Here is a 72,089-nt window from a genome sequence, read left to right as displayed (position 1 = left end):
ACAAAATGCACAATGCCAACTTACGTACAAGAAGACAAAATCTTCTAAGAGTCTGTGCTTTGAGCGGCTCATGGGAGACCAGTATTAGATTCCGATGCACCAGTGCAGGTTTACTGTATCCCTTGGAATTTCACATTGATCATGAAACACAGAAATTGCATTGGGATTGAATACAAAAGGCACAATGCCTACGTAAGTACAAAAGGAGTGAATCTTCTAAGAGTTGTGCTTTCAGCGGCTCCTGGGAGACCAGTATTAGATTCGGATGCACCAGTACAGGTTTAATGTATCCCTTGGACCTTCACATTGACCAGGAAACACACAAATTGCATTCGGACCAATACAAAAGATACAATGTCGACTTAAGTACAAGAAGAGTGAATCTTCTAGTAATTTGTGAATTGAGCGGCTCCTGGGAGACCAGTATTGAAGTCCGATGCACCAGTGCAGGTTTACTGTATCCCTTGACATCCACATTGACCATGAAACACAGAAATCGAATCGGGATTGAATACAGAGGGAACAATGCTGACTTAAGTACAAGAAGAGTGAATCTTCTAAGAAATTGTGCTTTTGAGTGGCTCCTGGGAGACCAGTATTAGATTCCGATGCACCAGTGCTGGTTTACTGTATCCCTTGGACCTTCACATTGCCCATGAAACACAGAAATTTCATCGTGATTGAATACAAAAGGGACAATGCCGACTTAAGTACAAGATGAGTGAATCTTCTAACAGTTTGTGCTTTGAGCGGCTCCTGGGAGCCCAGTATTAGATTCCGATACACCAGTGCAGGTGTACTGTATCCCTTGGACTTTCATATTGACCATGAAATACAGAAATTGCATCGGGATTGAATACAAGAGGGTCATTGCCGACTTAAGTACAAGAAGAGTGAAGCTTCTAAGAGTTAGTGCCTTGAGCGGCTCGTGGGAGACCAGTTTTAGATTCCAATGCAGCAGCGTGGGTTTACTCTATCCCTTGGACTTTCACATTGACCATGAAACACTGAAATTGTACCAGGATGAATGCAAAAGTGACTGCCGACTAAAGTGCAAGAGGAGTTAATCATCTAAGAGTTTGTAATTTGAGTGGCTCCTGGGAGACCAGTATTCGATTCCGATGCTCCAGTGCAGAGTTTACTGTATCCCTGCGACATTCACATTGACCATGAAACACAGAAATTGCATCGGGATTGAATTCAAATGGGACAATGCCGACTTAAGTACAAGAAGAGTGAATCTTACAAGTGTATAAGATTTGAGTGGCTCCTGGGTGTCCAGTATTAGATTTCGATGCACCTGTGCAGATTTACTGTATCCCTTAGACCTTCACATTGACCATGAAACACAGAAATTGCATTGGGATTGAATACAAAGGGAACAATAACTACATAAGTACAAGAAGCGTGAATCTTGTAAGGGTTTGTGCTTCGAGCGGCTCCTGGGAGACCAGTATTACATTCCAATGTACCAGTGCACGTTTACTGTATCCCTTGGACCTTCACATTGACCATGAAACACAGAAATTGCATCGGGATTGATTACTAAATGCACAATGCCGATTACGTGCAAGAAGAGTAAATCTTCTAAGAGTTTGTGCTTTAGCGGCTCATGGGAGACCTGTATTAGATTCCGATGCACTAGTGCAGGTTTACCGTATCCTTTGGACCTTCACATTGACCATGAAACACCGAAATTGCTTCGGGAGGGAATACATAAGGGACAATGCCAATTCAAGTAGAAGAAAAGTGAATTTTTAAGAGTTTGTGCTTTGAGCGGCTCCTAGGAGACCAGTATTAAATTTCGATGTACCAGTGCAGGTTTACTGTATCCCTTGGACCTTCACATTGACCAAGAAACACAGAAATCGCATCGGCATTCAATACAAAATGGACAATGCCGACTTAAGAACAAGAAGAGTGACACTCCTATGAGTTTGTGCTTTGAGCGTCTCATGGGAGACCAGTATTAGATTCCCATGCACCAGTGCAGGTTTACTTTATCCCTTGGCCTCCAACATTGACCATGCAACACAGAAATTGCATCGGGATTAATACACAAGGCACAATGCCGACTTAAGTTCAAGAAGAGTGAATCTTCTAAGAGTTTCTGCTCTGAGCGGCTCCTGGGAGACCAGTATTAGATTCCGTTGCACCAGTGCAGGTTTGCTCTATCGCTTGGACCTTCACATTGACCAAGAAACACAGAAATTGCACCAGGATTGAATACAAAAGGGACAATGCCGACTTAAGTACAATAAGAGTGAATTTTCTAAGAGTTTGTGGTTTGAGCGGCTCGTGGGAGACCAGTGGTAGTTTCCGATGCACCAGTGCAGGTTTACTGTATCCCTTGGACCTTCACATTGACCATGAAACACAGGAATTGCATTGGGATTGAATACAAAAGGGACAATGCCGACTTAAGTACAAGAAGGGTGAATCTTATAAGCGATTGTGCTTTGAGCGGCACCTGGGAGACCAGTATTAGGTTCTGATGCACCAGTGCAGGTTTACTGTACCCCTTGGTCCTTCACATTGACCATGAAACACAGATATTGCATCGGGATTGAATACAAAAAGGACAATGCCGACTTAAGTACAAGAATAGTGAATCACTTCAGAGTTTGTGCATTGAGCGGCTCCTGGGATACCAGTATTAGATTCCGATGCACCAGTGCAGGTTAACTGTATCCCTTGGAATTTCACATTGATCATGAAACACAGAAATTGCATCGGGATTGAATACAAAAGGCAAAATGCCTACGTAAATACAAGAAGAGTGAATCTTTTAAGAGTTTGTGATTTGAGCGGCTCCTGGAAGACCAGTATTAGATTCCGATGCACCAGTGCAGGTTTACTGTTTCCCTTGGACCTTCACATTGTCCATGAAACACAGAAATTTCATCGGGATTGAGTGCAAAATGGACAATGCCGACATAAGTACAGGATGAGAGAATTTTCCAAGCGTTTGTGGTTTGAGCTGCTCCTGGGAGACCAGTAGTAGATTCCGTTGAACCAGTGCAGGTTTATTGTATCCCTTGACCTTCACATTCACCATGAAACACAGAAATCACATCGGGATTGAATAAAAAACGCACAATGCCGACTTGAGTACAAGAAGAGTGAATCTTCTAGGAGTTGTGCTTTCAGCGGCTCCTGGGAGACCAGTATTAGATTCGGATGCACCAGTACAGGTTTACTGTATCCCTTGGACCTTCACATTGACCATGAAACACACAAATTGCATTCGGACCAATACAAAAGATACAATGCCGACTTAAGTACAAGAAGAGTGAATCTTCTAGTAATTTGTGAATTGAGCGGCTCCTGGGAGACCAGTATTGAAGTCCGATGCACCAGTGCAGGTTTACTGTATCCCTTGGACATCCACATTGACCATGAAACACAGAAATCGAATCGGGATTGAATACAAAGGGAACAATGCTGACTTAAGTACAAGAAGAGTGAATCTTCTAAGAGTTTGTGCCTTGAGCGTCTCCTGGGAGACCTGTATGAGATTCCGATGCACCAGTGCACGTTTACTGTATCCCTTTGACCTTCCCATTGACCATGAAACACAGAAATTGCATCAGTATTGAATACAAAAGGGACAATGCCGACTTAAGTACAAGAAGGTGAATTTTCTAAGAGTTTGTGGTTTGAGCGGCTGCTGGGAGACCAGTATCAGATTCCGATGCACCAGTGCAGGTTTACTGTATCCCTTGGACCTTCACATTGACCATGAAACACAGAAATCGCATCGGCATTGAATACAAGAGGCACAATGCCGACTTAAGTACAAGAGGAGTGAATCTTCTAAGAGTTTGTACTTTGAACGGCTTCAGAAAGACCTGAATTAGATTCCGATTCACCAGCGCAGGTTTACTGTAACCCTTAGACCTTCACATTGAGCTTGAAACAGAGATATTGCTTCGGGATTGAATACAAAAGGGACAATGTCGACCTAAGTACAAGAAGAGTGATTCATCTAAGAGTTTGTGCTTTGAGTGTCTCCTGGGAGACAAGTATTAGATTCCAACGCACCAGTGTGGGTTTACTGTATCCCTTGGACATTCACATTGACCATGAAACATAGAAATTGCATCGGGATTGAATACAAAGGGACAAACCGAACTTAAGTACAAGAAGAGATAATCTTCTAACAGTTTGTGCTTTGAGCGGCTCCTGGGAGTCTGGTGTTAGATTCCGATGCACTAGTGCAGGATTACTGTATACCCTTCGACTTCCACATTGACCATGAAAGACAGATATCGCATCGGGATTGAATAAAAAAGGCACAATGAGGACTTAAGTACCAGAAGTGCGAATCTTCTAAGATTTTGTGCTTTGAGCAACTCCTGGGGGAACAGTATTATATTCCGATGCACCAGTGCAGGTTCACTGTATCCCTTGGACCTTCACATTGACCCGGAAACACAGAAATTGCATCGACATTGTATACAAAAAGGACATTTCCGACTAAAGTACAAGAACAGTGAGTTTTCTAAGAGATTGTGGTTTGAGCGGCACCTGCGAGTCCAGTATTAGAATCCGATGCACCAGTGCAGGTTTACTGTATCCCTTGGACATTCACATTGACCATAAAACGCAGAAATCGCATCGGGATTGGATACAAACGGTACAATGCCGACTTAAGTATAAGAAGAGTGAGTTTTCTAAGAGATTGTGGTTTGAGCGGCTCCTGCGAGACCAGTATTAGATTCCGATGCACCAGTGCAGGTTTACTGTATTCCTTGAACCTTCACATTGACCATGAACCACAGAAATTGCATCGGGGTGAATACAAAACTCACAATGCCATCTTAAGTTCAAGAAGAGTGGATCTTCGAAGAGTTTGTGATTTGAGCGCCTCCTGGGAGACCAGTATTAGATTCCGATGCACCAGTGCACGTTTACTGTATCCCTTTTGACCTTCACATTGACCATGAAACACAGATATTGCATGGGGATTGAATACAAAAGGGACAATGCCGACTTAAGTATAAGAAGAGTGAGTTTTCTAAGAGATTGTGGTTTGAGCGGCTCCTGCGAGACCAGTATTAGATTCCGATGCACCAGTGCAGGTTTACTGTATCCCTTGGACCTTCACATTGACCATGAAACACAGAAATCGCATCGGGATTGAATACTAAATGCACAATGCCGACTTAAGTACAAGAAGAGCTAATCTTCTAAGAGTTTGTGGTTTGAGCGGCTCATGGGAGACCAGTATTAGATTCCGATGAACCAGTACAGGTTTACTGTATCCCCTGGAACTTCTCAATGACCATGAAACACAGAAATTGCATCGGCCTTGAATACAAATGCACAATGCCAACTTAAGTAGTAGAAGAGTGAGTCTTCTAAGAGTATGTGCTTTGAGCGGCTCCTGGGAGACCAGTATTAGATTCCAATTTACCAGTGCAGGTTTACTGTATCCCTTGGAGCTTCACATTGATCAAGAAACACAGAAATTGCATCCGGATTGAATACAAAAGGCACAATGACGACTTAAGTACAAGAAGAGTGATCGTCTAAGAGTTTGTGTTTTGAACGGCACCTGGGGGCCAGTATGCGATTCCGATGCACCAGTGCAGGTATACTGTATCCCTTGGACCATCACATTGACCATGAAACACAGAAATTTCATCGGGATTGAATACAAAAGGCACAAAGCCAAATTAAGTACAAGAAGAGTGAATCTTAAAGAGTTTGTGGTATGAGCGGCTCCTTGGAGACCAGTATTAGATTCCGATGACCCAATGCAGGTTTACTGTATCCATCGGACCTTCACATGGACCATCAAACACAGAAATTGCATCGGGATTGAAAACAAAAACCACAATGCCGACTTAAGTACAAGAAGACTGAATCTTGTAAGAGTTTGTGCTTTGAGCGATTCCTGGGAGACCAGTATTAGATTCCAATGCACCAATGCAGGTTTACTGTATCCCTTGGACATTCACATTGACCATAAAACACAGAAATTGCATTGGGATTGAATAGAAAAGGGACTACCGACTTAAGTACAAGAAGAGTTAATCATCTAAGAAATTGATTTGAGCGTCTCCTTGGAGACCAGTATTGGATTCTGATGCTCCAGTGCAGGTGTACTGTATCCCTTGGACCTTCACATTGACCATGAAACGCAGAAATTGGATCGGGATTGAATACCAAATGCACAATGCTGACTTACATACAAGAAGAGTAAATCTTCTAAGAGTTTGTTATTTGAGCGGCTCATGGGAGACCAGTATTAGATTCCAATGCACCAGTGCAGGTTTACTGTATCCCTTGGATCTTCACATTGACCATGAAACACAGAGATTGCATCGAGATTGAATAGAAACGGGACAAAGCCGACTTAAGTACAAGAAGAGTGAATTTTCTAAGCGGTTGTGGGTTGAGCAGCTCCAGGGAGACCAGTATTACATTCTGATGCACCAGTACTGGTTTACTGTATCCCTTGGACCCTTACATTGTCCATGAAACACAGAAATTTCATCGGGATTGAATACAAAAGGGACAATGTCGACCTAAGTACAAGAAGAGTGATTCATCTAAGAGTTTGTGCTTTGAACGGCACCTGGGGGCCAGTGTGAGATTCCGATGGCCCAGTGTAGGTTTACTGTATCCCTTGGACCTTCACATTGACCATGAAACACAGAAATTGCATCGGGATTGAATACAAACGGTACAGTGCCAAATTAAGTACAAGAAGAGTGAATCTTCTAAGAGTTAGTGCTTTGAGTGGCTCCTGGGAGACAAGTATTAGATTCCAACGCACCAGTGTGGGTTTACTGTATCCCTTGGACATTCACATTGACCATGAAACATAGAAATTGCATCGGGATTGAATACAAAGGGACAAACCGAACTTAAGTACAAGAAGAGATAATCTTCTAACAGTTTGTGCTTTGAGCGGCTCCTGGGAGTCTGGTGTTAGATTCCGATGCACTAGTGCAGGATTACTGTATACCCTTCGACTTCCACATTGACCATGAAAGACAGATATCGCTTCGGGATTGAATAAAAAAGGCACAATGAGGACTTAAGTACCAGAAGTGCGAATCTTCTAAGATTTTGTGCTTTGAGCAACTCCTGGGGGAACAGTATTATATTCCGATGCACCAGTGCAGGTTCACTGTATCCCTTGGACCTTCACATTGACCCGGAAACACAGAAATTGCATCGACATTGTATACAAAAAGGACATTTCCGACTAAAGTACAAGAACAGTGAGTTTTCTAAGAGATTGTGGTTTGAGCGGCACCTGCGAGTCCAGTATTAGAATCCGATGCACCAGTGCAGGTTTACTGTATCCCTTGGACATTCACATTGACCATAAAACGCAGAAATCGCATCGGGATTGGATACAAACGGTACAATGCCGACTTAAGTATAAGAAGAGTGAGTTTTCTAAGAGATTGTGGTTTGAGCGGCTCCTGCGAGACCAGTATTAGATTCCGATGCACCAGTGCAGGTTTACTGTATTCCTTGAACCTTCACATTGACCATGAACCACAGAAATTGCATCGGGGTGAACACAAAACTCACAATGCCATCTTAAGTTCAAGAAGAGTGGATCTTCGAAGAGTTTGTGATTTGAGCGCCTCCTGGGAGACCAGTATTAGATTCCGATGCACCAGTGCACGTTTACTGTATCCCTTTTGACCTTCACATTGACCATGAAACACAGATATTGCATGGGGATTGAATACAAAAGGGACAATGCCGACTTAAGTATAAGAAGAGTGAGTTTTCTAAGAGATTGTGGTTTGAGCGGCTCCTGCGAGACCAGTATTAGATTCCGATGCACCAGTGCAGGTTTACTGTATCCCTTGGACCTTCACATTGACCATGAAACACAGAAATCGCATCGGGATTGAATACTAAATGCACAATGCCGACTTAAGTACAAGAAGAGCTAATCTTCTAAGAGTTTGTGGTTTGAGCGGTTCACGGGAGACCAGTATTAGATTCCGATGAACCAGTGCAGGTTTACTGTATCCCCTGGAACTTCTCAATGACCATGAAACACAGAAATTGCATCGGCCTTGAATACAAATGCACAATGCCAACTTAAGTAGTAGAAGAGTGAGTCTTCTAAGAGTATGTGCTTTGAGCGGCTCCTGGGAGACCAGTATTAGATTCCAATTTACCAGTGCAGGTTTACTGTATCCCTTGGAGCTTCACATTGATCAAGAAACACAGAAATTGCATCGGGATTGAATACAAAAGGCACAATGACGACTTAAGTACAAGAAGAGTGATCGTCTAAGAGTTTGTGTTTTGAACGGCACCTGGGGGCCTGTATGCGATTCCGATGCACCAGTGCAGGTATACTGTATCCCTTGGACCATCACATTGACCATGAAACACAGAAATTTCATCGGGATTGAATACAAAAGGCACAAAGCCAAATTAAGTACAAGAAGAGTGAATCTTAAAGAGTTTGTGGTATGAGCGGCTCCTTGGAGACCAGTATTAGATTCCGATGACCCAATGCAGGTTTACTGTATCCATCGGACCTTCACATGGACCATCAAACACAGAAATTGCATCGGGATTGAAATCAAAAACCACAATGCCGACTTAAGTACAAGAAGACTGAATCTTGTAAGAGTTTGTGCTTTGAGCGATTCCTGGGAGACCAGTATTAGATTCCAATGCACCAATGCAGGTTTACTGTATCCCTTGGACATTCACATTGACCATAAAACACAGAAATTGCATTGGGATTGAATAGAAAAGGGACTACCGACTTAAGTACAAGAAGAGTTAATCATCTAAGAAATTGATTTGAGCGTCTCCTTGGAGACCAGTATTGGATTCTGATGCTCCAGTGCAGGTGTACTGTATCCCTTGGACCTTCACATTGACCATGAAACGCAGAAATTGGATCGGGATTGAATACCAAATGCACAATGCTGACTTACATACAAGAAGAGTAAATCTTCTAAGAGTTTGTTATTTGAGCGGCTCATGGGAGACCAGTATTAGATTCCAATGCACCAGTGCAGGTTTACTGTATCCCTTGGATCTTCACATTGACCATGAAACACAGAGATTGCATCGAGATTGAATAGAAACGGGACAAAGCCGACTTAAGTACAAGAAGAGTGAATTTTCTAAGCGGTTGTGGGTTGAGCAGCTCCAGGGAGACCAGTATTACATTCTGATGCACCAGTACTGGTTTACTGTATCCCTTGGACCCTTACATTGTCCATGAAACACAGAAATTTCATCGGGATTGAATACAAAAGGGACAATGCCGACTTAAGTACAAGAAGAGTGAATCTTCTAACTGTTTGTGTTTTGAGCGGCTCCTGGAAGACCAGTATTGGATTCCGATGAACCAGTGCAGGTTTACTGTATCCCTTGGAACTTCTCAATGACCATGAAACACAGAAATTGCATCGCGATTGAAATCAAATGCACAATGCCAACTTAAGTACAAGAAGAGTGAGTCTTCTAAGAGTATGTGCTTTGAGCGGCTCCTGGGAGACCAGTATTAGATTCCAATTTACCAGTGCAGGTTTACTGTATCCCTTGGAGCTTCACATTGATCAAGAAACACAGAAATTGCATCGGGATTGAATACAAAAGGCACAATGACGACTTAAGTACAAGAAGAGTGATCGTCTAAGAGTTTGTGTTTTGAACGGCACCTGGGGGCCAGTATGCGATTCCGATGCACCAGTGCAGGTATACTGTATCCCTTGGACCATCACATTGACCATGAAACACAGAAATTTCATCGGGATTGTGTACAAAAGGCACAATGCTAACTTAAGTACAAGGAGAGTGAATCTTCTAAGAGTTTGTGGTTTGAGCGGCTCCTGGGAGACCAGTATTAGTTTCCGATGCACCAGTGCAGGTTTACTGTATCCCTTGGTCCTTCACATTGACCATGAAACATTAAAATTGCATCGGGATTGAATACAAAAGGCACAATGCCAATTAAGTAAAAGAAGAGTGAATCTTCTAAGCGTTTGTGGTTTGAGCGGCTCCTGGGAGACCAGTATTAGAATCCGATGCACCAGTGAACGTTAAATGTATCCCTTTGACCTTCACATTGACCATGAAACACAGAAATCGCATCGGGATTGAATACTTAATGCACAATGCTGACTTACGTACAAGAAGATTGAATCTTCTAAGAGTTTGTGCTTTGAGCGGCTCCTGGGAGACCAGTATTAGATTCCGATGCACCAGCGCAGGTTCACTGTATCCCTTCGACCCTCACATTGAAGATGAAACACAGAAATCGCATCGAGATTGAATAGAAACGTGACAAAGCCGACTTAAGTACAAGAAGAGTGAATTTTCTAAGCGGTTGTGGGTTGAGCAGCTCCAGGGAGACCAGTATTACATTCTGATGCACCAGTACTGGTTTACTGTATCCCTATGACCTTTACATTGCCCATGAAACACAGAAATTTCATCGGGATTGAATACAAAAGGGACAATGCCGACTTAAGTACAAGAAGAGTGAATCTACTAACTGTTTGTGTTTTGAGCGGCTCCTGGGAGACCAGTATTAGATTCCGATTCACCAGTGCAGGTTTACTGTATCCCTTGGACCTTCACATTGACCATGAAACACAGAAATTGCATCGGGATTGAATACAAAGGGAACAATGCCGCCTTAAGTACAAGAAGAGTGAATCTTCTAAGAGTTAGTGCTTTGAGCCGCGCTTGGGAGACCAGTATCAAATTCCAATGCAGCAGTGCGGGTTTACTGTATCCCTTGCATCTTCACATTACCATGAAACACAAAAATTGCACCGGGATTGAATACAAAAGGGACTGCCGACTTAAGTACAAGAAGAGTTAATCATCTAAGAGTTTGTATTCTGGGTGGCCCCTGGGAGACCAGTACTAGATTCCGATGCATCAGTGCAGGTTTACTGCATCCCTTGGACCTTCACATTGACCATGAAACGCCGAAATTGCATCGGGATTGAATTCAAAATGAACAATGCCGACTTAAGTACAAGAAGAGTGAATCTTCTAAGAGTTTCTGGTTTGAGAGGCTCCTGGGAGACGAGTAATATATTCCAATGCACCAGTGCAGGTTTACTGTATCCCTTGGACCTTCACATTGACCATGAAACACAGAAATCGCATCGGGATTGAATACTAAATGCACAATGCCGACTTAAGTACAAGAAGAATGAATCTTCTAAGAGTTTGTGGTTTGAGCGGCTCATGGGAGACCAGTATTGGATTCCGATGAACCAGTGCAGGTTTACTGTATCCCTTGGAACTTCTCAATGACCATGAAACACAGAAATTGCAACGCGATTGAAATCAAATGCACAATGCCGACTTAAGTACAAGAAGAGTTAATCTTCTAAGAGTTTGTGCTTTGAGCGGCTCCTGGGAAACCAGTATTACATTCCCATTCACCAGTGCAGGTTGACTCTATCATTTGGACCTTCACATTGACCATGAAATACAGATATTGCATCGGGATTGAATGCAAATAGGACAATGATGACTTACGTACAAGAAGAACGAATCGTCTAGGAGTTTGTGCTTTCAGCGGCTCCTGGGAGACCAGTATTGGATTCGGATGCACCAGCGCAGGTTTACTGTATCCCTTGGACCTTCTCATTGACCATGAATCACAGAAATCGCAACGGGATTGAATACAAAAGGCACAATGACGACTTAAGTACAAGAAGAGTGGTCGTCTAAGTGTTTGTGCTTTGAGCGGCTCCTGGGAGGCCAGTACTACATTCCGATGCACCAGTGCAGGTTCACTGTATCATTTGGATCTTCACATTGACCTTGAAACACAGTAATTGCATCGGGATTGAATACAAAATGGACAATGCCAATTTAAGTACAAGAAGAATGAATCTTCTAGGAATTTGTGCTTTCAGCGGCTCCTGGGAGAATAGTATTAGATTCAGATGCACCAGTGCAAGTTTACTGTATCCCTTGGATCTTCACATTGACCATGAAACACAGAAATTGCATCGGGATTGTGTACAAAAGGCACAATGCCAACTTAAGTGCAAGGAGAGTGAATCTTCTAAGAGTTTGTGGTTTGAGCGGCTCCTGGGAGACCAGTATTAGTTTCCGATGCACCAGTGCAGGTTTACTGTATCCCTTGGTCCTTCACATTGACCATGAAACATAGAAATTGCATCGGGATTGAATACAAAAGGCACAATGCCAATTAAGTAAAAGAAGAGTGAATCTTCTAAGCGTTTGTGGTTTGAGCGGCTCCTGGGAGACCAGTATTAGATTCCAATGCACCAGTGAACGTTAAATGTATCCCTTTGACCTTCACATTGACCATGAATCACAGAAATCGCATCGGGATTGAATACTTATTGCACAATGCTGACTTACGTACAAGAAGATTGAATCTTCTAAGAGTTTGTGCTTTCAGCGGCTCCTGGGAGACCAGTATTAGATTCCGATGCACCAGTGCTGGTTTACTGTATTACTTGGACCTTCACATTGACCATGAAACACAGTAATTGCATCGGGATTGAATACAAATGAGACAATGCTGCCTTAAGTACAAGAAGAGTGAATCTTCTTATAGTTTGTGCTTTCAGTGGCTCCTGGGAGACCAGTATTGGATTCTGATGCACCAGTGCAGGTTTTCTGTATCCCTTGGACCTTCACATTGACTATGAAACACAGAAATTGCATTGGGATTGAATACAAAAGTGACAATGCTGACTTAAGTACAAGAAGAGTGAATCTTCTAAGAGTTTGTGGTTTGAGAGGCTCCTGGGAGCTAACTCGATACAATACACCCAGGAAGTGGAGAGGAACCCGCACTGGACACCTCAAAACGCTGAACATTGGGAATAATTGTAGATGTAGCTAAATGGAATATCTGAAGGGAAGTAACAAAATAATGTGTACTAGGATATGACAAACCTGCCCAAGTCCTCTACAAAGGATACCAAGGGTCTAAATAATTTTTTTATAACATTTTGTATTTAAAAATATTTGTGTGTATAAATTGTTCATGTTGATGTAAATTTGACAATTTAAGAATTGGTCATGCTTAGGAACAATATAAGAAATAGGCGTTATGTAAAAGCCAGTGTGCTTTTGTTTGAAACGAAAATGGCTATGGAGAGTGGAAAAGGTTCGAAAGGCGAATTGGCGTGCTACCTTGAGCAAGTGCGGGAAGTAAGTCACACAGTCTGTAGGCAGCAGTGATTGAGGTAACTCCTTTGTGGAGCAGAAGCTTTGCCTGCAAATTGTCATAAAAATGCCTCGGTTGAAGACTGCAAACAGCTTGCAGCATAGCTGCGAGTTGTTGAGCTACTGTATGTAAAACTGAATGAAGCCAAGTAGAGAAATTGAGCCCATACAGCAAGAAACTTGCAGGCTGTAGTGTGGGTAGTTTAGCTGTCATAACTGTTCGCCACACCCAAGCGTACAGCCCACAGATAAGATTTTTTTCTATTTTTACCTTTGTAGGGCATGAACCATTAATTTAAACTGTGTTTTAATAATCATTCTTGAACTTTACGGAAACTGGTTCACCCTGTTATTTCATCCTAATCATACATCTGTATAGGGTTCCTTCCTGGTGTTTGATTAATCCGAGTGTCCTGTTTTACAGACTTATGAAGTTCCAAGTTAATATAAAGAGGCACCATTTAAATAGCTTTAGTGTAAATAATAAAAATGTTTTCTTAACTATTGCAAAGTGTTGTAGTTTGGTTACATAAAATTGAATCAGAGTGAAGCCAAGTTACTAAAAACTGTTAGATGGCTATACAGAATTAGTTCAAAGAATGATAGCTTTTGAAAGTTAATTCCACCAAGAAAGAGGTTTTCTTTAAGTGAAATGTTCAGTTAAAAAGTGTGTGCTTTAGTGTCTAAGTATTTAAGTTTCTTGATTATGGAAAGTGCTTTTCTAAAGGTTGTCCCCCCCACCCCGGCTAATTTTTTTTACCTTCCTCGAAGTTATCTACTGGGCTTTTTCTTTTTTAAAAACATAATGCATAAAGATGTAGCCCAAAATTGTTTAAGTGGGGTAATTTATTTGAAGAGCCAAACTAAACAGTAGCAAGAAAGTAGGCAAAATTCACATTTCTGCTTCTCCAATACTTCACTATTTCATTGCCAGGATAGGTTGGTGACCATTAAGTACATGTTTCATACCACTAAATGAACTTGGAAATGAGTTGTCCTAGCTTCAGTATATTATTATTCATACTGTGTTTCTATCTAGCCACTGGGTAAGATCTTAGGAAAAGAAGTGAATAGTCAAATTTTCTTATCCATTAGATGCAACACATGGTAAATCCTGTAAGAAGGATAACTCTATTGATTATCTTTTCCTATAAACAGGACTATCCTTCCATAGTGTATTTTATTTGGAAACTAAATTAAATTTTAGTAAGAGGGTTATACGTGGCAACATAGAGACAGGGTTTCTGTTATTTACGTAAAAGCATACTAATATCATAATGGTAGTGTTATAAGGTCCTATTAATGTGTGGTCATGACATTTGTTAAATGTCTCACCACATTCCTATTGAAACTATTTACTCTTCTTGTAAATAACACCTATGACAATTTTATACAAATGTCCACTAAGACTTTGCTCGTCAACTTTCATTTAGGTAACAGCGATCTTTAGATGTATTTAAATCAGTACTGTTAAGAAATACTGACTAGCTTTATTTTCAAGAATCTCAAGTTTAAGTTATACACACTGTTATCCTCCAATAAGAATCATTGGCCGATTCTTCATCTTTGACAGGTTTAGCATGCCTGCAATGCAAAACATTATCTTTTGTATTAACAGATGAAATCCAACTTTTTAAATTTAATAAATGCTTATACAAACATAAAGTTTCTTCAAAAAATGTATTTCTGACAACTTCCTGTCACAGATAATTTTCACTGAATGTTGCAACCCAGTTATATTGCTGATGAGAAGCAAATGTTGATCTTTTCCCTCTCTTCCTTCACCATCTCCTGTTTTCAGAATGAGATTTTCACTCTGCAGCGGAAACGAGGTACTGGCAGAAGTAAAGCTGTGAGTACCGGACGTGAGTCGTGCTTTGGTAGAGCACTTGCCTGCGAAAGGCAAAGGTCCCGAGTTCGAGTCTCGGTCGGGCAAACAGTTTTAATCTGCCAGGAAATTTCATCTCCAGTTTTGTTCACCTTGACATATTTCTACCAAAAAGACTACCCCAATGGATCCACTGCTTATATTTAACACACAGTAAATTCAGTTCAAATATTTCCTTAACAGAGGATGTGCATTGACGAGCTTGAATTAATCAGAAAAATATAAACAGATACTAACCATTCCACAGCTCTTACAAAATACTTGCATTAAGTAATCATCAAAGCTACTTTTTGTACAGCAAGAGGACTAACAGTCAAAATGGTGCTACATGCTACAGGCAGTGCAATACAATTTATTTTACTCATTGCTACAGCAATAAATGTACTTATAAAAATATTCAGACTTAGACTATAATCAAATACAGAGAGAGAAAATATTCTAACTAAAGAGATATAGCAGCCATAGGCAGAAACAAATAAAAAAACTGATACTAATCTTAGCTTTGAGGACCAAAAGTTTCTTCATCTGGAAAACACAAAAAGAGAAATGAGACTGTTCAAGAATTAAGGATGAAAATTCAGGATCTTGAGTCAAGGAAGATGGACATGATGAAATTCAGTTGCGAAAGAGCAGCAGATGATGTAATTTTAAATGCTGAGAAATAAGATCTCTTCAAGAGGAGCCACCAAAAGGTCAAATAAGTGAAAAACAAGCTGAAAATACCGGTAAATGGGCTAAAATGGCGGCAAATAGATAAACGAAACAGAAAGATAGTGCTGAAGAACAGGCAACCAAACAACCACAACAACAACAACAATAATAATAACAGCACATTGTAGCAATATATAATAGCAGTCCCACAACATCTGGAGGAAGATTTTCCACTAACAGAACAATAAATTCATGAAGCCATCAAATCATTCCAACACTTCAAAGCAACAAATGAAGACTCCACTACAGAAAAATTATTGAAATAGTCAGAACACACAAATGATCTACAACTGCTGTTTGAGAACATTTGGAAAGCTGAAGAGATTATGGAAAGCATTAATCCACAGCTATGAAAAAAAGGGGAAACACAAAATGTCAACAATTGCAGAGATGCCTCACTTCTGCCAGTGGTATACAAAATATTATCAAAAATTCTCTGGACAGAGTTGTAGAAACTTTAGACAAATAACTGGGAGAATCTCAAGGAGCTCTAGAAAGGGAATACCCTGCACAGAACAGATGTTTATTAGAAAATCGATAATTCTCCACATACTGTTAATCACCAAACCTATAATAGTATCATGTATAGGTTTCAAGAAAACATTTGATTTGGTAGGCAGAGAAATTATAGGTAAAATCATCAAAGAATTTTGTGTTAAAGCAAACATAATCCTCAAAACACTAGCAAATAGGATGGCAGAAGCTAAATTTATGGGAGAAGTATCTCAACCATTTGAAATAAAAACTGATGTTAGACAAGGGGACAGTTTATCACCTTTACTGCAACACTGCATTCTAGAAAAAATAGAAAGTATCTGGAATTTGGAGAAAAAAAAATCACAAAATTGAACCAATAATTTTAGGATGAAAAACAAATGGAATTAAGGTAAACTGCCTGGCTTCTGCAGATGATTCTGATATACTTTCAAAAAATCTGGCAGACAGTTATTGAAAGAAATCTTTTGGAAGAAATAGCAAAGGGAGCTGGTCCCAAAATTTCAGCCGAAAAAACAACATTGATGACAATTTCAAACAATGCATCAACACTCTTAGAAAAACAAAAATGTAAAATAGCATTAGGAAGTAAATTTAAATATATTGGACAAACTGTACAACAAAATGGACTAGAAGAATTAACAGTAGATGCAAGAGTCAGCAAACTGGAGAGAGCAAATCGTTTGACAAAGGATATTTACAACAAGAAATGTACAACTAAAAAAAACAAATTTAAACACTATCCCACAGTGGTATGACCAGGATGTTTACATGGATGAGGATGCCTAATGATGAACTATAAGCTGGACAGAACAGAGGTTCCACAAAGGAGCATTATTAGAAAATAATGGTTGCAATACAAGCTACAGATGGCTGGAAAATGAGAAGTAATGAGGAGATATACAAAAATTTTGAGAAAATATCAGAAGTAATGGCTAAAAGAAGATTAATCTTTTTTTAGAGACCTCTACTGAATGAGTAGTTCTGGAAGAAGGAATCAATGATAGCATGGATTACAGAAATAAGAAAGAAACAACATCAAACAATCAGAAATAATAGAAAGAAACCTTTTTACAGATAAAATACTGAATTTAAAAGGATCATCACCTCTCCAAGATCAAAATTAATTTCATCCCTCTCAATAAGACCGTGAAAACTGGAAATAAAATTCATAAATATGATATTGCGAAGCTCAAAATCAATCAAAACATATTGGAACAATGCCACCAGTAACTGACAGTTGAATCCCATAAATGGGCAGACATTGACTCCATGATCCAACAAGCAGTTAATACTAAAATCCTGACAGCTAAAAAGAGGAATCATACATGGTGGAATGAGGTTTGTGGTGAGGTGGTGGGCCAAACAGCAAGTGCATGGAAAAAGTGGAACTCTACCAGGAGACCTGATGATTTTGATGTATTCCATGAAGTTCGAAAATATGCAGCCAGAACTCTACGAAGGGCTAAGCAGTTGCATGAGAAACAGCAGTTATAACAGATCGATCAGCGTTTCCAGATAAACAATGTCAGAGACTTCTATCAGACGTTCAAATCGAATTTGAAAGGATACCAAGCCCCTAGTTTTTGTTTTAGAGACGAAAATGGAAAGCTCAGTGTTGTGTACATAGTTCCGCGTATTCAGCGCGTACACAAATTTCCCACTAGAGTGAGCCCCGCTAAGCACAACAGCGCAGGCGCAGCACTCATCCATCTCCGCACTACGAGATGGCGCTGCCACAGAGACGGACCAAATTCTGCTTCCGCCGATTCACGTATTAATATGTAACACAGCCAATGAGATTGCTGCTAAGATAGAACACTTTCTCCTCGCGCATCACACTCGCGCAGTGATACATGAACGTGCGAGGTATTATAACGAGTGTAAAGACCTTCGACCAGTCAGTCTGCATTTGTCTGCACCAGTCTGCATTAGTCTGTACCAGTCTGCATAGTCTGTACCAGTCTGTACGAGTTCTACAATTGTCTGTACCAGTCCATAGTCAAGATTCAGTTTGCGCCTAATAAGATTACCATATTCCTGTACATTGCCATGAAGATAAATGTATAGACACTTTCGTCAAGTACCCGAGATATATGTGAGAATAAGATTAATGTATCAATACCAAAGGAACTTCAGATTGTCAATTGTAAATAGCATCCAGAATCAAGTTAAGTAATTTTTATATTTGTTATTATTTTAATAAATGTATGTGAAAACTAATCAAGTTCTGTTTAAAGTTGGTCACCGTCAATCTGCTACTCTCAGCGTGCAAGTGGCATTTCTATCGTCTGACCTAATGGCAGAAGATAAATACGCCATGATAAGACCACGAGACATATTGCTGACACTCGCTTACTTTGTTAGAGCAACAAGTCAAATAATCTGATGGTGTGTGCACTGAAGGTCTTACAGTACGCACACCACACTCAGCCTGACCAACAAAAAAACTGCAAGATAATGTCTCGTTACTTTGAAAACCTACTTAATTGTGATGAACCGAAAGAAAGATTCGCTGTATGTGCCCCAATCCACAAACTACCCCTCATCTCCATCTAGTAAAGAGGAGACCAAAGAGATCATCAACAACTTTAAGAATAATAAGGCAGCTGAAGAGGATTCAATAGTGGTGGAACTACTGAAGCTGGCAAATAATGAAACTCTAGATATACTAGTCCAACTTTTTGAGGAGATCTGGAGAGGTAGGATGATACCAACTGAATGGCAGTCAGCTTTAATCCATCGTCTACACAAAAAAGGTGATAAATAGAATGTCAATAACTATAGGGGTACCTCATTAGTATCTGTTCCATATAAGATTCTCTCGAAAGTGATACAGAATAGAATAGAAGATCATTGTAACCAACTGATTGGGGACTATCAAGCTGGTTTCCAAAAGGGTGATTCTTGCGCAGAACAGATCTTTAACCTGAAGAACATCATGAGGTACAAAAAAAAATTGGAAGAAATAACTATGTGGTCATGTTTGTTGATTTTCAGAAAGTATATGACTCCATCGACTGACATGCATTAATGAATATTTTGGAAAAGTTTGGGGTGGATAATACATCAAGAAAGCTGATCAAACAAACTCTTGCTAACACAGTGTCGAAAATTAAACTTATGGGTGAGGTACCTGAACCCTTTACAATCAGAACGGACATAAGACGAGGAGATGGACTATCCCTCTCCTTTTCAATTGTGTCTTGGAAAAGGTCATTCGAGAGTGGAGAAAGTTATTAGCCCAAGAAGAAACAAATGAAGAGTGGTTCAGACTTGGTCCTAAGAACAAAGGGGTGTGCATTGACTGCTTAGATTTTGCGGCTGACCTGGCCATTTTTGCTAACAACATAGAGTCAGCAATCAACAAGATAAATAGGCTGTCAGAAATTGATGAAAAAAGTTAGACTCCAGATCTCTATTCAAAAGACAAAATATATGACGAACATCTGTGACGGACCTGAATGGAAGATAACCAACCTGGGAAAAAATCGGATGAGTTAAGAATTTCAGGTATCTCGGTGAAGTCATCCACCAGGAGAATGGATTAAAAGAAGAAGCAATTGTCGGGATGAGGAAGTTAGACCAAGCATACCAACTGACAAAGAATACTTATAACAAAAAGTCTATGAGTATATGGGCCAAGTTCCAACATTATAATACAGTTGTACAACCTGAGGGCTTATAAGCATCCAAAACTTTGACCACGAATAGACAAGGTCAAGCTGAGTGGCTGGAAAAGCGTGAGTGTAGGATATTAAGGAAAATCCTAAGGTAATAGATGGGTCGATGGACAATGACGAATGAGAGCAAATGAGGACACGTGCAGTGAGACAGAACCTATCACAGCATCCATTACAAAGAAATGATTGTTATTTTATGGTCATCTCATGAAAATGGACGGTGATTGACTAACAAAAAGAATACGGAGTTTCATCCTATCTAAGAAAACGAGGCCGAGATGGTTCAAAGAATGTGAAAAAGATCTTAAGCAGATTGGTATCTCAGAGAGAAATTCCTGAAAGGAACAAATTTTGAAGATTGGTGACCAACTACCAAGGTTTTAACATGGCATCAACATCCGAAAGACAGTGAGGACCATTATCTGAAGAGCATAAAAAGGCACTTCTTGGAGGGGCTCAGAAGATACTGGCAGGAAGTCAAAGCTGGAGCAAGAACAAGACCTGGACACTAGAGTGAAGTCGGTTGTTACCACGCAGTCCGTAGAGACTCACCTCAATAAAAAAAATAAGTAAATAAAAATAAAAGGCTTTCAATGCAGAAGAAATAGGGGATTGAGAACAACACGAATAGAATAAAGGGGGAAAAACATGAGGAGGAGATGGACGAGTACTGGAAAAACAGGAGACGACAAGGGAAGAAGAAGAAGTGAAGTTATTACATGACGAGAGATGGTGATTGGATTTGATTTGATTCAGTTTTTGTTACATACACCGAAAAAATATGATGATTCTCGAGGGTGTGGAACATGTCAGAATGTATAACACAAAACATTTTAATATAATGAATACTTCCCTGATCATTTGTCACGAGATTGTCAAAATAGGTGAATACAATACAGTAAACTGGAAAAGCTAATATTTACAGAATTAATACGCTGTCAGAATGAAACATTGTTATGCACTATTAATAAATTTATCATACACAAAATACTTAATATTGACTGTTGCAACCAAGTGCTGTCAAAACTTAAATCTAACATATTTTTACTTAAGCTGGCCTTTCAGTCTCTGTTAGGATATTCATCTATAGAGTAGAAGGCATTGCCTATCAAAAAGTCATTCAAACTCTGTTTAAACTGTGCTTTATCTGAAACCAAGTTTTTAATGGGTGCTGGTAATTTATTGAAAATGTGTGTTCCTGAATATTGGACCCCCTTTTGGACCAACATAAGTGATTTTAGGTCTTTATGTAGATTGTTCTTATTCCTAGTATTGATAATATGTATTGAGCTATTTGTTGGAAATATAGATATGTAACTTGCAACAAATTTCATTAAGGAGTAAGTATACTGAGAAGCAATGGTCGGAATTCAAAGTTCCTCGAATAGGTTCTACACAATGTTCTTCAAAGACTGGTCCCAGATACTCCATTGCACCATTCACCGAACCTGATAACCCCGAGCCGTCAGTAACAAAAATTAAGTCTTGCTTAAGAGATTTACAACACTACATGCACTTGTTACCAAAGCCTCATTTACTTTTAGAGCTATCTGTTCTACTTCCTTTTTGGCCCCACTTCTCTCTGTCTTCACTATATCCCATACAGTTCTTATTTTGTTGATACAATTATCTTTTTCTCTTAATAAAGTTACTTCAATTTCTGGATTACTTGATTCAATATTTTGCAGTATTCTTTGTAATGCATTACAATGCTAATATCAGAAATGTTCCTAGATAGTAGATACAGTCTCCTTTTTCCCCACATGATATCTTTATTCCTTGTGTAATCCATGGTTTATCTTTTGACTTCTGTGTGATTTGAGTTACCTTTAGGGGAAAACAATTTTCAAAAGAGGAGGTAACTTTATTAATAAATGCTTTGTATTTTCCATTTGAGTCAGGTAAACATCTCTCCAGTTCATGTCTTTGAGCAATTTCCTGAATTCCTCAATTTCTGGCTTATTTATTATCCTCCTGTACTCAGATTTAATATTTTTTTTATCCTGACAAGTTTCAACATTTAACACAGGATGCTGCACGTTGTGATCAGATAGTCCATTTACTATTGGTTTTGTGATATGACTTTTTTCCCCTAGATTTGTTCATAAAGATATTATCAATAGCAGTCTCAGAGCATTTACATATCCTAGCTGCAAAGTTCACAATAGGAACTAAATTGAATGATAGTGTTAAAAACACCAGCAACCACTATTTCCTCTTCTTCTTTTTTTTTTTTTTTTTTTTTTTTTTTTTTTTTTTTTTTTTTTTTTTTTTTACACAAGCCATTCCTTTCGCTTTGTGGAATGAAGCACTGCCTAGTCCCAAAACACAGGACTACTATGACAAGGTGAAATGTTCTCAGAGTGCTACATGTATGATAGTAAATGTAATCAGCACTATAGTTGTTTTCTGAGTAGTTATGCTGTGTGTGTTTCATTCAATCAGATGAAATGGAATAAAATCATCTATTTATTTATTTGGGCTCTTTATCACCAAGATACATTCAATGTTGGTTGAGGTTTATCTTTTGAATTCACTCCAGTGTAGATTGTCAAAATTTTATCAGTTGTCAAAGTACTTGTAACACAGTTTTCGAATTTACTGCCATCCAGGAAAGTCTCGCACTCAAATTATTCTCAGAGACTGAGAGCTGGCTGAAACCCAGAGTAGAAAGCTCTGACATATTTAGTGATTAATGGAATATATATCGGAAAGGCAGGTTAGACACTGTAGGAGAGGGAGTGTCCATTGTCTCTATTGAGGTCAAAGCTGATTGTGACAGTGAAGTTATCTGGTTGCATATAACAAGTCTACGTGAAATCAAGTTAATTAATGAATGTTTTAATCAGCCACCCGGTTCTGCTATGACAGTTTTGGAGCCATTCACAGAAAGTCTACAGACAGTAGCACGTCAATACCTAGATCATGCAATACTAGTTGGAGGTTAATTTAGCCTACTGAGTATAGATGGTAGCCTATGGCTTCATTGCAGGGGGTGCAGTCAATCTTGTGAAGCACTTTTGAATGTGGTTTTCAAAAATTGTCTTGAGCACCTAGTTTGGCATGCCACATGCAATGGAAATATCTTAGACCTTGTAGTTACAAACAGGCCAGATATCATCAATGACTTCAGCATAGAGATGAGGATTAATAATCATGATAACATCATAATAACTAAGGTTACAAAAATTAATAAATCAGTCAAGAAGGCTAGGAAAACGTTCATGCCAGAAAGAGCAGATAAGCAGATGTTAGCATCTCACTTAGACAGAACTGACATCACTTAGTTCCATTAAGATGGACGTAGAGAGATTATGGTCAAAGCTTAAACAGATCGTGAATTGCACTCTCAACAAGTCTGTACCTAGTAAACGAATTAAGGATGCAAAAGAGCCACTGTGGTTTAACAATGAAATTCGGAAAATACTGAGGAAGGAAAAGCTACTGCACTCTTGGTTCAAAAGAGAATGCCAAATGGCAACAAGGAAAGGTTACTACCACTGTCATACCTCAGCAAAAGATCTGGCTGAGAAGCAGGGGAAATTATTGTCCTATGTAAAATCACTAAGTGAGTCAAAGGTTTCCATCATGTCACTTGACCAGTCTGGTGTGGCAGTAGGAGATAAATGTTTTAAATTTTACATTTAAGAAATAATTCATGCAAGAGAATCATATAAACATACCGTCATTTGACAATAGCACAAAGACACCTAACAACAATCACCTGTAAACATGTGCCATGTCAGTGCTCTTGGAAGAGAGCTGTGGCAGTGACACGGCTCTGTTGTTGTTCCTGTGTAGTGATCTGCAAAGACGGGGGAGGGGGGGGGGGGGGGGGGGAGACGGGTAGAGATTCAAGCAGTGATGAAGTACTTCATAAAGATAGGTATGAAAGCGAAGGACATTCATGCCGATTTCCAGAATACACCAGGGGCTCTGCTCCTTTGTCTTCAACTGTTGCCAAGTGGATAAATGAATTTAAATTTGGTCAGGAGAGCTTAGATGATGATCATCCATGAATAGGTCAGCCAAGATGTGTCACTACTCTAGAAATCATTGCAAAAGTGCGCATAATGATCAAGGAGGATCACCAATTTAGAGTGCATGAAATTGCTCACGCTTGCCAGATGTCATCTGAAAGGTATTCACAAGATGGGTGCCGCGACTCTTGATGCTGGGTCAAAAACACATGAGAATGGACATATCACAACACTGTTTGGCCTGTTTTAGGAGAAACAAACAAGAACTTTTGTGCTGGTTTGTGACCACGAGGAAACTTTGGTTTACTACTATACCCCAGAGACAAAGCAACAATCAAAGCATTGGAAACATGCTGAATCTCCGTCGCCAAACTCCTTCAGCGGGGAAGGACATGGCGTCAGTGTTCTGGGATGCGCCACCAAATTCCTTCAGCGGGGAAGATCATGGCATCAGTGTTCTGGGATGAGAAGGGGATTCTGTTTGTACTTTATCTCCCCACTGGGCAAACAATTACTGGAGAATACTATGCTAACCTTCTGGACAAATTGCAACAAAAGATATGAGAAAAAGGCCAGGTTTAATAAGGAAGAAAGTCATCTAGCATCAAGCCAATGCACGCTCGCACGCATGTGCCATCGCCATGGTAAAATTACACAAACTAAGGTATGAATTGTTGCCACACGTGCCTCTTCCCTAAACTGAAAATTTTTCTTTGTGGATGAAGATTCACTTAAATTAAGAATTGATAGCCTGAGTTGACAACTATTTTGTAGGCCTGGAGGAAAATCATTGTCGAGATGGGATCAAGGTATTGGAACACTGTTGGACCAAGTGAATTAATCTACAAGCGGGGTACATTGAAAAACAAAAAAGTTTCAGTGACATAAGTACTTTTTTTCTATTCTGTTTCAAGAACTTTTCAAACCACCCTCGTAAGCATCCCTGACACCTGAAATAATTAAAAACAAATAAGTCACCAGTTGCAGATGGAATCTCAATTTGGTTTTACAAAGAGTGCTATATGGCACTGGACCCTTACTTAGCTTGTATTTATTGTGAATCTCTCACCCAGCAGAAAGACCTAAGCAACTGGGGAAAAAATACAGAGGCGTCTCCTGTATATACGAAGGGCGAAAGAACAGACCCGCGAAATTACAGACCAATACCCATAACATCAGTTTGCTGCAGAATTCTTGAACATATTCTGGGTTTGAATCTAATCAGTTTCATAGAGACCAATAAGTCTATGTCCACAAATCAGTACAAAGCATCACTCATGGGCAACTCAGCATGCCCTTTTGTCATACAATGTCTGTTCAAAAAATTCCAGAACTTTGTCCACAAAATTTTCTATGCTTATCTTTTAGTTACTATGGATTGTCTCCTTCAAAATACTCTACTCCAAAATTGATACACTGCTCCCAATATCATTTCCACTTCCAGGAGCAGTCTTGACACACATCTTGCTGGGTCGCGTAAAGTGCCGTCTGCGAATTTTCTTCTATCTCATCTACCATTGCAAAACTTCATCCTTTTCACCTTTGGAAATAAAAAGAAGTCTGCAGGGGTCATACTATTCTCACAAGGAACATCTCAGTCTCATTTGTAAGATCCAAAAAGTTTTTTTGGTCTTGAATCATGAGCGTGGAATGAACTTGACGGCAACACAATGCATTCCAAGATGCTGTGTCATTTCATAACATGATCCAATTGAAATGTTACATTCTTCTACAATCTCTCGGACAGTGAATCTTCGACTGGCACACACAATTTCGTTGACGTTCCTGACACAAGCATCATCAGTGGACATCTAAGAGCGTCCTGAACAAGGATCATGTTTGACTTTTGTAAAGCCATTTTTAAAACGTGTGAATAATATGTAACACCGAGTATGGCTTAAGTACTCATCGCTATAGGCTCCCAGCATCATTTGGTGTGTCTCTGTAAAGGTTTTCTTGAGTTTCACACAAAATTTAATGCAGATGCATTGCTCCTCTAACTTTGCCATCACAAAATTCACAAACCCAGATTCCATATTTCTTGATTTCCGAGAAGCATTTGACATAATGACTCAATGCAGACTTTTAACAAAGGTACAAGCACATGGAATACATTCCCAGACATGTGAGTGGCTCAAAGACTTCTGAAGTAATAGAACCCACTACATTATCCCGACGGTGAGTGTCCATCAGTGACTGGGGTATCATTAGGATCGTTCCAGGGATGTGTGATAGGAGCGCTATTACTCATATTTTCTATGTGCATAACTGATTTGATGGACAAAGTGGACAGTAATCTGTGGTTGTTTGCTGATGATGTTGTGGTGTATGGAAGGTGTCATCGTTGAGTGATTTAGGAGGATAAAAGATGACCTGGACAAAGTTCCCAGTTGGTGTGATAAATGACAGCTAACCCTAAATGTAGAAAAATATAAGTTACTGCAGATGAGTTGGAAAAACAAATCCATAATGCCAGAATCCAGCATTAGTAGTGTCATGAATGAAGAAGTCACATTGTTTCAATATCTGGACGTAACATTGCAATGTGATATGAAATGGAACAAACGTGTGAGGGTCATGGTAGGGAAGGCGAATAATCATCTTTTGTTTGTTGGGTGGATTTTACTACAGTGTGGCTCAGCTGTGATGGACATCACATATAGGATGCTAGTGTGATCTCTTCTTGAGTACAGTTTGAGTGTCTGGTATCCGCAAGGGGTCGAATTAAAGCAGACATTGAGGTAATTCAGAGGCAGGATACTAGATTTGTTAACAGTAGGTTGAAACAACAACATACAAGTATTATGGAGATGTTTCTGGAACTCAAATGAGAATCCCTGGAGGGATTTTGAGGAACACTGTGCTGACTGCAGAACAATTCTGCTTGCACCAACATACATTATGCGTAAGGACCACAAAGATAAGAGACAACAAATTAGGACTCATAGAGAGGCATATAGACATTCACTTTTTCCTCACTCAATTGACAGATGGAACGGGAAAGGAACTGACTACAGTTGAAATAAAATTACTTGATAGTTGGCACTTCAAACGCCAATAAGAGTAGTCAGCGTCACACTTGAACTGTCTGCTGTTGCCAAACTCCACCAAACTTGGCCAGTCACTTCCAATTCCTGGTTCAGCATTCTTTCTTGATGTATTTGTATCCCGAATTACGAGCCCGACACTTTTATTATGTATTTCATGACACGCGATACCTACACCAAAAACAACACACATTAACAATGCTAATGAAAGACACACATTTCATTCATAGCACTAACCAAACACTACTGAATAACTCAGCACAAGGTGTGATTCAGTATCATACATATAGTTATCATATTCACAGAGATCATCTTACATTAGATAAGCTTTTCACTACACTGCGTGAAACTGAAATTTTTAAGGTTGCAATTCATAGTTGCAACTGGGTCACTACATTCACATATATAAATACTTCATGCAGTGCTGTGGCATAGCACAATGGTTGGCAGATTAATCTAATATGTAGCATGTTGTAGGTTTGAATCTCATCAATGTAGCAAAATTTTTATTTTTAAATCTAACCAAAAGAGTGTGATTATTATTTTCATTCAATTAATTGGTTTAAATATATTTTTTTTTTTTTATTTTTAATAATTTGCTGCATCATTTTTCATCATTGTTTTGACTGTTCTATTTGGTCTTATTTTTCTTCCTGTCATTATTTCTTCATTTGGAATCTGCCTCAGTCATCTATAATCCACGACCAAGTGCCCACATGGACTGTTCACTGGTTTCTAACATGGCAGCATGTGCAGCTAGTGTAAGGATAGTTACAGGTAACAAATGACATGGAGAAATTTCAATTTGCTTTCAGCCCTGAAATTGAGTTTTTGTTGTCGTGAGTTTACCCTTAAGGGTTAGCTTTAATTGCCATGAACAAAGCGATCATGATATTAGTACTGCTGCAGACTGTTGACCACAATTTTCTCGGCTGGGTTAGGACACAAGTTTACAGTCAGAGATACAAAACGGGTCGTCTGCCCCAGTTCAGTCACTGGTCACTTTAAATCAATAGTCGACAGAGTATCCAACATTTCTGACATACCTTGCACCAGCCACTAGAAAAATTGCTCTGTGTTAAACATTTAACATAATTTGTGAAGTGAGCTGCTTGTTTGTTGTCACCTGTAACCAAACGGTAGCTGGTAGCCAATGTGGCAACATTGTTGCAGCAAGTGATTGATGTCAACTATCAAGTAATTTTATTCAGACTATTGTAGTGAGACAGGGTACCTTCTGCCATGCACCATATGGTGGCTAGTGGAGTATGTATGTAGATGTGGAATCACATCCCATCTGGAAAGTCAGCCCTTGATCTGCAGTTCTGGGTAACTTTCTCAAAATCTACCCTCTTTCCTAGACCTATCCTTCACCCCTCTTCCTTCCACTTCAACCCTTCTGCCTGAAGAATGAGCTACTGGCTCTGAAGCTCGCCTAATTATAATCTTCTTTTATGTGTGTGTTCTGCCGCCACTTAGCAAGTAGGTTGTTTATCTATCCAATTCAATTATCATGTAATCAAAAGCTGCATTTAACACACCAAGTCTCTTTTACCAATCACTTTGAATATGTCCTGCAGAATGTACTGTCTATCCTGTCCTTTTTTGAGATTACTGTTTTGTTGTACTTTTCTACAGGCATCATCTTACTTATTAAGAGTCAGTTCCTTCATGTTGTTGTTGTTGTTGTGGTCTTCAGTCCTGAGACTGGTTTGATGCAGCTCTCCATGCTACTCTATCCTGTGCAAGCTTCTTCATCTCCCAGTACCTACTGCAACCTACATCCTTCTGAATCTGCTTAGTGTATTCATCTCTTGGTCTCCCTCTACAATTTTTACCCTCCACGCTGCCCTCCAATGCTAAATTTGTGATCCCTTGATGCCTCAAAACATGTCCTACCAACCGATCTCTTCTTCTAGTCAAGTTGAAGAGCTGCATGTCCTCGGGAAAAATTATGGCTGTAGTTTCCTCTTGCTTTCAGCCGTTCGCAGTAACAGCACAGCAAGGTGTTTTGGTTAATGTTACATGGCCAGATCAGTCAATCATCCAGACTGTTGCCCCTGCAACTACTGAAAAGGCTGCTGCCCCTCTTCAGGAACCACATGTTTATCTGGCCTCTCAACAGAAACCCCTTCGTTGTGGTTGCACCTACGGTACAGCCATCTGTATCGCTGAGGCACGCAAGCCTCCCCACCAACGGTAAGGTCCATGGTTCATGGGGGGAGTTCCTTCATAGTCAACAGTTAAGGAATGGGTGGCTGAATTCATATGTGGCATATGTCTCTGTAAGATGACTCATGAACTACTTCCTAGAATTACAATCAAATATGAAAATGCTGAGAAAGAACACAGTGTGATATTGCAAGATCAGTAATTAAAAAGATGTGCAAAACAGTTGATGCCGTGGCCATACCAGAAAGTGAGTGGCATGTCTGTTGAAGCCTGACTACAACCTAATGTGAAAAACAATTTGGGACAATCTGACACACAACTGATTCTATGCACCAATCTGTTCCCGTGGATGAAATGAAACAGCAGTTGCACAAAAATAGCCAAGGTGACTTAATCTGAGAGAAAGAGTGGTCATTGTTTTCTAGGATGCAAAAGGGATTGTATTTTAGATTAGCTTGCAAGACTGAAACAATACCTCACAGATACTATGCAAGTATTCTGACTCAACCGGATGAAAAAATATGGAGCCAAGACCCAGGGGGAAAAAAAAGTTTATCATCAGTGAAATGCATATGGTCACAAAGGCACTTTCACAATAGGAAAACTGGGAGTTTCAAGTGTGAAGTCTTCAAATATCTATTCCATTCTCAAATTTTTTCACATTCTGACTTTAGCTTCCTCTTCTTTTCTTTTTGTATGAATGATTCACTTAAGACTACATGCGTCACAGTTCAAAACCGTTTTGTGAGTCAACAACTGGATATGTTTTCACTGCTCTGTCTCTTGTAACTCCGTTGGACATGGAGGTAGCAAATGAGGATGTAGGATGTCCATGACATACTGTTGTGCTGTCAGAGTGACCTGAAGTCATATCCGATGCTGCCCCAAACGCCCTCTCCCTATGTCGTTGTCATACTCACTGACAACTGTCATCGCGGGTCTTGTAGAATGTGACTCACTGCTGATCACATGACAGGTGCAGGTGTGAAAGGGTTACAATGTGCTCGGCGTACTTGCAGCAATTCTCCCATGGGCTCGTCAGACACGGTCAACCGGAAGCTTGCTGACAAGCAAGCCGCCCTTATGTACCCAAGCAGTCCAACATGGGGACACTACCACATCTGAATGTCTCACAAATCTGCATACTGCATAATTCAATCAGCCTGGCAAATGGAGACACACAATTAGGCCCCTTCAAATTTTGTTACGTGCTGATAGTGCTGACTCACAGAAGTACAGGGCATCTGTGTCCTTCACAGGGATCACTCAACATCTTACGCTCTTCACATCTCTTATAGCTCCTACCATTCATGGTAACAATCCGAGACACAAACAAAGCTAATGCAATCTGGTGACCTTTTTATCCATTTCAGAGAGTTGCGACTCTCATAATTTACCACTGGTATGCACACTCGTGAAACTACGTTGCTTCAGGGAGCTTCCCTTTTTTTTCTTCAAGCAGTTTAGTTCTTTGAATCCATTTTTCTTGTAGCTCAGAATAATTATTTTATTGTGTAGCAAACTTACAGGCTAGCATTCTGGCCTGAGCTGTCTGAGTTGGTGGTCATGTGTGTGTGTGGTGTGCTTGCTTGTGTGAATGAATGGTGTGTATTTCTATTTCTTTTTCTGATGAAGGTTGTGGCCAAAAGCTTATGTGTAAGTGTCTTAACTGTGCCTGTCTGCATTTTAACGTGCCATCTTTATGGTAATTAGCACTCTATCTTTTCCTACACTGCTGATATTCCAACCTGTAGTTTCCATTGTTTGAACTTACGGACTACTGTTTTATGTTGCAGTGCACTTCTACAAGTGTAATACACAAATGTTGCCTTAGGAAAGTGTCACAATAACATCCATGTCTACCGTTTGCTATTTTTTACGAAATAGCACGTCACACTCGAAATTTAACTTAGCCAATGAAAGAAGTTTGAAGATTTATTGTGTGTAAGAGACACAAGGGCCCACTGTGTGGGAAATGTGGGAAGTTCTGTGCAGAGACGGAGTTATCCACAGACACAGTAAGTCTTGGGAGCTATACGGGTGTTTAAACATCGCCACCTGCTGGGATGAGGGGCCACTTACTCTGAGGTGGCGCTGTGCCAGCAACGAGCTCGACCCATTGATTAGCACCACACATGACAATGACCAACCAGCTGCTTCTCTGTGCAGAGATATAAAATTTATCGATTTTGGACATCGGGTGACAATCTGTCACATGGAGAACAATGTTTACTCTGGCAATTTTTTACACTAATCTAGTGTTCTGCAACATATTAATGTGAAATGTTGTCTATGATGTTGAAGAGTTTAAGTTAAACTGATATCTGAGAATTTGTTGTTTTTGTGGCACTATCCGGAAAATGGCCTCTCTTGCAGCTCCAAGCATAAATGTATAGTGAAGAAGAATAATTAGCACAGCACACTGGAACCGAGTAGGGATCCGGTTTACTGCTCGGCCACTAAATTAGCATATTGTGAGTACACCAGAAGAGACGCTGTACACACTTGCATATACTACATACACAAGTACAAGCATCGATCAAGCTACTGTGAAACTGCACTCTGTGTGACTCATCACTACATCAGAATACTGTAAATGTGGTGATTCCAATTTCGTAAGGTCTCTTCCTGTTTGTTTTCATCAGTTGGATCTTATTTTTCAAGTATGTGGGAATCCAATGAGCTGCCTGTTTGGATACATTCTTTCTGTATGTCCCACAAGTTGGATTCTTTGGAGACACATTGTAACAAGAGTTTTTAGGAATTTGCCTGGAGATTTCACACTGGGTTCTGTGTGATGTATTCCAACTTTTATTCTTGGACCTAAGATTTTTACTACAATTTTACATTCTTCTAATTCAGTTTGCTGTTTTCATGTCTTGTGTTGGACAAAGAGTCTCTCTCATGCATAAAGAAATTCTAATTTGATCACTGTTGTGCAATGTTAGATTTTAGAGTTCCAGGAAAAATACTTTTAGTTAACTGAGAGACAGTTTGTATTTTCTGAAGTCTGGATTCTATGCCTTCTTTTCATTATGATGTTCAGTGGTCTTTTTCACCTAATTATTTAAACTCTGTATCACCGAATACTATGTTGTTGCCTATATAAGTTCACCCAGTGCCATTTTGGTATCGTCCATTAATTTTTTACCCAGGTGAAATTATTAGTCCAATTTTCCTAGATTGCTCCCTTAATATTTCAAATTGCTTTAGCACATCAGTGATGTTTTTGTCAATTAGTATTACATCATCGGTATAGGTTACACAATATAATTCTATCTTTAAGTTTACATTCTAGTCAGTGTAATAGTGCACCTGCTCTTCTCCATTATCTTACAATTTTCTTAGGGGCATAGTTGAATAGCAATGTGTTATGCCATCCCATTTTCATATACTTATGTCTGTCTTAAATTACACTGCTTGAAAAAAAGTGAGACACTCAGAAGGTGGGGAGAAAACAAATTGAAACATAGCTAATTTAGAGGGTATGCGATGTTATTTCAGTGATAACAAAACAGAGTCAAATTTACACAGAACTTATCAGTTTGAGCCCACTTATCAACACAGCAATGCACCCTGTCTGGCCTGGACAGTGCGGGAGGATGTCGTAAAGCTGCTGCATACCCTCCTGAGAAAGGTGATCCACAACTGTTGTAACTGGACATTGCAATCATGGATACAGGCAGTGGGATGGAGTTAACGTCCATGTTGGTCCCATAATGTTCTATCGGGGACAGATATGGGGATTTTGCTGGCCACAGGAGTATATCAACATCACGCAGACAACTTAAAGAGACACACACTACATGTGGACAAGCACTGGCCTGTTGAAAAATAGCACCACAATACTATTACACACTGCTGTACCATCAGAGTTCCCTCAGCCATTACAAGCCGTGACCTGAAGTCATACCCAATGGCTCCCCACACCATGGGACTGCTTTGTGACCCCCCCCCCCAAAATGTGGAAGAATGGGACCTCTCCCCATCTCCCCGGGTCACTGTCGAACTTCTCCACGATAGTCATTTGGAGCAGTGCAGGACTGGGACTCATTAGTGAACATAATGTGACACCATTCATTAGCAGTCCGTACTTCTCGATCATGGCACCACTTCACATGCAGTCATTTGCTTGGGTGTTAATGGCAGCCTATGTGCAGGACGGCAATTCCATAGTCTGGCTGCTCCTAGCAGTATGACACAGCATGTTGCAAGGAGTCTATTACAGTGAACTCCTGTTTATCCTAAATGATCGGGACGGTGGCCGGTTCCGATAACAAAAATTTCAGATAAATCAAAGTCCCCCTGTTTTCACATGTGAACACTCCAAATTGCATCAATATTGCGAAATACGATCGTAAAACGTGCGTAGGGTATGTAAAACGTTACTGATATGGTTGCAAATAACCCTGCACTTTTTTACTGAAAAAATTGTGTTGACATGTTAAAAAGGCACCAAACTATGATTGAAAACTCAAAGTTTTTAAGTGCTGTATAACAAAGCTCGTTTATTTTGCATTCTTACAGAAAAAATCTCCCTTATTTGGCAGCAGGAAATAACAGGAGTTTTAATTTTATTACCTACTCTTTTGAGTAAAAAATAAACTACTGAACAAAATTATGAAACAAATCTAGAGATTACTCAAAGGAACAAAAAGTCTGTCTAGAGGAACTTTCAAGAAAATTAAAAAAAAAATACTTTTTAAGTTATGGACATAGAAGTTCTAGGATGGTTCATTAGAGTTTATTTTTTGGTAACGAAGTCACAAACGTCTTTTTCTTTTGTTTTTTTGCTTGAGAAACTATTGCTGCAACAATACATCTCCAACGTTGAAATCAAACTATTTCAAGATAAATCGTCTCCGCCTGTTGGCTGATGTACTCCAGGGCAGTTTGGATCACTTCATAACAGAATGTGTGAGGAATATTTTTCTCTGATTCATCATCAGAAACATAGTCTTCTGACACTTTATGATCGGTCACAATTTGGACGATTTCATCCTCAGTCACATGAAAAAATGCCATTTTCTATTCACTCTTCAATGTCTTCGAAGTGTGTGTCTTTACAACCAGCTTCTCCAGTAAATTCACCAAAATTATGTCAGCTTGAGTTTCGGTGTTGCCTCCTCCTTCCCACCACTTAGGTTGCCTTACGATCTAAGAGTATTTTTCCAAGACCTAACAAGAGGAACTGGAGGAATTAGATTCCAAGCTTCAGCAATCAATGAATGACACTTAAAACATCGATTTTTTTAAGAGCTTCCACAAAATCATCTGCAGCATCAATCACACCTATTAATTATTCCAGCATCTTGCGTCTGTAATGTTTTTCCATCGCCTCAAGAATACCTTGGTCCATCGGTTGACATAGAGATGTGACATTTTGTGGGAGAAATACAACTTTGATATCCCCATCTTGCAGATCACCTGGGTGAGAAGGAGCATTGTCCACAAGAAGTAGCACTTTTCAAGGAAGTCCTTTTCCTTCCATGTAATTTACTACAGTTGGAACAAACTCTGCCTGGAACCACTCTCTGAAGATGGCACTGTTCATACATGCCTTAAGACTGACTCATGTACCTCAGTGGCAAACTGGTTGGTTGGTGTCTAAATGCTCTTGGTGTTTTGGATTTGCCAATTAAAGTAAGACACAGTTTATGATTGCCAGTGGCATTACTGCAAGCAAGGACAGTAAATCTTTCTTGGATTTTTTTGTATCCTGAAGCCATTTCTTCTTCTTTAGAGGCAAGGGTTTTCATTGGCAGCATTTTGTAATTCAACCCAGTTTCATCACATTTGTAAAGTTGATTGCCAGTATAACCTCCTTTGTCAATGATTGTGTGCAGTTTCTTCTTAAAATCAGTGTAGCAGCTTCATCCCCAGATAATGATTTGGAACTGATGGCAATTTCATGAATGCCATGCTGCTTCTTGAAACGATCCTGCTGGCCATTACTTCCGAGCAATTCTTGCTTCTTTCCTTCAATCAGCTCATCAGCTCATTTTGACAAAGTAGAGGACCTGAAACTGACACACCTTTGGCTCTTATTTATTCGTGCCACAAAAATAATGCCTCTTCTAACTGAGGATGTGCACCTTTTCTCATTGCTTTTCAAGATTTCACTGCGCTGCCCAATGCTTGGATGGAACAAAATTTTTAAATTCCTGATCAATTTGTCTTCCGATCAGTAATTGTACTCCTACTCTGCAGCAACTTTTGTGGGTGGCTCACCAGCATCAATTCTCTGCAAAGTGTGAAGCTCTTTTTCCAACAAGATCACATTCATTTTATGTTTCGTGCCTGTAGTCACGTTCAGTGTTCTTTCTACAGACACTCGACTGAGTCCTTTATGGTTTTTGGCCCCTTTTATCTCTGGACACTTTAAGGCACATAGTGGGAGCACGAAACCTCAAATCAGAAACACACAGATGCACAACTTGACAACACTCGAGATGCACTAGACAAACTTTTGACTTTTGAAACCAGGCTGTGGCAGCCATCAAATGAAAGCATTCGATACATCTATGCCATTTCCTCTGTTCTACCCAAGCCCACGTGGCAACACAACAGGGTGTTGTACATTCACTGTTACACACTCAGCTTTGATGTACCGACAACAAGTGGAAAGTGTTAGGCAGCGCACTCTAATTGTCGGTTTTGACAGGGCTACGTTGCGCTGCATAGAACAATACTGTATGTACTGTACTACCAAGGAGTTCCAATAGATGGCAGTGGCATGAAACCATGCAATACGAATAAGAAACACACTAGAGCTTCAACCAACACACGCACGAATTGACGATACTTGGACTTTTGACACACACCAGTGCACAGATTAGCAGCAGATTGCCAAAAAACACCAGCAAATGCTTGGCTCCAGGTGCACGCAAACTGAAACTTGTCAAGTGTCAATCTAGCTAGCCAAAAGTGTAGCTGCACGAGAGTTTACTGTACTTGTTCTCAGATGGCAGTCACAGATGTGAACAGGTTACAATGTACTCAGTACACTACACAGTGATGCTCCCTTGTAGTGGTCTCATGTAGTCAACTGGAACATTGATGACGAGTATGCCCTTACTTTCCAACATCAGGCCACTGTCAGATCCAAATACTCCAAAAATACAGATGTTGCAAGGTTTAACCAGGCGACCAAATGGACATCCACAATGAGGTTTCTTTCAAACTCTCATCAGATAATGCTGTCTCACACCAATATGCAGCACCTTCATATCCTCCAGAGTGATGATTCATCTGACGCTATTCGCATCCCTTATATACCACATGATGCTTGCTAAACAGCAATAAAAACAAAGAACACTAATGAATAATGAAGGAAAAGACAGACTGTTACTTACCATAAAGAAGATACCTTAGGCTGCAGATGGGCAGAATTAAAAGACACTTACATAAAGCTTTCAGCCACAGCCTTCACCAGTAAGTAGTAATCTGCCTTTTCCAATATTGTTGATATTCCTACTGGAGTTTCCATTGTTTCAAGGACACTGATGCTTTTCTGTGAGTGTTTGCTTTATGATGTTTTCTGCATTTTAGCTTTTTTTTAAAAAAAGAAAAAAAAAGAAAGAAAGAAAAAAAAAAGATTTGTTGCTGGAAAACTTCTGAAGTCCAATAAAGGAGTTACAACAGCCATATATGGTTATCTGGTGGACCTTGCAGAACCAAATTCTAGGGCTGAAATATCTTGTTGACCAATGGGCATTAATCAGAATGAATACTAAATAAAAATTAAATCCAAGTTTACACAAAAAACACAGGTTCTATCACTGTTGTTTTTCGTTCTATTTTGCTCTTATGTTTGCTATGACTTGTTAAACAGAAATTTTCTTTCTATCTATAGAGTTACATTTGCTGTAATGTATCTTACCTCGATGTTGTTTCTTCCTTCTTCTCACTGCTGCCCAAATCATGGCAAGCAAGTCATCCTCACTGCATTTGCTTCGTATTGCATCTCTGAAACAACTGTTAAAACACCCGTTAAACAGTACCAGGCAATTACCACACAGTGAAATGTTGGTACACTAAAAAGGAAGAAAAACTTTGCAGAAATCTTCAACAGTAATCTTGTAGTCTGCAGTAGGCAACAGCAGGATAACAAACCCACTGGACAAGAATGGGAAAGTCATGATAGAAGTTACTTTTATTTTTATAAATAAACAGGTATCTTACACAAATGCTCAAGAGTGTACATAGGATCTTGGGCTGAAGAGGTGGAGCAGAAACTGACATTAGTTTTGTTGAAGAGGGAGTACTGGAACACAGCACAATTTCTTGCAAAATGAAGCCAAATTTATTGATAAACTCTTAATTAATTGCCAAGCTCACTAATGTGATCATTTTACGACAGGTACTTACTGCTTGGAGTATATGTCACTTTTCAGGCTTGCCTGATAGATCTGTTGCAAAAACACTTTGGGTTCCCCACCAGATAACATTATGCAAGTCCCTCCCTCAATATTTCAGTGACACAACGTTTTGGCATCTACAGGTGGTGGTGATTTCCACCATCACTGCTGCAAGATGCAACTGGCAATTTCCACATGACAGCTTTGAAATTTATCATGTGGATGACTATGACCATCATATTTAGAATTCAGAGGATTTCATAGAATACCTGAAGATGCTTAAACTAGAACTTTCAGATCTTTTAGTTAGCTCAAATGTTATATCATTACTTACAAAAGTGCCCCTGCAGCCCTCATTAGAGGTTATTAACAGCAAGTTTGAGAAAGAAATTGTGGTGCTGTTTAAACATGTGCATACCTCATCCTATTTCTTATGTAACACCAACTACTTTAATCAAGTGGACAGTGTTCCCATGGGAGACCCTCTATTTCCCTTAGTAAATATCCAACATTCCTCCTTCTGGCAGAATGCTGAAGAGACATTTGTGGTGTGGCCCACATAATACAGACACTACCTATGTCCCTGCAGCATTTGCACTCGCTCCATCTGAATATTCAGTTCACTGTGGAAGTACAAAAAGATAGCAGCTTACCATTCCTGGATGTCACAGTTTGAAGAAAAGCTGACAGAACACTGGGGCATAGTCTCTACTGCAAACTGATACACGCAGAGTTATATTTGCGGTCCAAAAGTTGCCATCACCCTGCACAATGTGGTAGTGTCTTACACTCCCTGGCACATAGAGCACACGTGATCTCAGATACCAACAGTTTGCCTGGTGAACTGTAAAACCTAATAACAGTGTTGCAGCAGAACGTTTATTCTTGTAAACAGATTTGCAATGTGTTCTGAGCAAAGCAAGTTCAGTGTAGGGATGTAAATGAAGATACTTAGACAAGCACTGCAAATGGCTTTCTTGCCATATTTCAGTGGCATGTTTTCAAAAATAGAAAGAATCGCTAGGAGAAACAGAATCAAGTGTGTTTTTCGTCTACCAGCGAAACTAAGGAAGTGTTTGTGTTAAGTTAAAGACAATCTTGACCCTAGAAAACATAGATCATATATAAGATCTGATGCCATTATGGGAAATCTTATATAGGGCAGACACCTCACATTGTGCAAGAACACTGTGTTCAACAGCACTGACAAAAATGCCACCCAGTAAATTAGTGGTAGCAGAGCACTGCCTGAATACAGGGCACCACACGTTTCCCAAGAGGCCATACGGTGGGCAATCTTACCAACAGGAATATGGAATTTTGACTAAGCACTGCCCAGAATCCAGCACTGACTGCCATGAAATTAAAACAGTAGAAACCAGATCCTCCGATGTATGACCTGATGCAGCACCTTGCAGAGAGTTAATTCAGCTTTTAACCACACGAGTGTCCAGAAGTGCAGTCATTGCCCACAACACATAAGCAGAAGGCTACTATGAATGGCATTTCCATCCAACTGGGAGTGCCTGTCCACACATTCGTACTCCTGCTTCTAGCCTGACAAATTTCAATTCTGCTGTGCGAATATCACCAGTCACATCTTGCAGCAGTGATGACAGGACCCACCACTACCTGAAGATGACGAACAGTTGTGTTGGTGAAATATTGCGAGGCTTGCACAAAGTTATTCAGTGGCCAATCTGAGAAGATTTGTATACATTATTTTTCTGTGACACAGGTATTGTGCAGCAAAATGTGATAACTTTCTGCATTTGCCTTTTTGTAAATTTCAAAATACCCCAAAAATTGGTGAGAAACACTGAACATATGACGTAACCAGATGACATACCCCACAGCATGTGCAGCAGTCGGGGTTGAGTGTAAAGGAATGATTGAGCAGTGCAATACTTTCATTTGAGAAAACAGAGCAAATTTCAAAACATTTTGTAAATATGATCTGTTGTAAATGTAGATGTTACAAAATTACTGTCCCTGCTGTAATCAAGCAAAAGCAGTTCTGATTTTGTGTTTTTTGCTTCTGTCACTTCTCTTTTTGTTTACAGACATTAGTTAGTAAAGAAAACAAAGGTCATTTAATGGCGATGATGCTATTCTGAAGTTTACACTCATCTACTTGTTATGCAATATGGTAGGTTTTCATTGTACTGTACTTTGCAAGAAATCAAGGAAACTGCAAGACCGATAAATAAAATAATACACATCAATATAAATACATAATTGTTTAACACAATGAAAAAATACTGCCTGCCAGATGCAAGACGCAAATCCTGAACGCCATCACTAAAGTCGCACACATGTATCCGTAGCCACAACGATATGAATACTTGACTTGGGTTGGGATGATCAAGTGTGACAGACCAAGAGGCTCAACCACTGCAAGCATGGCAAGGTACATCATCTGGTGACATTTGTCATTCGCTTTTGACACATTTCCCAACATTTGTATCGTATCCAACATTTGTAATCCCATGTGTCTTGTATTAAATTACTTGTCTCAGGGTCATCTACAGTGCTTTGGAGGTTTTTAAATGTTAATACGCATCACCCTGTGTGTGTGTGTGTGTGTGTGTGTGTGTGTGTGTGTGTGTGTATGTGTGTGTTTATATATATGAAACAAATACTAACAAAGAGATAGAGGGCCTGGTGAGTACTTACCTCAGCTCAGTACAGCCGATAGATACACAAAACAGAACAGAAAATTGACGTATCCTAGCTTTCGGAACTTCGTTCCTTCATCAGGGAGGAGAGAGGGGAAAAAAGTGGAAGAAGGGAAAGTGGATTCAGTTATTCACAACCCAGGTTATGAAGCAACAGGGGAAAGGTAAACAGGGAGGGTAGCAAAGATGGAGGCATGGATGTCAGAGGGAAGCCAAAGATATTCTACTGTAATTACTGTGCCAGCTTCAAACCAAGGAGGATGAATACAGAAGTAAAGAGGTACATAGTATAAAGATAAACACAACTATGTAGGATAAAAAGATGCGTGAATGGCTAAAGAGGAAAGGGAAAGAGGAGAAGACTAAAGAGTAAATGGGAGTGAGGTTGGTTAACATAGGTTCAGTCCAGGGGGATGGCGGGATGAAAGGATGTGTTGGAGTGCAAGTTCCCATCTCCGCAGTTCCGAGGTACTGGTGTTGGGTGGGAGAAGCCAAATGGCACATATGGTGTAGCAGGTTCCTAGGTCCCTAGAATTATGCTGGAGGGCATGCTCCGCTACTGGGTATTGGACATCTCCTAGGTGGACAGTTCGTCTGTGCCCATTCATGCGCTCAGCCAGTTTAGTTGTCGTCATACCAATGTAAAAGGCTGTGCAGTGCAGGCATGTCAGCTGATAAATGACGTGCTGTCTCACATGTGGCCCTGCCTTGAGTTGTGTATGTTATACCAGTAGCGGGGCTGGAGTAGTTGGTTGTGGGGGGATGCATGGGGCAGGTTTTGCATCGGGGTCGGTTACAGGGGTAGGAACCGCTGGGTAGAGAAGGTGGTCTGGGAATATTGTAGGGTTTGACAAGGATGTTACGGAGGTTAGGGGGTCGGCAAAAGGCAACTCTGGGTGGTGTGGGGAGAATATTGTCAAGGGATGATCTCACTTCAGGGCTTGACTTGAGAAATTCATATCCGTGGCGGAGTAATTAGTTGATGTATTCGAGGCCAGGATAATATTGGGTGACAAGGGGGATGTTTCTGTGTGGTCTGGGGGTAGTAACATTGTTGTTGGTTGGGGAGGAATGTATTGTTTGGGAGATCTGTTTGTGGACAAGGTCTACAGGATAGTTGTGGGAGAGGAAAGCACTGATATATAATATAATACAGGGAAACATTCCAAATGGGAAAAGTATATCTAAAAACAAAGATGATGTAACTTACCAAACGAAAGCGTTGGTATGTTGATAGACACACAAACAAACACACACACAAAATTCAAGCTTTCGCAACCCACAGTTGCTTCATCAGGAAAGAGGGAAGGAGAGGGAAAGACGAAAGGATGTGGGTTTTAAGGGAGAGGGTAAGGAGTCATTCCAACCCTGGGAGTGGAAAGACTTACCTTAGGGGGGAAAAAGGACAGGTATACACTCGCACACACACACACACACACACACACACACACACACATATATCCATCCGCACATATACAGACACAAGCAGGGTATATGTGCGGATGGATATGTGTGTGTGTGTGTGTGTGTGTGTGTGTGTGTGTGTGTGTGTGTGGCATACTGGTCTGAACTATGCAGCCTTCAAATGGAAGTTTTTTGATCACTCCTTATTTTGCACCCTGCCACCTTGGCAATATGTACCGCAAATCATCAGACAGACGACCTTCCTGCATGCTTCGAGCATCCCCTGGTGCTGTTCCGAACCAATGCTAATCTTTGTAACTGTGACGAGCAGTGTGCAGATTGCATCTTTGTATCCCACAAAGAGGTGACAGTTCCCAGTGGCATGAATGGTTACTGTTTATTGAATGTCACTGAGTTGGTGAGTCATTTGCTACATTGTGGCCCACCTGTTCGCTGCTAAAGCCATGCTAGTCAGTGGTAACCCCTGTCAATGATATCCTGTTGCCCATAGCAGTTCACTCTGCTGATTGTGGTAGTATTTTCCTTGAGTAAATCTGCTCACAGTACACCTTTGACACTGTGGTACAAGAAAGCCCAATGACTACACACCCTTATAGAATAAGTGTCTCGAGCCATGGTTACCCACGATATGGCAGTGATAAAATCACCCTGTGATCAACTGTCACACTGCAGCTGTAAGCTGCACCTCCTTTTTCAGAATACTCAGGTTTATTAATTTGAAGTAAATCAGATCTTTTGCAGGAAGATTTAACAAAAAGAGCACATCCACGAAAGGATGAAACCATGTCTAATTAACTGGAACACAAAATTAATAATTAGTGGTGACAAAGATCCTCTGCAATAAAAAATAATGTCCACTTACTTCATGTATTAGTCTTCAAGTGACAGAATATATGTAACTGTGTCCTTCTTATTTACACTGATTAAACAATGGAAATTCCAGGTAGGAATATCAACAGTGCAGGGAAAGATAGATCACTATTTACCGTAAAGAAAACAAAGTTGAACACAGGCACAACACACAAGCAAGCACTCCACGCGCGCACGCACGCACACACACACAGAGAAAAAAAAACTGCCAAGTCCAGCAGCTAGGGGCAAGCTACTGGAGTTGTCAGTCATATGTGTGTGACATGTGCTTGCCTGTGTGTATGAATGTGTGTGTTTCTCTGTATCTCTTTTGCTGATGAAGGCTGTGACCGAAAGCTTTGTGTAAGTGCCTTTTTAATTGTGCCTGTCTACAATGTAACATGTCTGCTTTACAGTAAGCAGCAATCTATGTTTTCCTATATTTTTCATTTACACAGATGTAATTAACAAATCAGAGTCTATTTATTCCAGAGAAGTGACAGTTTGTTCATGACAGTTCAGCACAAATCTGATTTTTTATATACAGCAAGGCTACCTATAAATTATTCTGTGTGCCAGTGTTCATGCTGACTATAGGGATTCACACGGATCATGTGTAATTTGACATCTGGTCCTGTAAACTTACTTCTGCTCAACGTGAAAAATTCTCCAATCCACATTTTATAATTAACCTGAACATATCAAATAATGCACCCTTCGATATAACTGCTTATTGTCCACTTCCCATCACTCTATTCCCAATGTCAACCCAATTGACCTCTTCTTCTGATCCAAAAACCATGGTTGACTCAATGTTTGCTATTGCAAGCTATTGCCATTGCAGCACAAAAGTGCCAGAGGCACCAGTAATGATTTATAATTAAAAATACTAGAAAGTAAGGCTCACTGGTCCGTACATGCTAAGACAAACACTACAAGTGTCTAAGACACCGCGCTCTCACACAACAAGTACAAGGTCTGAATACATTCCATTTACGATACACTAAACTGTTTCATTCACGGTGCAATATACATACTCTCTCCCCAATAAACAGAATAGTTATAACTCAATTGTTCACAAGTGTATATTATGACTCTTGCCACAGCTATGCAGTCAGTATGCCACAGGGGTGCCATAGAAAGGGATCAGGTTCAATTCCTTGTAGAGCCGGGAAATTCTGCTCGGTGGACGGACTGGAATAGGGTACACTCTGCTTGTAGTTCCAGCTGAGGAGCTACTCAAGTGAGAAGCAGTGTCTTCAACTTCTGGAAGTTGATAACAGCCTGGAGAGTTGTATACTGACCCCCTAACTCTCCATAGATATATAGTAGAGGACATCTCTCAAAGGGCATTGCGTGGTCTTCTGGGCCCAATGCAGAGTTCCTTTATCAATGTATATTGTATATCACCACTTGTACACACTCATCAGCACAGTACCATATTGTCTCTTCGCGTGGCAAATTTTTATTCCCTTGTTTCCAGATCAAGATTTTTCCACTTCCTCTTCTTCTTCTTCTTCTTCTTCTTCTTTTTTTTTTTTTTTTTTTTTTTTTTTTTTTTTTTTTTTTTTTTTTTTTTTTGTACCACACATATTCCACACGGTTTATGCTCACTCCTTCAATGATACTTCCTATCCTCCTCTAGTGTCCGAGTTGTCCCTGCTTTCCTGCGTGTTTGTTGGTTTAAACACCCTTGTTTCAAAAGAGAGTGACAGCTTCGATACAGTCTTGTCAACATTTTGTATTTTTATTTAGCAATTATTGTTTGAGCCTTATAGGCGAATGTCACAAGATATTGTCAACCACTGCATTCACTAGATTGGAATGGGGTTCATGGTAACTTATCAATTCATTTTTTAAGTTGCTGTTATCTTTTTCATCCTATCTTGGACTAGCTTTTCCATACTCCCACTCTATTTTACGTAGTCAAACAGTTATCTGCCCTTGCAAACTTGCTCCTTTACTACCAAGTTAACTAATACTGGGCAGCCTAACAGAAGTTCCAATATCCAGTCTTTCACCACAATTCACCTACACACACTTTTCACTCACTGATTTTCTTTTTTCAATGTCATAAATATTTTGCTTTCACAGACTGCTGTGCTATGAACATAAAATTGTAGGAACATCTGCCTCACAGGTCATTTTTTTTTTTTTTTTAATTAAAGAATATGTTCCTTGCTTATTCCTATTTGCTTCTGATACATTTCCATTCTCACTTTTATTTTGTTTTGATCCATTTCTTTTTTCTTTGATAGACAAGTCAAACAACAATGGCAATATGTTGCAGCCCCTTGTGTTTCACCCTACTTACTACGAACTTACTTTTCTTAGCTTCCAATTTTATTAGTCATTTGGTTTTTAAGATACTTAAATTAATTGTTTGACCCTGTATTTTTATATCTTATTTTACCTTCGGTTGATAAAGGATTTCTGGTATGCTCACAAAGAGAGAGCTGATTCTTCCCACCCCTCACCCCCCTTACCATGTCCTGAAGCAAACTTATCGCCAAGTATCTTGCAGTTTTTTTCCTATTATTAATCTCTTAGTCTAGTCATCAATTTAAAAGTGTCAGTTGTTGGTCCCATTGTCTAATAATTTGTACATTTATACACATGAAGTTCCAATTTTTATTTGGAACATATAGACTCTGATAATCATGAATCACAGTTCAAATGGCTCTGGGCACTATAGGACTTAACATCTGAGCCAAGGCAGGATTCAAACCTGCGACCGTAGCAGTCACGCAGTTCTGGACTGAAGCGCCTAGAACCGCTCGGCAACAGTGGCTGACGAATCATAGTTACCATCACATGGACAGAAATATTGTGTTAACTTTATTACAACATAGGGACATAACTAAAAATGTCTTTACATAATTTCCAGTTCTGATTACTTTCCTTTAATTTAATCTCACAAATAGGTTAGTGTAACATGATGTTGACAGAGGCAAATTATATATACTCACAAATTATTTAGCTAGAGGTATCTGGTTTGTATGTCTGGGAGGGAGGAGGGTGCAAGCTGAAAACTTCAAGAAAAGATTACTCATTTCATACCTGCTGGATTTAACTGCAGTTTATCTCTTCCATATACCAACCACATACCTAATGTGCATGGCAAACAGTTTGAAAGTATTATTCTATACTCAGCATTTGGAACTATCAGTTCCTTAATGAGAGAGGAAAGAGGGATAAGTTTCTGAAGGTCTCAAAGGTCACTCGGACTCCATGACTAATGTGAGGACAAGAGGAACAAATGTGTCTATAAGAAGTTTTGGAATTTCACATCCTGGAGGTAAAATACTGATCAGTCTGTCAGTCTTCTAGTAATTTTATGGTTTCCTCACATGAATTTTCACTTGGACACGATTATTCTATGTTTCATCACTCACCTGAGAGATATCTCTGAATTCCCAAAGAGACACACCTTCAAATTGCCATCAGCTGTTATCCGTAAACGGTTGCACGTGCCACAGAAGTGTTCACTCATTGAGGTAATAAATCCCACATGTCCCTTGAAGCCCGGCACATGGTATGCCTGCAAAAAGAAATTGTAAGAAAATAGCTACTGCTGTTGTGAAAATACTATAAATGTGTTGCTCACCAAGTGGAGGAAGGAGAAAATGTGCATTAAGGGGAGTTTGAACGCCATATCCTGACAATGTTAAATTTAGTGACTTAACTTCCCCGTATTTCAGGAACAACTGTAGCCATTGACAAGAAACTTTTACAGGACATTAAACTATATGTTCTGAGTCTTACAATAATTGCATTTCAGCCACTGCTTTTGGAAATACAATTTTTTAATCACACAGTTAAAATTTTGTGTACTTTTTTGTATGTTATTCTAAATAATTTTATTTATACATAACATTATGTTCTTCTTTTAGTTCAGAAGGCTCAGGATACATACTGAAAATTTGAATTCGCTATTCGAATTAGTTACTGAGATTTAGGGAAAAATGCAAGACAAAATGTAAATTTTCAGGAAGAGTTTTTAAAGTTTTAATAGACTGTAACTCAATATATGCTTAACATTTTATTTTTAGTCACTCAGAAGCACCCTGCACCATACTGTATATCATCCTCTTGATCTTTTTTAAGTTTTTTCTTGTTTTCTTCTTTCTGGACTCCGTAGTGGCCAACTGTGCTGCATACTCTGCTTTACCAGTGCAAACCTTGTCCATCCATTCAAATTCTCTGATGCAGTTTGCTCCAGAATTAATTCCCATATGTTGTAGCACTTTCACGCTACCAATGTTGCCATCATTAAAAGCAATAACAGCATGACTGACCCCCACTTTAGTGTCTTCATTACAAGAAAAACATTTTTTGGTCTACATCTACATCTACATCCATACTCCTCAAGCCACCTGATGGTGTAGGGTACCTTGAGTACCTCTATTGGTTCTCCCTTCTATTACAGTCTTGTATTGTTGGTGGAAAGAAGCATTGTCGGTATGCCTATGTGCGGGCTCTAATCTCTCTCATTTTATCCTCATGGTCTCTTTGCGAGATATACGTAGGAGGGAGCAATATACTGCTTGACTCCTCGGTGAAAGTATGTTCTTGAAACTTCAACAAAAGCCCGTACCGAGCTACTGAGCATCCCCCCTGCAGAGTCTTCCACTGGAGTTTATCTAACATCTCTGTAACTCTTTCGCGATTACTAAATGATCCTATAACGAAGCATGCTGCTCTCTGTTGGATCTTCTCTATCTCTTCTATCAACCCTATCTGGTACGGATCCCACACTGCTGAGCAGTATTCAAACAGTGGGCGAACAAGTGTACTGTAACCTAATTCCTTTGTTTTCGGATTGCATTTCCTTAGGATTCTTCCAATGAATCTCAGTCTGGCATCTGATTTACCCACGATCAACTTTATATGATCATTCCATTTTAAATCACTCCTAATGCATACTCCCAGATAATTTATGGAATTAACTGCTTCCAATTGCTGACCTGCTATATTGTAGCTAAATGATATGGGATCTTTCTTTCTATGTATTTGCAGCACATTACACTTGTCTACATTGAGATTCAATTGCCATTCCCTAAACCATGCATCAATTCGCTGCAGATCATCCTGCATTTCAGTACCATTTTCCATTGTTGCAACCTCTCGATATACCACAGCATCATCCGCAAAAAGCCTCAGTGAACTTCCGATGTCATTCACAAGGTCATTTATGTATATTGTGAATAGCAACGGTCCTACGACACTCCCCTGCAGCACACCTGAAATCACTCTTACTTCGGAAGACTTCTCTCCATTGAGAATGACATGCTACGTTCTGTTATCTAGCAACTCTTCAATCCAATCACATAATTGGTCTGATAGTCCATATGCTCTTATTTTGTTCATTAAACGATTGCAGAGAACTGTATCAAACGCCTTGTGGAAGTCAAGAAACACAGCATCTACCTGGGAACCCGTGTCCATGGCCCTCTGATTCTCGTGGACGAATAGCGCGAGCTGGGTTTCACACGATCGTCTTTTTCGAAACCCATGCTGATTCCTACAGAGTAGATTTCTAGTTTACAGAAAAGTCATAATATTCAAACATAATACATGTTCTAAAATTCTACAACTGATCGATGTTAGAGATATAGGTCTACAGTTCTGCACATCTGTTCGACGTCCCTTCTTGAAAACGGGGATGACCTGTGCCCTTTTCCAATTCTTTGGAACGCTACACTCTTGTAGAGACCTACGGCACATTACTGCAAGAAGGGGGGCAAGTTCCTTCACATACTCTGTGTAAAACTGAACTGGTATCCCATCAGGTCCAGCGGCCTTTCCTCTTTTGAGTGATTTTAATTGTTTCTCTATCCCTCTATTTCAATATCTACCATTTTGTCATCTGTGCGACAATCTAGAGAAGGAACTACAGTGCAGTCTTCCTCTGTGAAACAGCTTTGGAAAAAGACATTTAGTATTTCGGCTTTAGTCCATCATCCTCTGTTTCAGTACCTTTTTGGTCACAGAGTGTCTGGACATTTTGTTTTGATCCACCTACCACTTTGACATAAGAGCAAAATTTCTTAGGATTTTCTGCCAAGTCAGTACATAGAACTTTACTTTCGAATTCATTTAACGCCTCTCGCATGGCCCTCCTCACATTACATTTCGCTTCGCGTAATTTTTGTTTGTCTGCAAGGTGTTGGCTATGTTTATGTTTGCTGTGAAGTTCCCTTTGCTTCCTCAGCAGTTTTCTAACTCGGTTGTTGTACCACGCTGGCTCTTTTCCATCTCTTATGATCTTGATTGGCACATACTCATCTAACGCATATTGTACGATGGTTTTGAACTTTGTCCACTGATCCTCAACACTATCTGTACTTAAAACAAAACTTTTGTGTTGAGCCATCAGGTACTCTGAAATCAGATTTTTGACACTTTTGCTAACCAGAAAGATTTTCGTACCTTTTTTAATATTTCTATTTATGGCTGAAATCATCGATGCAGTAACCGCTTTATGATCACTGATTCCCTGTTCTGCGTTAACCGTTTCAAATAGTTCGGGTCTGTTTGTCACTAATATGTTATCGCCATGAGTCAGTTCTCTGTTTAACTGCTCAAGGTAGTTTTCAGATAAAGCTCTTAAAAAATTTCACTGGATTCTTTGTCCCTGCCACCCATTATGAAAGTTTGAGTCTCCCAGTCCATATCGGGCAAATTAAAATCTCCACCCAGAACTATAACATGTTGGGCAAATCTAATCGAAATATTTTCCAAATTATCCTTCAGGTGCTCAGCCACAACAGCTGCTGAGCCAGGGGGCCTATAGAGACATCCAATTACTATGTCTGAGCCTGGTTTAACCGTGACCTTCACCTAAATTATTTCACATTTCGGATCTCCGTCAATTTCCTTCGATACTATTGCACTTCTTATCACTTTAAACATGCCTCCCCCTTCACTTTCCAGCCTGTCTCTGCGGTATACATTCCAATCTGAGTTTAGAATTTATTACTGTTTACATCGGGTTTCAGCCAACTTTCTGTCCCTAGTACTATGTGGGCATTGTGACCGTTTATTAATGAGAGCAGTTCTGGGACCTTTCTATAGACGCTCCTGCAGTTTACTATTAGCACATTAATATTGTTATTCCCTGTTGCATTTTGTCTACTCCTACCTTGCCGCATCTCAGGAGGTGTCTTGTCGGGCCTAGGGAGGGAATTCTCTAACCTAAAAAACCCACATGTGCACTCCACACATACTCCGCTACACTTGTAGCCACTTCCTGCACGTAGCGCACGCGTGACCTATTCAGGGGGACCCTACATTTCTCCACCCGATAGCGGATGTCGAGAAATTTGCACCCCAGATCTCCGCAGAATCATCTGAGCCCCTGGTTTAAGCCTTCCACTCGGCTCCAAACCAGAGGACCACTATCGGTTCTCGGAACGATACTACAAATAGCTAGCTGAGATTCCACCCCGCGAGGCTTTCCGCCTTCACCAACTCCACTAACCGCCTGTATGAACTGAGGATGACCTCTGAACCCAGACGGCAGGAGTCATTGGTGCCGACATGAGCAACAATTTGCAGTCGGGTGCACCCAGTGCTCTCTATCACTGCTGGCACGGCCTCCTCCACATCTCGGATGAGACCCCCGGCAAGCAGACAGAGTGAACACTGTCCTTCTTCCCCGACCTTTCCGCTATTTCCCTAAGGTGCTCCATCACCCGCCTAACGTTGGAGCTCCCAATAACTAATAAACCCCTCCCCCCATGTGCCTGCTCAGACCTTGCTGAAGGAGTGGCCACATGTCCACTCACAGGCAGAACGGGCGATGCCACACAGCCAGCCTCCACACTGACCCTCCGCCTCGTGCGCCGCGAATGCTGCTGAACCCACCACTCCCCTTGGGAAGAGGGTGGCCCAACCGCGCCCGGTACCCGCAAAGATGTGTCGACAGAAGGGTCAGTGGGTGAAGCATGTATCACCTGGGGTGTACCATGCAAAGCACCAGACTCCCCACTGCCGCTACACTCCAAGGCAGCAGCCTGAAGACGGGTAACCGCGGCCATCAACAAGTTCAGCTGTTCGCGAACAGTGGCCAGCTCCACCTGTGTCCATACACAGCAGTCACACATCCTATCCATCCTAAGAAATCAATTTACTGTAGAGAGTTAATCAACTTATAACTAGACTGCTAATTCACTAAAGGTGGCTGATAGTTGACTAAACTGTGGTTACTAGACACTTCCTGTAGAAAACAATGAAAATAGCCCTACCTGTCTCTGGACTGTATTGAAAACAAACACTAGCACTACTGGCACTATGGCTTACTAAACGGACTCTCTCTGACTGTATTCAAAACAAACACAAAATCTATGGAACACTATTACTAGCACTCGACAATAAAAAGCTTCCTAAAAGCAAAAACACATGGAAGAAGAAGTGACAAGTAAGAAAAATAGAGTTAATACTTAAATTAGCGTAACTCGCTGCACAGCAGACATGACGCAGACGGCAGTTACGACAACACTGACACTATAAGATTATTGAACGACTCATTGGGATTTTGAGTCTGACAATGCAGACACTTCTTCAATAATTCCAGATTGCCAGGTCTCTGTAAACAGGTTTTATGATATCCACAACTGCTGCTGGGATATAATGTTTATGGCTGTATGACCTGTTTGAGTACTGGGCATTGCGGTAATTGCACCATGAACCAGATCCAGGAGGGCAAAGATGGTGTACTGGTTTATCATCAGCTGACAGTCTCTGGAAGAAGGTAGCCTGTACTGCCTGCTTCAATTTCAACAAATCCTCAGTATTATTTCTAATGGCAATCTCATAATACTGTTGTAGTTGATCAATCATTTTGTCTGTCAGCCTGCTTCTTATGGTCTTACCACCTGAAAGTTTCTTGTCTCTCAAACTTTGTTTCAACTTCCTCAATCTGGTACCCATCCTCTTCTGGACATGACGAACACATTCCAGTTCTGTGATAAGCTTCTCACCATAAGGCTGAGTGGCTACTACACTGTTATATGCATTTGAGTCTGCATAACCTAAGAACTTAGTGTAACACACTCGCCTTTAGTTTACAGATCGATTATAAATTTCAACAGCTGCACAGGCCTCCGTACGACTAGTTGTCCTTCATAATTTCTGTCACAGATATGCCCTTCTTCATGCCCTGATTTATACTTATAACAATGTTTGGTTAAAATCTGGAAATCTATTAGCTTTCCAGTATCCACACTGGTCACTGTAGCAACAGAATTCTTAGAAATGCAGCTGCGCTACTACCAAGCGCCCCAAAAGCTACGGATATGTCAATCATACCATCGTTTATTTCAGCAGCTTCATTTGCAGCACACTTAATTGACTCACATGCAGCAGATTTCACAGCAGCTCCAATAAATCCTGCATACTTGTCCATTTTACAAAGTGGGCGTGGCATATACATCATGACACACATTGTTTCTGCTGCAGTGTAACCTTTGCCAATAGCTCTCAATCCATAAAACCACCTAACATTTATTTCAAAATAATTATCTTTACACTTATCAGAATTCCAAAATGAATGAGTATATTTACAACTGGCAGAATTAATGATACGTTTCCTGGCTAGTCCATTTGATACCTCAATGTCTTCATGTAAACTAACTGGCCCTCCACATACATACAGCACACACATTCACATAACACCCCTGTTAGGTTGTGTAAATGTATCAGAATATAACCTAACCTACCGTTTACATGAGTTTTGTTTTGAGATAACTGTGTTATCACTATGTTTCATTTTAATCTTCGAAGCACTAATGGGTGTTTCGCTAGATACTCATGAGTTTGCCAGTATTTCATTGTCTGTAACTTCACACACCACATGCTGAACGCAAAGTTTCTCTTTATACAAAAATTTATTACCATGAAACCCACATTTCTTAAAAACACTTCATTTTGGAGTCATATTTTTTGAGAGATTTACCAGTCTATTCGTCACTTTTCCTCGGAAGAACGTTAGCACTTCGATATACAAAGCATGTTTATACTATGAAAAGATACGATACTATTTTTGACAGTGCTACCAATGCAAACACATAATTTAACCTTTATAACACAGCAATCCACAGCTTTCTACAGGGTGGTCCATTGATAGTGACCGGGCCAAATATCTCACGAAATAAGCATCAAATGAAAAAACTACAAAGAATGAAATTCGTCTAGCTTGAAGGGAGAAACCAGATGGCGCTATGGTTGGCCTGCTAGATGGCACTGCCATAGGTCAAACTCATATCAACTGCATTTTTTTAAAATAGGAACCCCCATTTTTTATTACATATTCATGTAGTACGTAAAGAAATATGAATGTTTTAGCTGGACCACTTTTTTCGCTTTGTGATAGATGGGGCTGTAATAGTCAAAAATGGTTCAAATGGCTCTGAGCACTATGGGACTTAACTTCTGAGGTCATCAGTCCCCTAGAACTTAGAACTACTTAAACCTAACTAACCTAAGGACATCACCCACATCCATGCCCGAGGCAGGATTCGAACCTGCGAACGTAGCGGTCGCACGTTTCCAGACTGTAGCGCCTAGCACCGCTCGGCAACTCCGGCCAGCTGCTGTAATAGTCACAAACATATAAGTATGTGGTATCACATAACATTCCGCCAGTGCGGACGGTATTTGCTTCATGATACATTACCCGTTTTAAAATGGACCGTTTACCAATTGCGGAAAAGGTCGATATCATGTTGATGTATGGCTATTGTGATCAAAATGCCCAAGGGGCGTGTGCTATGTATGCTGCTCGGTATCCTGGATGACATCATCGAAGTGTCTGAACCATTCGCCGGATAGTTACATTATTTAAGGAAACAGGAAGTGTCCAGCCACATGTGGAACACCAACCACAACCTGCAACAAATGATGATGCCCTAGTAGATGTCTTAGCTGCTGGGGCAGCTAATCCTCACATCAGTAGCAGACAAATTGCGCGAGAATTGGGAATCTCAAAAACGTCGGTGTTGAGAATGCTACATCAACATCGATTGCACCCGTACCATATTTCTATGCACTATGAATTCCATGATGATGACTTTGAACGTCATGTACAGTTCTGCCACAGGGCACAAGAGAAATTACGGGACGATGAAAGATTTTTTGCATGCGTTCTATTTAGCGATGAAGCATCATTCACCAACAGCGGTAACCTAAACCGCCATAATATGCACTATTGGGCAACGGAAAATCTACGATGGCAGCGACAAGTGGAACAGCAGCGACCTTGGCAGGTTAATGTATGGTGTGGCATTAAGAGAGGAAGGATAATTGGCCCCCATTTTATCGATGGCAATCTAAATGGTGCAATGTATGCTGATTTTCTGCGTAATGTTCTACCAATGTTACTACAAGATGTTTCACTGCATGACAGAATGGCGATGTACTTCCAACATGATGGATGTCCGGCACATAGTTTGCGTGCGGTTGAAGCAGTATTGAATAGCATATTTCATGAAAGGTGGATTGGTCGTCAAAGCACCATACCATGGCCCGCACGTTCACTGGATCTGACATCCCCGGATTTCTTTCTGTGGGGAAAGTTGAAGGATATTTGCTATCGTGATCCACCGACAATGCCTGACAACATGCGTCAGTGCATTGTCAATGCATGTGCGAACATTACGGAAGGCGAGCTACTCACTGTTGAGAGGAATGTCATTACACGTATTGCCAAAGGCATTGAGGTTGACAGAAATCATTTTGAGCATTTATTGCATTAATGTGGTATTCACAGGTAATCACGCCATAACAGCATGCGTTCTCAGAAATGATAAGTTCACAAAGGTACATGTATCACATTGGAACAACCGAAATAAAATGTTCAAATGTACCTACATTCTGTATTTTAATTTAAAAAACCTACCTGTTACCAACTGTTCGTCTAAAATTATGAAACATATGTTTGTGACTATTACAGCGACATCTATCACAAAGCGAAGAAAGTGGTCCAACTAAAACATTCATATTTCTTTACGTATTACACGAATATGTAATAAAAAATGGGGTTCCTATTTAAAAAAAACACAGATGATATCAGTTTGAGCTATGGCAGCGCCTTATAGCAGGCCAACCATTGCGCCAGCTGGTTTCCCCCTTCGAGCTAGACAAATTTCTTTCTTTGTAGTTTTTTCGTTTGACACTTATTTCGTGAGATATTTGGCCCGGTCACAATCAATGGACTACCCTGTATATAAGAAATTACCGATTTTATTAGGTCTTCACGTTATGCATGTAAAAATTTTAACATTTTCAACTGGTGTAGATTATATTTTAGAAAATAAAATAAAATACTTCCCACACAAGTTTATAAGTAATATACATATCATTTTAGTTGGAGAATTGCAAATTTTATAATCAGATAAAAACCCAAAAAAGTGAAAAAGAATGTTTTCCCCTTCTAACTCCCCTTAAAGTTATGGAAATGTGCAAGCTTTTGGAGTCAGTGGCTTCTTCTTCTGGCAGAAACAATGAAGGGAAAGGAAAAGGGAAGAAATAAAAGGATTGTCAAGGTTTAGGAAATGGGGAGAGTTGCAGAGAAGCTGCAGAGAAACCCAGGCCAGGACAGACTTACTGAATGGGATGAGAAATATGTAACTAAACCAGTCCATCTCTCATACCACCAGCAGATGTGAAGTATTCTTGTGATCGGTAGTAAGTCATAAACATTAAATTATTTTCAATGTATGTTCATATGTAATACTGCACGTACCTTTGAGGTATCATTGGGCCCATTGGGAAGAGGATCAAAATCAGGCCACTGCTTTCTAATTATTTGGAGCATTTCACTAAAGGAGACCATCTTCCCATCATTCCATTTGTTGCCGCTGAAAGGCATGTACTCGATAAATCTTACATCAACATTTTTCTCTTTTGTTAACTCCACAAAACTGCACACTTCATCTTCATTAAAACCTCGCATTACAACACAATTTATCTGTGGAAGAAAGACACCATTAAAAACTTGGTATCAGATAAAGCATGGTTTAAACAGAGTTTGAAAGACTTTTTGATAGGCAACTCATCCTACTCTATACATGAATATCTTAACAGTGGCTGTTAGGCCAGCTTAAATAAGAATGTCTGTTAGATTTCAGTTCTGAGAGCACTTTGTCATAACAGTCAAGATTATGTACTTTTTGTTTGATAAATTTATGAATAGTGCATAACAATGTTTCGGTCTGACAGCGTATCAATTCTGAAAATATTAGCTGTTACAGTTTGTATTGTATTCACCTAGTTTGACAATCTCCTGACAAATGATCAGGGTATTCAAATGTTTTATATTTTTTATGTTATACTTTCTGGCATGTTACTCACCCATGAGAATCATCTCATGTTTTGGGTCTTGGAACAAAAGCTGAATCTAATCTAATCTAACCTACAAAATAATGGTTCTACAAGTCTGTTGTTATATTTGTATACCTCACTGATTCTGTTAAATTAATCTTTTTCTCTCTTTTTAGAGAATGTGGGAATTTATCTTAGCATGCCAAACTGTTAACCTTCTTAACAATTTAAGAAAATTAAACTACATACATCTCCAATCCTTTTTCCCACTCCAACGCACACATCTTTTGCTGAAGGTATTATTTTAACTATTACATTAAATTATGAAGCTTTCTTGAAACTGTGCTGCCATTTGTGAAACAAAGTTAAAAGTGTTCTCAAGATAAAAGGTCTTCACAAAAGGAGCATTTAGTATCTGTGCAGGTAGTAACACTGACAGCCTTCATATAAACAAGCCCATATGGTAGAACATCCTGCTTTACACATACACGCAATGGCAGAAAAAAGGAAAAGAGCACACCTTTCATTCAAGCATTGAATATATAAACTGATGAGACAAAACACTATGACCTCCTGTTTGATAATGTGTTTGTCCACTGTTGGAACACAATACAGCAGTGATTTTGTGTGGGACAAGTCCAATAAATTTCAGGTATGTTCCCAACATTATGTGAGGTATGTTCCCAGCATTATGCAGCACCGCATGTCTAAGCACAGGTCATGTAATTCCCATAAATTGGAGATCAGTGGTTTCTGGGTGCAGAACTGGTATCTGATATCATCGCAGATGTATTCCATCAGATTCAGAAGGGGTGAATTTGATTCTGGCCTCGTGACACTGAAAGTCATATTGTTGAAACATGTCACCTTCATTAGGGACAGAGTGCGGACAGTGCACAATAATGTTCACACAGAACAAAGCTGTTATGGAGCCTTCAGTTACTACCACAGGACCCATAGAAGACCAGGTGAATGTCCTCCATAGCATAATATTGCTCCCACTGGCCTAAGTCTGTAGCAAAGTGCACCTTTCAAGCACCAATTCACTCTGTTGACAGTGTATGTGCACAAAACCGTCAAGCAGGTGTAATGCGAAACACGAATGATTCAACCAGATGACACATTTCTATTGATTCACTGCCCAATCTCAATGCTCCTGAGCCACAGAAATTGTAATTCAACAGTGTTGTCAACATGGGAACATACAGGGGTTGTCTACAGCACAGCCCTATGTTTAACAATGTGCAATGATTGGTGTGCTCTGAAATACTCGTGCTTCCACCAGCACTGTGTCATCAGACCTGCCACAGAAATTAGCTTCCTCAACCGAATGTCATCTTTTTCGAAGGAACCATCCCAGCATTTGCCTTAAATCAATTAGGGAAATCAAGGGAAACCCAAATTTTGGTGGCCCGATGGGTCTCGGGTCCGTTGTTCTCTCGAAGGCAAGTCCACTGTCTGACCACTGTTGTGGCATGACCTAGTCTTAATTAAGCCAGAAAATCCTGGGAAATGCTGACATACTTATTGATTTAAGATATAACAATTTAAAACAATCCTTTCATGAATTTCACTACAATTTTCTGCTCTTTTGAAAAAAAATTTCTTTTGACTGTTTTGATGTTGTTTAGTATGTTTAAATAATGATGGCAGTCTCTATAAAAGGGCAGTTTGACTTTTAAGTTTAGTTATACTGTTTTAAACTACATCCTTCATCTATTTGTCCACCCAGAAGTGCTATAGGATATAACTTGAAGACTATGGTGAGGTGGTGGGGGACAGTCATGTGTTGAGAAGGAGGTGCTGCCAGAAACGAAGTGTGTGAGGTGACGTTATTGACACTGCATACAGGGAGAATAAAAATACTCTATTCCATATTCATTTACAATCTACGTCTGGCCCCCATATGGTTTTACTTTTCTCCAATAAGAAAAAAAGAAATTGTCAGTAACTGTCTTTATAAGGTCTTAAAAGGAAACAAACAATAGAAAATCTAGGCTGGAATAATGACCATATTATAAAAAAGATACATTGCTATTCACTGTATACAGGAAATGTTAGGTCACAGACAAGCACAACAAAAAGACTACTAAACAAGTAAGCTTTCGATCAGAAAGTCTTCTTCCAAAGTGGACAAAACACACACACACACACACACACACACACACACACACACACACACACACCCATGACCGTTGTTTCTCCCATTATGCGCAGTTGCTCCCAGTCTGGCCCTAGCAGCCAGAGACAGTGGTCATGTATGTGTGATCTGCATTTGCGCGCGTGTGTGTGTGTGTGTGTGTGTGTGTGTGTGTGTGTGTGTGTGTGTGTGTGTGTGTGTGTGGGAATGGGGGGGGGGTGGTTTGCACCAAAAGCTTACGTGTTTAATAGGTGGTGTTTCCCCCCCCCCCCCCCCCCCCCCGCCAGTAACACAACATCTACACTATACAGTGAGTGCCAATCTATCCTTTTCATAATACTGTCGTTACCACCTTGCCAAGAGGCATATTGTGGAGTAATCCAAAGGGCTCTACTAATTTGTACAAGAGGAAGGAGAGCACAATCTCAATGTAAGTTTTTAGAAAACTGGTATGTGCATTACTTCTCCAAACCTTTCAGAAAAGACACGGTATGCTCTTCATTCAGCAAGATGCGTAATAAACAATATTAGCAATACTGCATCAAACTTGTTCACTTTCATCTTTGGATTAAACATTCGATTTCAGAGAGTACAGAATTTGGCAGAATCAAATTTTGGGGATATGTGGAACTGGGACAATGGCATATTTTTTACCCATTCAACAAACTAAGCACTGCTGATTGCCTCTTTTATTGTGTCTGCTGCTGCAATGCATCTATGAAACTGTAAGTGCAGCATCTATGATGGAATAAAATGTTATACAAATGAAACAAACAGGCACAGTGAAATAGAGTAGTATGGCTCATCATTTCGGTCTCACAGATTGGCAGGTGTTGACTTGAAAGATAATACTTAAGAAGTATTTACTCAAATCCAAGCCGCACTTTTTTTCCGGTTTTTGTAATCCAAAAAACCGCCTGCGGCTTAGAATCGAGTGCAAAGCAAGTGGAAGTTCTGAAAAATGTCAGTAGGTGCTGAAACAACTAACTTCTGCCGTCGAATATATGTAGCGCTACACAGGCATGCTTCATAGGCACAAAGATAAATACTGGCGCCAAAACCTCTGCGTCAGTAAATAAATTAAAAAAAAAAAGGTGGAAGACAATTTTCATACATTATCCAAAGAAGTAAATACAAATTCCGTATTGTTCATCTTCGAATGTAGCAGAACTTCAATGTATTACGAAAATCCGACTGGCAAGACTGTTTGGGATGTTTGTCAATATGGCCAACTCTACGTTCTGAATGTTTTCCTACCTGTGAGAAGAGATGGTTGCTAATAGGAACCTGATGAAATGTGAATCACATGCAGTATTCTCTTCATCATAAGAGTAATACGAATATAAACATTTTGCCACGTATTCTTTCGTGTTTGCTGCTATCTTATTTAAATCCTGTCTGCCTAATAAACTACGAAACTAGAGTGAGACAACAGCAAATGCGGAAGAATATACGTATCGTGTCATGTTTATATTCGTATTATTCTTATGCCTAATAGTGATACAGTCAGAAATGAAGCATGGCAACTGACTAGATTTTTATATCTAAGATGACTCTAATTTCTGTTCAGAATTTGATGTACTAAAGAAGCGGCCGCAAAGATTTTCAAATGGAGAAAAATTTTCGCCTAACTCTCGTTCAGAACATGTTCTATCATACGCAGTCTATTATTTGGTTCTTGTTGATCATTATCAAAGAAAGCAGCAGTGTATGTAACAAGAAATAATAGTCTCTTGCCATTGTTCCGCTAATGAGACAATTTCTCTCTCTCTTTTTTTTTTTTTTTTTTTTTTTTTTTTTTTTTTTTTTTTTTTTTTTTTTTTTTTTAATTGTAGGCAGCGGTAGCGTGCACAAAAGCAAGCCATGCCACGAGTGATGACAGGCCGCAAACACGCACTATCAGAATGCGACAAACAATGCATGACACAGTACAGTAATGCATTTTCAGCTTAGAGTGACATAAACGCCTATAACAAGGAAAATGGCACTTATCAGATCAAAGCAAAATAAGCAATCGATTCAAACCAGATGAAGCACGTGAAAAAGGAAGGGTACCAGTATAAATACGGACGGAGCGCCTGACGCATAGCAATGGCTACCTGGTAAAGCTTAAGTGCTACGCTTACGACTCGAACCAAACTACTGTAGCTGTATCGTCATTCACTCGAACTAAATTGTGTCTCATATTACAATGGACTGACTTTGTTTCGATTTGGAGGTGCGGCCTAAAACTTTTCTCTCCCCTTGAACTTCGAGTCTCAAATTTCAGGTGCGGCTTAGATTCGGGAATTTTTTTTTTTCCTTTCTTTATTTCGAGTCTCATTTTTCAGGTTTGAGTGCGGCTTAGATTTGAGTAAATACGATAGGTGGTATTTCAACTAATTCTGACTATGAAATAAAACAAAGTACAGCAGGGAGCTCTGACGAATCAAAGAGCAGCGATGAAGATTCTGATGAATAGTAAAGTATGAGTTAAGAAATAAGATGCTACTGAGATCATAAATTTTTCTTGTGTTGATGAATCTGTTAACAAACATATTCAAAAATGCACTGAAACATTGGCACATGTAGTGTTGGGAGGTGATAAACTGTCATTACTGTTAGAGGAGCTACATATTTCTTGCTGTTCTACTCCTACATGACACTGTATCTGAAGGTATAGAATGAATCTTCACTGGCTAGAGAAATGGGTAACACAATTTTACAAGTCTCTGCTGTCATGTAATCTCTTCAGGGAAATCATGACTGTACTACGATTCGGTTTGTGGTTGACAAGGTCAGAGTCATTAAGAAATGCAAGGCAGCTACCATGTCAGTCCTAGAAGAAAGAGACGTAGCAAACTGTCAAAGCATGTACATCCCCGGTCCTTATGTTTGTGGTGATGTACTAACCAAGTAATACTGAAGTGTGATCCAAGTCGCACAAATATGGCTTTAATAATAACCTCCGAACAATATGCCTCTAAGGACTCAACAAGACACAGAACGCTGATGTGCACATTACAAACTAGAATCACACAGAGAGTCAGTCAGCACTGTTCCACACTTACATATGTGCAAGTCGCCAGCAGATGGCATGGCAGGGACCGCACGGCACGCTTGGCTCCCAGAGACGGCCTCCAGCAGCCAGCCTGCAATGATCAGTTGGTGACCAATTTAAAGACGCAAGTACGGCAACACCACTCTCGGTGCACTCACACAGATACAGCAGTGATGAGCAGTAGTACCCCTCCTGTCTTGCGCGCCTTTTATCTGGCCCTACAATTTACTTTCCTAGACCCACACAAATGCCTGATCCTCCTAATTCAATTTGCTCTGCAGACTATTTAAAATTCATAAAGAAAAAGGAGCCACAATTGCACTTTGTGTGCCAGTTACTTTCCAATACATTGGCACCAGCTGATCTTATTTAAGAATACTCAACTTTCGTAGCCATACTTACAGCACATCCTTTGCTTCCTGGTCTAAATCCAAGTTAACTCCCAGCCCCCTCCCCCCCCCCCCCCACACACACACACACACACGCCCCTCCCCCCCCTCTCCCCCCCCCCCCTCCCAATCAGCTAGTTGTGTGCTGTTATCTCACGTCACACCCTAATCTATGAGTACCCAGCTGTCTGTCACCTGACCCCTCTACCTGCACCCCTAGCTAGCCCACAGATGGCTCCCCACTCTCCCACGAGCCACTAAATGCTTCCCTCCAAACCCCTCCCATCTCTCTCCATCCCTCACATTGCCTCAACCCACCCCATCCTACCCCACTCTAAAGCCCCACCTCACTCCAGAACACTCACCGTGGGCCAGTAAAGAGCTGGCAGTTGAGCGACCACAAAATAAGGAGACGTGCATGCGCATGTGAGTGTGTGTGTGTGAGTGTGTGTGTGTGTGTGTGTGTGTGTGTGTGTGCTCGTGCGCATGTTTTTCCTACAGCTAGAAAAAGAAAGTGCATTCTGGAAGCTCGCCAAGCAACGTACCTTTTAGTTTGGAATGTAGAAGACGAGGTACTGGTGGACGTAAAGCTGTGAGTACGGGTTGTGAGTCGTGCATGGATAGCTCAGATGGTAGAGCACTTGCCCATGAAAGGCAAAGGTCCCAAGTTCGACTCTTGGTGCGGCACACAGTTTTAATCTGCCAGGAAATTTTCATATCAGTGCACACTCCACCGCACAGTGAAAATCTCATTCTACATATCTTTTGTTCATGTGCCTATCGATGAGACAGTGCTTCTGCCTTTTGGTGAGCCATCTCCTTTATTCCTAAATAATTCGTAATTTTCAACAGAAACTTTCCGTACGTTATTATTGCATCCTACATTACAATATGCAATTTCCACAATATGTGGTCCTCTGTGAATATAATGGGGGTAACAACTGTAGGAGACCAAAAACTGACTGCAGTAAGCAAGTTCAAGTTATTGTACGCTGCAGTAGTTATGCAGAGGTGAAGAGGGTCACACAGGATAGGCTAGCATGGTCAACTCCATGAAACCAATCTTCAGATGGAAGATCACAACAATAAAAACATTTGATTCAGCATACACCAGACTCCAAACAGCGTACACAACCTGTATGCTCAGAAACACAGAAAATCATATTGGTTCCATCAGCAGGAAACTTCAGCCCGTAATTGTTATGGAACACTGTGGCGATTTTGTTCATTAACAAAACCCAAAACTGGGGAGTAATAAGAGAGTATTGTTGTAACTTCTTATCAACCTGGTTACCAAAATACATATTAAGAACACTGGTAAAGTGTTATTTTAAAGGGGTCACTCCAAAGCGCCACGAAAGTATTTGAGCAATGTATAAAATTAGAGAATCAGTGCACAATATTGAAAGCCTATCTACATTATCTATATCTGCATGACTAGTCTGTAATTCACAATTAAATGCTGGCAGAGGGTTCAGAGAACCACCCTCAACCTCTTTATCTACCATTCCACTCCCCTACAGCATTTGAGGAAAAACAAACACTTCAATATTTCCGTACAAGCTCTGATTTCTCTATTTTATTACAATGATCATTTCTCCCTATGTAAGAGGGCTCTAACAAAATATTTTCACATTCGGAGGAGAAAGTTGATGATTGAAATTTTAAGAACCTGCTCCAGCAAATTGCTTTTGCTTTAATGACTGCTACCCCAATTCACATGCGATATCTGTGGCATGCACTTTCCTGTTTGCCAATAATACAAAATGAGCTGCCCTTCTTTGAACTTTTAAATGATGTCCTCTGTCAGTCCTATCTGGTAAGGATCCCACACCATGCAGAATACTCCAAAAGAGGACAGACAAGTATAGTTGTAGATAGTCTCTTTAGTAATCCTAATCTTCTAAATGTTTTACTATTAAATCACAGTCTTTTGTTTGCTTTCCCACCGCATTATCTATGTGAGCATTCCAATTTAAGTTATTTGTAAATGTAATTCCTAAGTATTCAGTAGACTTCACAGCCTTTAGATCTGCGTGAATTATCATGTAACCAAAATTTAGTAGATGCCTTTTACTACTCATGCGGATGACATAACAATTTTTATTATTTAAGGTCAGTTACCACTTTTTGCATCATATGGATAGGTAGCCTAAATCATTTTGCAGTTCATTTTGATCATCTGATCACTTTACAAGACAGTAAATGATTTGCAAGACTGTAAATGACAGCATCATCTAAGAGGACTGCTCAGATTCTCTCTTAAATTGTTAATGTAGATCGGCAACAGCAGGTGGTCTATAACACTTCCTTGAGGAATTTCAGATATCACTTCTGTTTTACTTGATGATTTTCCATCAATTACTATGAACTGTGACCTTTCTGACAGGAAACCACACATCCAGTTGCACAACTGAGACAATACACCATAGGCACACAATATGATTAGAAAATGCTTGTGAGGAACTGTTTCAAAAAGTCTTCTGGAAATCTACAAATATGGAATCAATTTGAGATCCCCAGTCGACAGCACTTATTACTTTGTGTGACTAAAGAGCTAGCTGTGTTTTAAAAGGTCGATATTTCTGAATCTATCTTGGCTATTTATCAATGAATCATTATCTTTGAGATAATTCATAATATTCAAACACAATATATGTTCCAAAATCCTAATGCAAATCAACATTAGTGATATGAGTCTGTTATTTAATAGATAACTCCTCTTTTCTTTCTTGAGCATTGGTGTGACCTGAGCAACTTTTCAGTCTCTAGGTATGGATCTTTATCAAATGAGCAGCTATATATGATTTCTAAAGGAGCTATTGTATCAGCATTCTCTGAAAGAAACATAACTGCTTTATTACACTGAGGAGAGCTACTACTAAGTTACTCACAGTTGCAGTTGTTCTTGATTTGAATACTGCAATATTTACTTTGTTGTCTTTGGTGAAGAAATTTCAGAAATCCGTGTTTAGTAACCCTGCCTTAGTAGCACTGTCATCAGTAACATTACCACAGCTATTGAGCAGTGAAGGTATTGGTTGTGTCTTGCCATTGGTGTACTACACATGCAACCAGAACCTCTTTGGATTTTCTTCCAGATTTCAAAATGAAGTTTCACTATGGGAACTATTAAACACATCTTGCACTGAAACCCACCCTAAGTTTCGAGCTTCAGTAAAACATCGCTAATCTTGGAGATTTTGCATTCTTTTAAATTTTGACATGCTTTTTTTCATTGCTTCTGCAGCTGAGTTTTGACATATTTTGTGCACCACCCTTTTAATTTATTTGGTATCCTTTCAATTGCACAAACAGAATGTGCAAAGTAAGTGGAAATTACTCGTCTCTTCCCTGATTACAGTGCAATAGAAGATACTACAAGATGTTGACAGATTGCCATATCTCGGTAGCTTTATATGTAATAATGAGGTCACAGATGCAGAAATCACCAGCAGAACTGGAAAATCAGTCCATATGGTAATTAGGTCTGTAATATGTCAACAAAGCTTTGACTGTACTCCTTTATCATTTATATGTGTGAGACTTGGAAAATATCAGTAAAATCAGCACACAGTCTCCATATTTTTCACCAACAATGCTAGAGATGAATTCTGAAGATGTTAACCCAACCAAGTTACAAACGATGAAGTGCTGAGAATACGAGGTCTACACAGCCAGCACGTAATTATTGTTGAAAGAAGACTGAAGATTGCAGGTTATGTTCTACGCATGTAAGGTGGAAGAATCCCAAGATCAACACTGTTGTGGAAATCAATGGACAGATACAGATGTACAGGAAGACCTTTTAACACCTGGAACTTTTGCAATGAATCTTCTATGCATGGACACAAACTTGGAGGAAGGTGAGAACTTGGCAACTGATCGAGTGAACTCTGTGAAACCAGTTCTTTGTATGGTACACAGCAAATCTGAGTAAGTTAGTAAGTAAGTAAGTAAGTAAGTAAGTAAAGTAAGTACAACTGGGGATTTTGCAAAACTGCTGGATGATCGATATTATTGTCTAGATTTGACACTGTTGGACTTCTACCTTTTCCTTGATGTGTATTCCTCAAATTGTGAGTTTTATGAGAAAGCTGATAGGTACTTACCAATCAACCTTCCCTCACATGAACTGACATTGTCTCTTTATAAATTCTACTGTGCTAACAATTATCTACTGAGAATCCTCGACTAGGTCTCTGCAGCTCAAATGAGCCAGTTTCTTTTAAATTTCTGTCTTTGGCTATAATTGTCTTCCAAGTATGGTGACACAACATCCTGTCATGAAACTTTTGCCTTTACACTTGTTTTTTTTTTCTGGACACTGCCTTTTTCTGCACTGTGCACTAAATACACTATGTGAGTAACGCCCAATCTCCAACAACCAATCTTGAGCTGTAAACAGTTGTGAACTCTGCCAGGGCACATAACAAACAATTAACATTTGCGTTTTAGTGTTCTAAGCTGTGAAGTCATCAGCGGACAAATAATTTAGTACCTATTCCTGGACAGCCGGAGTGGCCGTGTGGTTCTAGGCGCTACAGTCTGGAACTGAGTGACCGCTACGTTCGCAGGTTCGAATCCTGCCTCGGGCATGGATGTGTGTAATGTCCTTAGGTTAGTTAGGTTTAATTAGTTCTAAGTTCTAGGTGACTGATGACCTCAGAAGTTAACTCGCATAGTGCTCAGAGCCATTTGAACCTATTCCTGACATGCTGTTGTTTGGAACAACAACTGACATGATCCAAAATATTACTTTTTTTTATTATAGCTTCACTTTTATTTTGTCTAATGATTACTAATTTCAGTATCAAATTCCATCATCAAGCCACTATATGATTGGAAAGCAAAGTGTATCGTTAAAATATTGTTTATTAAACAGATTACCATTATATCATCATTCCTTAAAGTAATGTCCAAAGTGGAAGGACAGATGATTAATTTTGAGTATATACAAAAGTCAGAGTACTGAACCGGATATGAAAGAAGGAAAACCAGAAGGGCAGTGAGAGACGGGTGCCTTCTATCACCTTACTTCCTTAATATTTTCATCAAGGAAGTAATAACAACAACAAAGAAAAGATGACAAGAATCAAAAGGTAATTTCTGGAATACTCCAAGGAAATGTGATAGGACCATTACATTTACAATGAATATAAATGATCCAGTAGAAAGTGTCAGAGGCTCCTTAATATTGTTCACAGGTACTCTCACTTGTCCATCAGAAAGTAGCAACAACAGAAGGCAGTATCAATTTGCACAATGACCTGCAGAGGATTGGTGAATGATGCAGGCTCTGGCAGTTGACCCTGCACATAAATAAATGTAACATATCACTCACACACACACACACACACACACACACACACACACACACACAGGAAAAGAAATCCAATACTGTACAACTACACTATTAATGACAAATTGCTGGAAACAGAATCTACCATAAAATATCTAGAAGTAACTATCCAGAGCAACCTTAAAGTGGAATGACCACATAAAACTGCAATAGAAAAGCAGATGCCAGACTAACATCCACAGGAAGAATCTTAAGTGAATGTAAATTACCCCTGTGTCCTTACCCAGTAGGACTGACAGAAGAGAGAAAGAAGATCCAACGAAGTGCGGAGTGTTTTGTCACAGGATCATTTAGTCACTGTGAGATCATTACAGAGATGCTCAGCAACTCCAGTGGTAGATGCCATAAGAGTGCAGTTGTGCATCACGGAAAGATTTACTACCCAAATTTCGAGAGAGTAGTTTCCGAGAAGAGTCTGACAACATAATAGTTTCTCTCATATACAATTCACGAAATGATCACGTGAAGAAAATTTGAGAAGTTAGAGATAATACAGAAGTGTACTGACAGTCATTCTTCTCAAGCACTGTTCTCAAGTGGAACAAGGCAGAGGGGATCAGTTGGTGGCATGAGACGTACCCCCTGCCACACACAGTTAGGTGGTTTTTGGAGCATGATGTTGATATGGAAACTTAATTGCATGCATATACACTGCAGATTGATGACATCACAATAGTAAATCAAAGTAGGAACTAAATAAAATGTTTCAGGCCTTAAATCTAGAAATGGTAAAACTAAAGCTAAAAATGAATACAAAGAAGACAAAAGTTATGGCTACAGACAAGAAAGGAGGTGGAGGTAGGACTGACACAAGAACAGGCAATGAGCAACTCAAGAAAGCAACTGAAATTCAATATCTCAGTAGCTTTTTGCAAGAAAACAATCAATATTTCAAGGCATTCAAGAAAAGAATAGCACAGGTGAAGAATTCCTTCCAAAATAAGAAGAAGCTGCAACTGAATAAACATATCAGCTTCCACATTAACAAAATATTTGTAAAGACCTTTGTGTGGAGTGTTCTGACACACAGATGCAAAATCTGTACATTAGAAAAGCCAAAGGAAGCTCGCCTCAAACCTGCTGAAATGTGGTTCTGGAGGAGAAGTACAAGAACTAGCTGCATTGACGGAAAAATTAAAGGAAATAGGAGAGAAGAAAAAACCACTGAAAGTTATAGGCCAGGGCAAAGCAAAATACACTGGACACTTAACTGGAGACGATAATCTTTTAAAAAACATTTCTGAAGGCAAGATCGTAGGTAAGAAAACAAGGGGATGACTGAGAACATCCTACTTAAACAATGTGATCAATGAATGGGATTTTCTTCACACATGGAGATGAAGACAACTGCTGAAGAGAGGAAGCTGTGGCTGCAGAGACAAGGTTTAACCTTTTGGAAGAGTAAGGACAAACAAATACGAAAAAAGTGAGTCTACATGGTAGCTACATATGGAATAAATGACAACTTCTTGTGTGCAGTCATCAAGTCACTTACCCCAGTAGGTGTCTTATCTACTAAAAGTAAAGGTCACTGTTGTGCTTTCAATAGATGTGAACTGCACCCTGAAAATGGTATGTCTAGTTTGCAGTTGTACAGAAGCTTTTTATTTTGCAAAATGGTTCAAATGGCTCTAAGCACTATGGGACTTAACATCTGAGGTCATCAGTCCCCCAAACTTAGAACTACTTAAACCTAACTAACCTAAAGACATCCCTGCCTGAGGCAGGATTCGAACCTGAGACCGTAGCAGCAGCATGGTTCCGGACTGAAGTGCCTAGAACCGCTTGGCCACAATGGTCAGCTTTTATTTTGCAAAGAAATTTTTGATAATAAGATGAACTGATGCTGGTACTTGCTACTGAAACCAGTAGTACTTAGATATAACAAAAGTGTGACTATAGAATTAAGAATAATTTTTCCAAACAATCGAGTATTTTTTTCAAAATGGCACCACAATAGAGGATACTTATTTTAAACTAAAGACACAAAAGAAAAAAAGAGAAACTGTAAAGATCTTGAGTTTCATAATGCTCTCTTGGGAGGAAAATATAAGATACCAATTACAAATTATTTGTTTCAGTTCCTTTAGAATAATTTCCTGTTTCACAGGTGCCTTGAAGAAAATAAAAGATCTCAAAAGTGTCTTAATGACAACCGATGGCCTCATGTTGACAATAATTGGTAAACTTGCAAGCCATACTTTTTTATGTTGTATAAACTACGAACCTGTTAGCATCGTCAGCTAAAATTTACTTCTTCTGTCTTAATATACCTTCCTTCACTTACAGCTGCAGTGTGGAGACAACGGTGAGGGTGGGAGCGGGGATGGGGGTGAGGGTGAGGGCGTACTGCTTTAAAATGGTGATTCTTGTATTGATATTCTTAACAACAGATTTATATCTTTTGTTTATGAAAGTCTGCATGCGATGACAGCTGCACTAGTAATACCTTTACAGGTTTGTATTCAAGTTGCAAGGCTAGATCTATGCCAGCCATGACACGCTTCCAGCCTTTCCTCCTCATGATCTGGTTGTAGCGTTGGGACTGCAGGGTGTCTAAGCTGATGTTCAGACCGTCAAGCCCTGCCCTCTGCAAGGCAACAAGCTGTCTTGTCAACATGAGGCCATCGGTTGTCATTAAGACACTTTCGAGATCTTTTATTTTCTTCAAGGCACCTGTGAAACAGCAAATTATTCCAAAGAAACTGAAACAAATAATTTGTAACATTGTTGCTGCATATGAAACAAAACTCCAGTTGATAAATTGAAAATACAAATTCCTTAAAAGTTAACTGTACATTTGCCCTAATACAAAGAGATAAGAAGGGTTAATAAACTGAATTGGAGAATGCAAGTTAAGATAGCAATGAAAAAATAATTAGAGGCATAAGATCACCTACTGCAACAGGGAAATGGGAATCAATATGAACCATTACCCAGCTACTGTCAACTGATTCCATGTCTCCATGCACACTGTATAAACCACTGTGGGTTTGTCCGACAAAGTACATTGTTGTACCACACATTATGGTTTATCCCCATTCAATGCTCATGTGGAGTGTGGGAAGAATGATTCAAAAATGGTTCTGTGCATGCTGTAATTAATCTTGCCTTCATGGTCCCTATAGGAGTGATACATATGTAGTTATTGTATAATCCCTAAATACCTCGCTTAATACAGGTTCCTGAAATTTCATAAGTTGGGTTTTGTCATATATTTGGCGTCTATCTTCACTTGTCTGGCATTTCCAATTTTTAGTAGCTTCTTGATGCTCTCCCATGCATCAAATAAATCTATGATCAATCATGCTACACTATTTTGTATACATTCAATGTCTGCCATTAGCCTTATTTGTTATGGGTCGTACTTAAGCAATATTCTAGAATGGGCCACACAAGTATTTTGTAAGCAATGTCCTCTATAGACTGATTGCATTTTCCAGTATCTTACCAATGAATTGAAGTCTGCATTCTGCTTTGCCTACAAGTGAGTCTATGTCACCATTTCATTTCATCCAGATATTTGTATGAGTTGACCAATTAAAACTGTGATTATTTGATAATGTAGTCATACAATACTGTCTTTTATTTGTTTTGTGATGTGCTCCAATTTACATTTCTGAAAACTTAAACTCAGTTGCCTATCTTTGGAGCAATTTGAAATGTTATGATCTGACTCAAATTTGTGCAGATTTTTTTCAGGCAATAATTCATCATAGACAACTCTATCATCCAGGAAAAGTATGACGTTCCTTATAATATCGTCTTCCAGAACATTAAGGTACAACATAAATGTAATGGTATAAATTACTATAACTGTATAAATAAGTTTATAAGTGTGTAAAATACATTGAACTATTTGTTACAACAAAACATTGTACTGGTATACTCAGCAAGATGTTAAATCAGCAGATAGCTACATTTTATGTTCAACATTTTGTGTACAGCATATATGCTGGAAAGGATTTATACCCAAATTAAATAAATCTGAAGAAATGGTAGTGTGTCTCTGGAAAAATTATCCATAAAAACTCATACAGTCCAATTTGCTATTATGTCACTGTTGCTGAAATATAATACAAAGTAACTGAATTCGATGAACATTCTCAGAGTGCAATATGCCTCAGAGTGAAATGCACAGTAATGTCAACATTATTTTTCCAGGCTATGTTTGCGAAAATGGATGAAAGCAAACCACACATTTTGTTCTCAATCTGCGGAAGCATTATGCACTGTGAAACACTGTACTGCTGTTCTACATAAAAGCTGTCTAATTGTCAACATCTTTCCCCTGCTGGCTGTTCTACACTTCTCATCACTGGTTCAACACATTGTAAGATATTTTATGCTGTATGACACCACAGTCCAGTCTGGTTAGGACAGCATAAAAATAATATATGAATTTCAGTATTGAAACTGGAACAGCAGAACAGCTCTCATCACACTGGATATCAAATCGAGGTTGGATTACAGCCGTGGGTACATCATTTCATGCTACTCAACTGTATGTCATATGTCAGAGTTCTCCAACTGTAGTGGCTGGTGACTGGTGGCTGGCGACTGGTGGCATACCCATCTCCTGGCATCCTGTGAACAGACGTTCTCCACAGGTGACAGATTTGAAGAAAATGCTGGATACGGCAACAGTGGAACACTCTCTGTATCGAGGTAGCTCAGTACAGATCAGGTGATGTAAAGTCTTGCATTATCCTGTTAAAAGATAACATCACGGAGCCCTTGAAAATAGGGTACAGCGATAGGCCTTAACAAAACACAAATGCAATGGCTGCTGTCCAAATTACTGGCTATGTGAACCAGAGGTTGTGACATGTATCCAGTTGCACCCCATACCATCACATCACATGCTGGACCTGCATGTGAATGACAGGTACAATCTGGCCAGCTCTGTTGGCATCAGAGCCTCCACACACAAGTACATCAATTGTGACGATGTTGCAGAACCGAGACTCATCTGATACAATGACACAGTGCCATTCCTGTGTCTGGCATTGTTGTCAGTTGCACCGCTGTCAGTTCAACTCTCTCTAGAGCTGCATTAATGGCTTGACAGTCTGTGCTGCTCCAGATGCCATCACATTGTATGTGTGGATACTTGTCTCACTGTATACAAGCCCACTTCCTGACTAAATGTACACAACTTCACTGCAGGATCATGTACGCATGAGCGAACACTTGTCTGCCCTCTCAGGTGCTAGTTGGATGGCACTACGGAGGCCCTGCAAGGCATTTAGCATGGCCCTCCTGAACCTACCAATTCTATGTTCGCACAAAATGAGATTCTGAGCAATGCAAGCAGCAATATAGTGAAACAATAAACCAGAGTCTCACCAGACCATGAGCC

At 40.0% G+C, this 72,089-nt stretch overlaps 1 protein-coding gene across 1 annotated transcript; it reads right to left on the bottom strand.

Annotated features, from left to right (window-relative positions):
- Nucleotides 1-14,713: 14,713 nt before the first annotated feature.
- Nucleotides 14,714-55,428, bottom strand: LOC124595028 (molybdenum cofactor biosynthesis protein 1-like). The gene is made up of 4 exons (XM_047133587.1): nt 55,219-55,428; nt 45,869-46,014; nt 37,044-37,129; nt 14,714-14,769 (listed from the first exon to the last, which is right to left on the bottom strand). Exons 1-4 carry the CDS (start codon nt 55,426-55,428, stop codon nt 14,714-14,716), a joined length of 498 nt encoding a protein of 165 aa, XP_046989543.1.
- Nucleotides 55,429-72,089: the final 16,661 nt, after the last annotated feature.

Source organism: Schistocerca americana, chromosome 2 (assembly GCF_021461395.2).
Source record: "Schistocerca americana isolate TAMUIC-IGC-003095 chromosome 2, iqSchAmer2.1, whole genome shotgun sequence".
NCBI lineage: Eukaryota > Metazoa > Arthropoda > Insecta > Orthoptera > Acrididae > Schistocerca > Schistocerca americana.
The sequence above is the reverse complement of the archived record's forward strand: the minus strand, read 5'-3'. Positions and strand labels throughout refer to the sequence as shown.

Excerpts from the sequence above, each read along its gene's own strand:
- LOC124595028 (XM_047133587.1), bottom strand. The coding sequence starts at position 55,428 with ATGCGAGGTTTTAATGAAGATGAAGTGTGCAGTTTTGTGGAGTTAACA. Across the intron at positions 37,130-45,868 it reads AATTCAGAGATATCTCTCAG|AGATGCAATACGAAGCAAAT; the intron begins GTGAGTGATGAA and ends CAGTTGTTTCAG. Across the intron at positions 14,770-37,043 it reads AAGGAAGAAACAACATCGAG|GCATGCTAAACCTGTCAAAG; the intron begins GTAAGATACATT and ends TTTGCATTGCAG.